Below are 72,089 nucleotides of genomic sequence, written 5' to 3'. Positions count from 1 at the left end.
CCACGTAATGTTCTTGCCTCCGGTCGCCAAAATAACACTTCAAAGTGGCATTTTTAGGTCAATTTATATGTGTAGGAAAAGACCTAAATGTGTAGGTCAACTCCCAGTCAAACCAGGAGATGAAATAAATCTTCAAAACTCAGACTGGACCTCGCCCTAGGCCTGGCGTCGCCAGGCTAACGCCTGGTTAAGCTGGCCTTTGCCTTGCAGCGCCAGCCTAACACCCGGTTAATCTGGCCTTTACCTGGCCTCGCCAGGTCTAACGCCTGCATACAAGCCTGGCGTCACCACCTTTCTCCTTTTCACTGTCCTCGAGCACACTTTTAACGTTTAAGTATCCCTTTTGCTCTACTTTCATCTCCAATTCACCTACACATAAAATAGACTCCATTACGCGCAAATAAAGTGTAATTTATCATTAAAGCATGTAAAATGCAAGGCAAATAATGTACGAAACTATGGAATTATAGCCACACATCAATACCCCACACTTAAACATTTCTCGTCCTCGAGCAATGTCATCATCATAATTTCTTTATCATTACACACGAACTACATTTAGACCTGATTCTATTTCGGATAAGCTGAAAAGGTTCGGTCATAACCCTAGGAAAACCTTTGTAACACATTAATTTAGATTAGGACGCAATCGCAGTGACAAGAAGCCACATCATCAGAGGCATCTCATAGCATCAACATCAATGGGACAGAGTGTTGAGACCAAACACACACGCAAGTATACGTGGTCGTCAAGTAATAAAGTGACTCGAAAGTCAGATGTCGAACCCACAGAGACTTAGATTGATCGTTAACTAAGCAAACTAAAATCAATTAATTGTCCAAGATATTTAAGAGTGATATTTTTTTATTAATCTACTATTGCGGAAATTAAATAAATAACAACTAAATTATCAAGAATGCGATTTTGTATGACGAGATTTTACTTCAGAGGATATGGAAATTCCAGGGTTGTGGTTGGTATATCAATCCTATTAAGTTCATTAATCACACTCGTTAATCCAGATTATCTATGATTGCTAATTAACCGGATCGTTTATATGAATAGAATGTTCCCACAATACTACCCGCCTGCCCACAATATATCAATCATATATTCCTATGGTATTGAGTCTATCATTAACGAATATAATACGGTATTTAATTAAGAAAGACTATTAGGTATATTCCTATCCTAACCGCGAAATCTTTCCCCAAGCCACGGGTTCAGAAACAAGCTCTTTCTAATTATACCCTAATCTAAACACAGCTTTCCCAAGCATAGCATAGATAGTAGGGTGAATTGGTAGCTACAAAAATTCACAAATTAAAACTAGAATTAAAGAAACAACCACAAGATGATAATCCGAATTAACGAAGATGTAATTAATAAACATTAATAATCATGTCAACCACAACCCTAGAAACTAGAGTGCTTAGCCACTCATGTTCTTGGTAATAATTTTCAAAGTATTTTGCATAAACAAATTATAAAGAAAAGATAAAGGGATGAAGAACTCTATGATTTTCTCCTCCAAAAGTTGTCCACGTAATGTTCTTGCCTCTGGTCGCCAAAATAACACTTCAAAGTGGTGTTTTTAGGTCAATTTATATGTGTAGGAAAAGACCTAAATGTGTAGGTCAAGTCCCAGTCAAACCAGGAGATGAAATAAATCTTCAAAACTCGGACTGGACCTCGCCCTAGGCCTGGCGTCGCTAGGCTAACGCCTGGTTAAGCTGGCCTTTGCCTTGCAGCTCCAGCCTAACGCCCGGTTAAGCTGGCCTTTACCTGGCCTCGCCAGGTCTAACGCCTGCATACAAGCCTGGCGTCGCCAGCTTTCTCCTTTTCACTGTCCTCGAGCACACTTTCAGCGTTTAAGTATCCCTTTTGCTCTACTTTCATCTCCAATTCACCTACACATAAAATAGACTCCATTACGTGCAAATAAAGTATAATTTATCATTAAAGCATGTAAAATGTAAGGCAAATAATGTACGAAACTATGGAATTATAGCCACACATCAATACCCCACACTTAAACATTGCTCGTCCTCGAGCAATCAAACTATACTTATAGACACAACCTATTAAGCAATTCTCTTAACTCATTATACCAAGAATCTTTAAAATAGACTAAGCACAAGGGTGTAACATCTTCTCCTTAAGATTTGACTCACAAGTACCATGCATTATTTCACAACCCACTCACTTATTCTAACATAGAGGTCAATGACATTACCTTTCCTTCATGAATCAAGTGCCCTCACACGACAAAAAAGAATAGTTCCACACACAATAAAATTTTAAGAACAATTAGGAACTCAAGTCAGAAAGAATTCGCTCACTCTCAGAAATAACATTCATATGCTACAAAAGATTCACCATAGGCTTGCCCGTAGTGCACTATTCTACTAATCGAGCTCATTTAGTCTAGGATCAAGCAGGACTTTAATTGGTTGTAATGTAGGCTGCGGGTTGGGTAGGTAACATTTGGATATAAGAGTGACTACACCTCCCTAAGCACTTTAATATATACATTTTAACATTTAAACCCCACACTTATGTCAAACCATAACTCCACCTTCAAATCAATGTATATTAACTCCATACTTCTTTTAAGCACAATTACATCAAGAGTCACCACTATCACAGAATATTTTCACAGCAATACAACTATATTTTTTTTTTCTTTTTCAATTCAAGGGGCTCTTACTTTTTCTTCTTCTTTTTTTCTAAACAGTGCACCTTTCTCCTTATTTCATTAGTTCCACTCAAAAGCCAAACCAACCACCCCACACTTTAACTTTTACAAAGTTCATAACAATTCAAGTGCTCATGAGAGGTGAAAAGGTTCAAATAGATGATTAATTCAAACAAATGGGTAAGGCTTGTAATGTGGTTGCCAGAGAAACAGGATTACAGGATCAACGGGGTTAACTACGATACATAACAATTAGGCGGGTAAAATATATATATTTGGCTCAACAAAGAAACGCCTATATCACTTCCAAGACTGAACAAAACTACTATTTCGCTTTGTAAACACATGGGGCAAGTTCTAGACATCAAATGCAATGCACTGGATAACATAAAAACCTCACGCACACATGGCACATAACTCACTTAGGATTGGACTCATCAAGACACTCTAGTCAAAGCAGTTAAGCAAATTTAAGATTATACAATTTAAGGTACTTATACAAGAGTAAAATAATTGAGCCTAAGCGTCACAATCAAAGTACTCACTATTCTCAAGGCATAACAAAGTCAAGAGATATTGCTTCAATTCAATTCACATCACCATGGCTCCTCTCCTAAAAAAATAAAACTACCTACACCCGGTTCAAATAAAACCCTTGGAAAAGAACCGCGGCACAAAGAAAAACCAAGGGGGAATTACTACACTACCTACAAAGAATATCTTTTTGTCCTTTTTCTTTAGACTTAAATCCCTCAAGAAAACTATCTAGGAGATCCATCGTCGGGAAAAGTCCAATTTTTTTTTTTGATGTTTTTTCATAACTACTTTGATACTACACACTACTACACAACTACGAAATCACAAATAAGAAGTTAACATTTTTCTACATCCTACTACTAATCATCTAGAGAATTCTCCCACCCCATACTTAAAAGAGTGCAGTGTCCCCAATGCACAAATAAAGCAAAACAATAACAAGGGTAGACAAGAATCTCCCTGAAAGGCCAAAGGCCGAAGCAATAGCGGCTCACGGGGTACTCAGACTTCCCCCAGTCAAACCAGGACACGAAATAAATCTTCAAAACTCGGACTCGACCTCGCCCTAGGCCTGGCGTCGCCAGGCTAACGCCCGGTTAAGCTGGCCTTTGCCTGGCCTCTCCAGGTCTAATGCCTGCATACAAGCCTAGCGTCGCCAGCTTTGTCCTTTTCACTGTCCTTGAGCACACTTTCAATGTTTAAGTATCCCTTTTGCTCTACTTTCATCTCCAATTCACCTACACATAAAATAGACTCCATTACGCGCAAATAAAGTGTATTTTATCATTAAAGTGTTTAAAATGCAAGGCAAATAATATACGAAACTATGGAATTATAGCCACACATCACAGAGTCTTCCAGAAACAACGTTCGCGTCTGAGGGAATTTATAAAAAACCACGTCATAATCCGGAACGACTACATAAAATGGATGATTTGCAAAATGTTTTATAAAAAAACTTCATTCCACCTATAGAACTTCATGGTATAGCCTCACCTGGCCCGGGGCAAAGCCAAGACTACGGTCAACATAAACCGATACCCCCTACTAAGAATTTGTTTTTGAACGCAGAACCGATAAGATACAAGGAAACGCTGGGGCACGCTGGGGCAATGACGGATCCTCTACTCTCTCATAACTATCATCTCTCTTTCATTATTTAAATTTATCTCATATAACCGAAGACTAACTCTCAAATACTTTGCAGGTATTATGGAACCAAGCCGCCGATACGATCGGAGCATATTGTAAATAGCAAACTATCTGCTCAACCAAGTGAAGCACATTGTATATAGCGAGTCGCTGGCACCGCCAACCGGAGCCATCTACATAGAAAATCGTCAGCTCAATCAATCAGAGCGTTCTGTACAAATCGAGTCGTCGGCTATGCCAATCAAAGCCATGTATATAGAAAACTATTCGCTTTTCCAATAGGAGCGTCCCGCACCGCCACTCCACCATATCGAAGATTACAAGAAGATAGTCGCAAACCCCGCCACTAATGTCCTGCCGATCGACGGCCGCAATTAGTTGGCAGTCAAGAGTACCTCTTGGGCATGCTCCTTATTTCTTTATTTTATCTTCAATGTTTTGACATTTCGCTCATGCAGCTTACATGCATTTTTACATTTTTTCAAGTCTGAAACTCCCATTGTGCGGAGGTACTTTACATTTCAATGCAACTACTCACATCACGCGGAAATACATTCTACATTGCAAGTCAATTACTCCCATCGCACGGAGATATTATCACGCCCCGACCTAGGGGGCGCGACCGGTGCTCAACCGAGATAACCCGGCCGAGCAAGCCTGCTAGATGCTTTCTACCTAAACTTACCCAAGAATAAGGTGAAAACATATTTCATTAATTAGAACCAATTCATTACCATTAGTTACATCATTTATAAGTCTCAAAATACATACACTTTCATAATTTGAAGTGGAACATGTGGTACAAATACAATATTACTAGTTTGACTTTCCCAACACCAACATACAATCCACACTATGTATACGGAGCCTCTAATAGATACAAAAGAGTACTATGAACGTACCAGCAACAAGGCCCCGACTATACCTCAAAATATAATACACAAGGAACAAAAGACACAAGACCCCGAAATGAAGTGGGGCTCACCAAGTCAGCTGGGAAGAGGGTGTACTGCTATCTCTGATCAAAGCCGCCTGCTATGGAACCACCTGCATCCATTAAAGATGCAGCGCGCTCGGCAAAAGGGATGTTAGTACATATGGAATAGTACTAGTATGAATGACTAAACACCCTCTCAATAGAACGAGTAATAAAACAAGGAAGAACAATCATAGAATCAATGGGAGCCTCAAACAATACCAAGGCATCAAGTTAGGAGCAAGATAAGATTTCAAGTAAATTACAATATTTTAGGTTGGGAGATCTTTAATACCGATATACCACCGTGTATTCAGCACGGAGTCCGATCACGGCCCGATCGGCTAGGCCGTCTCACCCAAAGACATGCAATCACAATCACAATTACAATTACTATCTCAAGCACAATCACCACTATATGTGCAGCATGGCGTCCGATCTTGACCCGACCGACTAGGACGTCTCACCACAATGTCGTGTGGATCGACATCACCCTTTGCTAGCAATCATCTCATCCCATTTAAGGGGAATAATCTCATTATATTAATCTCATCCCAAATAAGGGGAATAATTACAATCCACTCCTACACCGAAGTAGTTTCGGGGTTATATTATTTCAATATACCCTTCCTCGGTGACTAACAATACTCCCAAATTTTATTATTATTTAAAGGAATTTCAGTTCATTTCATAGTCTTTTACTCATCATTTCATTTCATTGGCACTAGTGGCCACAAATGTAATATCATTCTTGGCACGTCGGTTGTATTTCATATATCATAATCACCCCTTTCACTTTCAAACATCATCATGGATTATCAATAACAAAGCATCTCTAATCACGCCTTTAGTACACACATGAGCATAGGCGCATTAGGTTTTCTTCCACAATTTATCACAATAACTAGCATTTGAGACATAATTGAATTCAAAATATTTTGACACATGGTCACATTTGAATACAATCTCGAAGGATAACACAATATGATAAGAGCATTCGGAATACATTTTGAACATATAACTTTCGACACAGAGTTTATTCGGAATAGTTAAATTTATAAGGGATAACTCTGAACATGAGACATAAGAGCTTATGTCAATCATAATTACAACTTACGAGGACATCATGGATCCGATTCTACAAGAGGATTTTAGCAAACATACCTCGCTTTGAGCTCCCTTAAGTACTACAATGATACGGAAATCCTAGCAACCTCAATCTATTTAGAAATATAACAAAATTGGACAATAACTAGGAAGATACTCGGGGTTTCAGCTCACTTGAGCATTTTATCAAACATTAGGTGGGCATTATATTTTCAAGGTCCTCCTATTGTGTATTCCTTCATCCCACAACCCAATATCTACCTTTTGAGCTCAACAACCTTCCCACAACTTTGTTAGTACATGCATGCATAGATAACACCCCCATACCTAGGAATCACACTCCCCATTACCCATCTTCTACCCCCAAACTCGAAATTGAAAACTAGGGTATGGAACCTTACCTCTTGGATGAAAATCTTGTGAGTTTTCCTTGTGAATTCTCCACGTCTTGAGCAAGGATTGATGAACAATTAGCTTAGGAATCCCCCACTCTAGGCCACTTTCCTCTCTCTAAAATATCAGTTAGGACCAGCCAAAATAAGCCCCAAGTTGTTTTTATAAAAATGGGATCGGGTGTAATTTTCCAAAACTTAAACTCTATGTAGCCGGGTCTGCGGTCGTAGACCGGACCACAAAATAGGTATGCGGCCCGCAAAAGGGGACCACAGAAAAGGTCCCAAAAACTGGGCAGGAGTGGACATGTCTGCGAGAGATCTACGGTCCGCAAATTAGTTTTGCGGTCGCATAACACACCGCAGAACCTCCTTCTGAAGTCTTCTCATGCTGGGTCTGCGATGAATTGTGCGGCCCACAAAATGGTTATGCGGCCACATAATGGTCTTCAAAATTAGCTGAAGTTCTGCTTCACTTCACGGTCGATCTACGGCCCATAAAGTGGTTCTGCGGTGGCATAGTGGGCCGCAGAAATGCCATGGTCTGCAAAATGATTCTTTCAACTCCCCGACGTACTGTACAACCGGCGGCACAAAACCCGCGGTTTTAGGTGAAAATTTTACGGGGCCTTACAGATACTCCCAATATGAGGAGACTTAATGCTCCGACAGCAGCGTAACGGTACACAACCCGGCTAACAATCGAGTCAAATTCAAGTATCCCGTCATCCCACTACCAAATAATAGCTAGCTGGCAGCCATGCATCATAATTCCTGCATCATTTACATTACATCTTAACATATCTACATTACGATATGGGTATGGGTATGTTATTTTTCCTTTGCAGGACCAAACATCGCAACGTGGAACTGCTTCTAGGCAGCAAAACAAACTACAACGCTATGAGGAACAACAAACTCATAAGCGGGCCATGGATCAAAACTCAAGCTCAAAAATGATCAATGGAAGTTTAATTTATCAAATCTTTCAAATCAAGCCACAATTAAGAGCTATCATGGGTACCAAATCTTCCATCTCATAGTATCGTCATAATACGATACTCGGCAATTCCTGTAAGCATTGCCTTCTCCAAATCATCAGTCCAGAACTACATGAGGCCTGGTCCTCGTTAAGCCCAAGGTATGTAAGCAATTTAAAGTTAGAACTCGGCCCTAACTCTTCAAAATTTCCCTAGAATTTTCCTTAACTCCTCCTCTAATTCTACAACTCATAATCTTCCTTAAATCCATATGCCATTCCTGTAATGTATGCCTAAAGTCGGGACAAAATTGGCCTTGGTTTGATTTCTTTGCTCGAAAACTCTTTCATCATCTCCGGTCAAAGAGGGGTAGCTATTGACGATTAATTTAGATCCTCCTTTTTAAAATTAATTTACTTACACATACTAATTTTCAATAAATATGTTAAAGATATTTTCTAATTAATAATATCTATTTTTTCTATAAACAAATAGGTAATTAATGGTGTTAATTAGTAATTTAATAATTATGTGATTATAAACATACTATCTTTACTATTTACTATTTTTTAAATTATTAAAATATTTTTTCATATGCATAACATAGGCTTATAATTAATTCAACAATTTTATTCCTTAATTTTGGTAAAATAGCTTGTTATTTCAAAATGAATCCGAAGTTAGTGTAGTAAATAAGAAAAATGATATTTAGTAATTAATTAACTAAATACAGTAATTAGTAGTGTATTTGATTATTATAATTTTTATTACATTTTATTGAAACTAATTAAGTTTAATTAAATTAATTTTTCAAAGGTTAAAAGATCAAAAGGTTACAATGGTAATTGTGTAATTAAACACAAAATGGCTATTCTTTAATTCGGAAACAACCCAAATCAAAAATCTGACCCAGTCCAAACATCCCTCTCTCCACTGTGCCAATTCGTGTCACTCTCCCTAGACCAATCAAAACTCGCCACGTCGCCTCTCCATAACACTTACACAGGAAACATAGTGGATCTAAGTTGTCCATTACTCAGATCAACGACTCACGATTTATCTCTGTTTCTCTTTAATTTAAACACCCATCAGATTTAATCATAGCCGTTGGATTACAAGAATCCAACGGCCACTAATATACCCCATTAAAATCTTTTAATGCCCGAATTATCGGGTCGTTGATCAGTAGATCCAACGGCCCAGATCCCATCTCTCAATCTTAACCTAAGAGACAACTCCAACTATCCCCAAAACCCTAATCATTTCCTACACGACTCGGCCACCCCCTTTCCCCTTCTTCTCTCATTTCTCTCAACCAGACCTATCAGTCAAAGAACCTTGCACAAATTAGTGCAAGGCCATGAATCATGACCAGAAATCATCTCTTTTGTCTTTATTACCCACGATTCTCACTGAATCTTTGCCCATTTTGAGGTTCAAACTCCCCAAATCCGAAAACCCTAGCATACAAATGAAATAGCAAATCTCCGGATTTATCTTGTGCTATGTTAAATCAAAGCATGCATGGAGCTTCTCTAGAGTCTCATGATGAAGATTATATACCCAAAGGTCAAACGCAGTGATCTCTGGGTTTTTGAGCTTTGTCCGATAAGTTTGCCTTCAATGGTCAACTTTTCTCTTCCCATGTAAGATCCCTACTGATTTCCCTCTGTTCATCTCTGATTTCACCCGATTATGCTCGTATCACCCCCACCCCCCACCCCCATCTTTCATTACCGGTTTGAATTCTGCTGAACCCTAAAGGCATTTTAATGCCACTATAAATAGGGGCTTTAATTCTCTCACCAAACAACAAGATACATACGAAAATCGACTAACAAAACAGAAAACATCGATTTAGTCTTGAGTAGTAAAAATCAAACTAGGGTTCCTAACTACTTTTGATTTCCTTTCCGGATTATGAGCTTCACATTGGTCGGAGTTTGAGCTCTTGATTCTCAGCGGATAACAAAGATTCTTATTTGGTTTGCTGCTCAAAAGAAGTTCAGTGCACTTGACCTTTTTCCTCTTTCCTTTAATTGCTGAAACCATGTCTACTCTGTTATCCTTTGCTAGTTGTTTCAACTTATAATGCTTCATTGCTAGTTTACAATTGGTTTCCTCTGTTCATAATGTGTTCATAATCAACTGTTATACCAAGGCATTATATGATTCAAGTGGATACCAATAGATTATTGTGTGGTTATAATACTACCCCAAATTAAGTAACATGTATGATCAAACTTCTGTAATTGACTAAAGAATCTTGATGATTCCTTACACTTATTTTGATTGTTTTGTTCTGGATTTCATGTCCACCTTATTGATTCTGCTTTAGTGTGATTTGTTGACCTATACTTGAAGTTATTTGTCTAATAAAACAAACTAAAGAATGGATATGAATACCTAAGGTTAAGTATAGAGCTGCGATTTTAACTTAAGCATGGCAGTTTAAAATTCTTGAGTTGCTTTCCTTACTTAATGTGTTATTCTGTGATTCTGTGACTCTAGAGAAATCAATGTGATAGTCTTTTTTTTAGCTCCCATAATTGTTTGATCACATATGTGAGTTTCATTGCATGAGATAATGCCTTAAGGCAACTGGAATGAGTTCTAATAAATCTTTGTATTTAAGTGTTGTCTGATGTTATCAACTTAGCTTAAGCCATGTCAAGAAACCTGATTGAAGTTACATCTATTATGGTTGAACACCATCTGTTAAATTAGGTATTGCTAAGCTTCATTATGATAGACTAGCTTAAATGAATATGAGTCTTTAAGAATAAATACAGAATTGACATTACTACTTTGGGTATATCACACTCAAATTATTTGAATGATTTCTTTCTAACATGCTTCTGTGATTCTGTTAAACCTCATGGCTATGTAATCATGTCTTGATCTTACCCTGCAAGTACACCCTGAACTAATTGGACCCTTGTACTTGCTCTTTTTGTGCCCTGAAGCTGCTCCATATTTAGTTTAAATTATAGAGCCTGATTAAGATACCTCTGTGGTGTTTAAGTTCATCTATTGTGCTTAAATGTTAAGCTGAGCTCTATCATGACTAAGTATTACACTTAACCTATATAACAAACTTCTAATGCCATGTTTTTCAATGTCTTTCCCTGAAACTTATACATGGTAACACTGTTGGTCTAACTCAATCAAGTTTATGATGTTGTAATCCTACAGAAATATCCTATGTATGCTCTTTATTTCTCTTGAGTATTCTGTACTATCAGATTCTTAAATAACATTATGTACCTCTCGTGAATTATGTATGATCTTCCATCATCTCTGAAATGAATAAGTCTTGACTTGTGAACTTAGAAATGAACTCTCCACCACTACCTGTTTATGGTTCTTCCATCATCTCTGAAATGAATAAGTCTTGACATGTGAACTTAGAAATGAACTCTCCACTACTACCCGTTTATGGTGATATGCTTTAACCCTTAGTGAGATTAGCATAAGTACGGAGTTAAGAGTTTTAGAGAAAGAATCATGCCATGAGTGAACTATTTACTTACATCCCTGTTAACACCCCTTAAGCATTCCAATTGAATATATTAATTTTAACAATTAATAGAAGTTTGAGACTTAGTCTATGGATACATTCTTAAACATAGGTTGTTGGGATAATGAGATCTTGGCTTGAAATTCCTGAACTATGTACCCCCCCTCCTATTCTTAAGTTTTGTGATCTAGCTATTTGGGCTTGCAAGGTGTTCTGCCAATACTTTTTCCCTTACATGTGCCTGCAGCTGACTTCCTTTAGTACTATTAAGCCTTTTGAAGCATGTGACAATGTATTACATGGTTGTGTGCAAACCATGATCTCTTTGATGTTATCTACAGTGTTCTGGACACTTATTTGTAAGAAATATATCTTTCCTTGTGTGTGGTCACTACTATGGTATCTGTATTTACATTAAGCGCCTCATTAGCACTCAAACCTACAGGGAAGAACCGGTGTGTGTAGTTAGGGGTATTTGGGAGTAGAATTCAGTTCTTGATTGAGATACTCTCCCTGACACAAGCACTGCTCGGGATCCTTGAGGCTCTTGTGAGCTTTGAAGTGCCAGGGAACCAAAGGGTATCTTGGCCATGAACGGAATTTTACCCTAAGCCCTTAATCTGTTGATATTTGCTAATCTCTTTAGGTTTAGTGTTCAATAGAAATAAAGGCTTTCACTGTAAATTGTCTTACTCTGTGTGACTTCACATCAATTTGCATTCTTAACTATTGATAATTGTTACAGTTTTATCTTGGGCCTATATTGATATTACTTGTATTTAAATGTTGAATCGGGCCATGTATCTAATGACTTTCTCTTTTTTCCTTTTTGCATGAATCTGAGTTGGGCCTGTCGAGTTCTCAAAGAACTCAAGCCCAGATCCTTAGCCTAAATTTGGAGTCACTAAAGTTGCTGCTGCTGTTCATTGTCCACTGGGCCTAACGTTTCTTCAAGCCCAAACCACGAGTCCATTTCCCTTTCCTTTATTACTTTACATAATTAGTTGTTGCCTATACGTGTATATAACACTGACAATGATTGAGTGAATACTTTATTTCATTACCTTTGAATTACTTTAGAAACCTAGGCAAGCTAAAAACCATAGGCAAAATTAAAAGGAATTGCTCTCTTACATTAGTTAAGCAACTTTAACATACATAATCATTTCTGCTATATAGTTTTCATTTTCACTTATACTAACATTTTTCACGGATTTCTTGAAATTCAGAACAGATTCAAAAGCTGACAATCCTTTTCATAAAAACAAAAATCGGGCAAACGATTTTAAGATTAAGTTTTCTACAAAACCAAAACGAAATACAATTGGATTCAAGGATCTTCAAATGATTTTCTTCTAAACTTGGGTACAATATTTTAAATCAATCCAAGGTATATCTAAAGCCTCATTTTTCAAATAGCCTTACTTTACTAAAGTTACACAAATAGTCGTTTTACCTCAAAGATAAAAAATATTTTAAAACCAAGCCATGTTTACAAGTTTACAAATTTAGCCATTATGAATATACTTCCAAAACTCTTTCAATTATGTAAACATCTTTCAAAGGACTTTTATAAGTAAAACCTGTACTCTTTTTTCTCAAAGTACATATATTATCTCCCTTTCGAAAATGATAAGTTGTAAACTAGACATAGGGTAAGCTTATACTTTTAAGCACTAACCAAGTAGAATATAGATATTTAATTTTCTGAATCTAGTCTAAGTCCTATGGAGCTACCTTAGGTAGATTCTAGGGGGTGCCTAACACCTTCCCCTTAGAAGAACAAGAACCCTTAATAAGAACCCTTACCCAAATCTCACTGGCTAGTAGACTAATAAGACAATGATCTTAATAATTAAATAGGTATCCCAGTATACCTTTAAATATTAGGTGGCGACTGTCTTTTGTAATCAACAAGGAAACCACTAGTTGAATCTTGTTTTGACACGCGCAAAATAGGGTGCAACACTAACATCTAATGCTCTGAAGTTTTACCTGTAGATGTTTTACCTCGTCACATTCGGCGTCTTTTCATATCTTCAATGACCCTTACTCGCCTTGCGGTAACCCTTCTCTACTAGGGATAACTGAATTTCTTACGCACGAAGGTGACACCTAGTGCAACTGGCACGCTTAGTCCCTTAAGCTTAACTCTGCTCACAGTCCTTGCTAAAGGGAAGCGTCTTCCTGAATGACCTTTAAAGGTTATTCTTCTGTTGTCCATTCTATTATTACTGGAACACGGTCTCTGAAATTCTCACAATGTCGACTATTATCAAATCCCCCGGTCCCTAATTCATGTTCGGTTTATCTTGTTTATTAGCCCATACTGATTTCTATTACTCGGGGGGGTCTAATATAGCCTTCTTGTAGTCACGTTGGAGTCACCAACTCATTTCTCGAAATGAGGATATGACTTTATGGCTTATACTCATTTATAGTCTCAAGGCATGTCTCATCTTGTCTTTTCCTTTACTTGACTATAGACTCTGTCATCTTGTCATATTTTGATTTACCGTTATCACCTATTTATCACATCCTACTCATAATACTTCATTTACTCTTTTATTATTTTCATGCTAATACTTCTGTCTATCACCTTATTCTAAAAACTTCAACAAAATATTCTTTCGCTTTTAGCTCCCCTTGCTCCATCTCACTGGCTCTTCGGGTCACCTAACATTCTCTCTTTACTAGGGATGAGAGTTATACTAAGGTAAATATTCATCCCTTCTAGGATTCCAATGCCTATCTTCTGAATTTTCTGAACATTCTAGTATTCATATATGAATGTACTATTCTAGAGTGCACCACTTGGGTGTCTCACAAGAAGAACTATTACCACATTTGCAATATCCTTCGGAAATGTCAGCTAATGGTAACAATCTATCCACTATTTTGGGTTACCCTAACCCTAGCTGGATCCTAATATCCCATTCGTCTCTTAAACAATATATGTTAGCTCCCATAGGGCATAACTGAGATGGGTGTGGCCAATTGTACATACCTTTGTTACTGTTGAAAGTAACTCAGAATGCTTATATTTCTTTGCCTGAATTGTAAATACTGATAATCTACACTAACTGGGTACCTCGTAACCTTCTTCACCTTGCTTGTTTTACCTGTTGAAGCTTATACTCTTACCCCATGATACACTCACGGCCTGTTATTCACGGGGTGTGTTAGATATTCCCATCTTAGGTCTTAAGCATGAAATTTGCGCATTTGGTATGCACGACCCGATAGGGTCTCAAACTGGGCCACGTTGTCAAGAAATGTCTCTATACTGGTGCCCTTACTTGATGATGTATTTGCCCTATGACTAGCAGTAATATTTCTAATTGCAAGCATCTATGTATTATTAGCAAACATAAGTTTTGACTCAAATTCTTATGAATCCGCTCTATAGCACGATCTAAGATAAGAAGGAAAGACAATCATCCTAAATGCCCTAGAGCCTCTTGTTTATAAGTGTGGTGCATAACACGCCCATAAACAAGACTCTACGAGACACGACTTGTAGATAAACCCAGGAAAGACCTGCTCTGATACCAAGTTTGTCACACCCCAAACCGGAGGGGCACAACGGGCACTCAAGCCTACCTCATCGAGCACCAATATAACATGAATCCATAACCATGCTATCATACGTAGATGGGCCGAAAAGGTCGCCATGAGATAATCTGATTAAAACAGAAAAGAAAACTCAACAAAGGACGATCCAAAATGATATACAAGCTTATATACAGGAGATATATGGGCCTACGAGGCCTCCATGACCATCAATACACATAAAATATGTCTACAAGCCTCTAAGGAGTACTTAAATATCATAAGGTCGGGACAGGGCCCCACCATATCCAACTATGTACATATATGCAACCATCATACCCACCAGATCACTAGACAACTCCGGAATAAAGGAGCATGACAACATTCAGCTGAGTTGAGTCACCTATTGTGAAGTATCATCGGAATCGCTATCTGTATCCGCGGGCATGAAATGCAGCGCCCCAACAAGGGATCGTCAGTATGAAATATGTACTGAAGGCAGGTACGTATATAAATAAAATATGAAATGTGAAGGAAGAGTATATATATATATATATACATGTTTGTAAAAATCAAGTCACTCAATGGGGCCATATAATGTAGTATCAAGCCGCTTTGTGGGGCAAATCATATCATATCATAATGTATCGGGGCTCGAAGAAGACTCGGTCGTACCCGGCTTAAGAGGACTCGGTCACGAAAATGCAAATATCTCTCTACTCCGATATCGTATCAACAAACAGTTTAATGCGTTGAAAACTAGACTCGTAGATATTCAACTTAGTAGGTGGATCACCCCATAATTTTAAGTATATTGAGAGAAAAACTCAGTGATATTAGACCCAAATTTCAATAAGATTATGAACGTATCTTACGACAGCTTTTGTCGACTTTTGTTTTACAACTTGCTTGACTTTAAAACTTATATATGACCATTAAACAAATCAAACACCTTAAAACACAAACTCTTTAGCATATTAAGTACTCCTAGTTTTGCCCTGAAAGTACGGGTTGTAACATCTTTGATCCATTTAGTCTCCAACCCTCACGATACTTTTATAGCACATGTGTTAATGCATCATTATCTTTGTAAAGGTCCTTAAACTCTATAGCTTATATTGATTCACTTAAGACGCATTCCAACATAAAAGTAAGGGGTGTAATAGTAAGTAACAAACAGAGTCATGATATAAATGAGAAAGCAGATAAGTCTCAAATCAACATCATAAAAGCATAAGTCTATGGCAGGGTCTAAATACGAGCACAACTGTATCACAATCTCCCAAACAATGAAGTCACATTATTACGAGCATTTAACAAGAGTAAACTGTCTCAAATGAACAATAACATCTGTCTGGAAAAAAATAAATAGACACGGGTAAATAGAGAGGGAATGGGACTTTATGTGATGTGGATCGGATCAAATAAGGCAACTCACCACAAAGTTCCAAGTAAGCTCCTACATCGCTGGATGGATACCACTAATACATGCCTCATAAGCTGTACAAAATATGTAGAAGTGTAGTATGAGTATAAAATCATGGTACTTAGTAAGTATCAAGTCTAGCCTCGAAGGAGTAGTTGCGAGAGGTCGACACTAACACTTACTAATTGTCCCATAATCAAGTGGACACGTAGATAGGAAATGAAATAAGCATGGTATCATCAAGTATGTGCAAAAATTAAAGATACAGTAAATATTGAATTTAGGCATACTTTTCAAATAAAGAGATCAAATACAATGGCAAAACTTCAATTTTTAGCATAAAATATGAGGAGTATCAATCAATATTTATGTAAAAGCTATTGCATGAGTATAAGACGTATATGCATGCTCATGACTCACTCTCAATACATCACATCACAAAATCATGTGCCTGACACAGTCCACGTGTCTAAAACGACACACCAATCTGAGTTCATATGCTCATAGGACCCAAAGTAACATGGGTAATCACCAGAGTCCGGATGGACAGATCCATATCCAAGCGTTAATCAAATCATAGTCAAAGATCAATAATCAATACCCCATCACAGTGTCCCTAGTGCTAAAATCCTCAGCTTTCCTCAATGTCTAACTCTTCAAACTCATGCATATGCGTATAAAATAATATAAGTAAGTTTCACCAGTGCATAAAAATAAAATATGGATGAATATTCACATGGATAAGAGATGGCTATGAATAATCATATCATTCAACATATCATAACAGTTCAATATACTTATTTAATATACATAAGTCAAATCATGATATCTAACATGAGTAAAGGAAGCCAAGTAGCCACTAAATCATAAATCAAATAAAGCAAGTGTATGACTACGGTTAATTAGAAAGCTCAAGATGGCGAAAGAATTCCTTAATGCCCAAATTAATAAGTCATAACCCTAAGCATGGTATCTCATAACTAAGATTCACCACATAGTCATAGAATCAACGAAATATGAATAAAATAATTCACACAATCCAAACAAAGCATACTATAAGCCTAATTCTACCGAACATGGTCATAACCTAGCTAATGCATATACGCCCATTACCTCGCATATACATGGCTCCCAAATCAAGCAACAAAATAGCAAACATATCACATAAGAGAAAAATTTCATCGTATAAGGGTAGACAAAGACTCACCTCTTCCTGGGAATACCTTCAAACTTCAAAAATCACTTTTCCTTTCAAATCCACCATTCAACAAATCGAATATAGTCAAATAGTACTCAATAATATCAAATAAGGTTGTGAAAATCAACCCAAACAATAAAGCTTTAAGCTTTAATCAAATCTCAAAAGTCAACAAAAGTTAACCCGGGCCCACATTGCCAAAACCCGAGTCTAGGGGTAAATCCTCTTGACCCATAACCCAACGAGTCCAAATATATAATTAAATTCTAAATCCGAGTTCAAATCGATACTCAAAACCTCGAAATACACTCTCTTAATGTAGATAAAAACCTCAAAAATCACTTTAAATTTCCATATTTTAGGTGTAAAAATCCATAGAAAATCAAGATATATGATAAAAACAAAATAAAAATTACTTACCCTCAATGTTGCAGTAAATATCTCCTAAAAAACCGCATCTCCCCAATCTCCAAAACTTAAAAATAGTGAAAATAAGCTAAAACTCGACTTATAGCATCCTATCAGGAATTCTCACATCTGCGGACACTTGGTTGCAGGTGCGAGCCCCGCATCTGTGCTCCAAGCGAGCCCCTAGTTTCCAGACTCGCCTTCGCATATGCAACCAAAGTTCTGCAAAAGCGGACATGCAAGTGCGAGCAACCTGTTGCAGGTGCAACCTCCACCAGGCCAGACCTCCCTTCGCAGGCACGCACCATAGGTGCGCCCTTCGCACCTGCAAACCATCCATCGCAGATATGATGCATCAGACACCAGAAATTCCAAACAAACCCAAAGTGATTCGAAATCACCCGGAAACTCACCCGAGCTCTCGAGATCCCATCTTATTATCATAACAAGTCCATAACACACTACCTAGAACTATTCAAGGTCTCAAAACATATACGGAAACATCGTATCTAAGAATCAAAAATCAAACCACATATTGATCTTATCTTAAGTTCATGAACTTCTAAACTTCCGACCAAGCATTCGATTCATACTTAGACACCTCAGATCTCAACCAAACTTACGCACAAGTTCTATTCAACTAAATTAATTTATCTATAGTGCTAGAATAATAATTGAATTCCGATAATACCAAAGTCATCTATTGGTCAAACTTAAGAACTCTCCAATTCTTCAAATTGCTAACTTTCGATAAATAGAGACAATCTTCTAGGAACATCCAAAACCAAATACGAACATGCATCCAAGTCCAGAATCACTATGCGAACCTAGTGGAACCATCAAAACCCAATTCTGAGGCCATTTACCCAAAAGTCAACCCTTGGTCATCTCTTTCAACTTAAGGCTTTCAAATGGAACTAATTGTTCCAATTCACTCCAACCATTTCCAGAACCAAACCAACCATCTCCGAATTCACAAAACACCAAAAGAAGCTACATGAAACATCAAATAGAGGAACGAGGTTCTAATACTCAAAACGATCGGTCGAGTCGTTACATCAATCAATGGAGAAATTTGTCCAAAAGCACTGGTTGGGCACGCCAGAAGCAAGGGATTTATGAAGGGAACTGATTTGGTTTCTTTTTATTTTTGGCAAAATATACTTATTTATATTTTGGGCCAAATTGTATTTTTCAAGACTTTGGGAGTGGGAAGAATATACCTTTTTACTTTACTAGTCTTAAGATACGCGCGTTGCGCGTGTACCCATGTTAATAAAAATAAAATTTTAAAATAATATAAATGGTATATTTAAAATATATTTGCGGTAAATAAAAATTAGCAAAAATATGCTTTCCAAAGATAATTCTTTCAACCCATACTAATTAACTTTTTCAAAAGCCAAAATTCTCATCATCTTGTGATAAATACGTTTTCTTAGCTTTTTGTAATGATGTTAAATTCTAGGACATATTACGCATGTTGATGTTATAATTATATTATTTTTTTATTAGGCGAATATTTATTTGATATTTTGTATTCTTCCTAACGTCTATATTTGCTGATAAAGTAATTTTGAATAACTGAAAGAATTAAAATTGCTAGTCTTTGTCCATATGAAAATAAAAAGATGAAGAAAGAGAGAAGAATAGTCAAAAAATATTTTTTTATGCCCAATACCTTGCTTTAAATTGATCTAGTATTTGGAGCCAAATTTCACATATTTTTTTTGTAATAAAGCACAAAAAGAAAAAAAGAAACTAATAATTTTTCAATATTGATCTACACCAAACAATGTTAATGGAAAACCTCGAGAAGACATAATAAGTCGCCGACCTCGAGAAATTTTTCAATGTTTATTAGGATTTATAAAAATAAAATCATACTTGATTTAAAATTTTTAAAATTAGGTATTCGTACATTTTTCAAATAAGAAAATTTAGAATCTTAATTTTAGAAAAATAATTAAATTATTATTCTTAAATATTAAAAAAATAATAAATAACTATTTTGTCTAGTGAGTAGTGTCCATAATCAAAGATTTAGAACTCTAATATATGTTGCACATGTATGTGTCTGTATATTTTAGAAGGATTTAGAACAAATATTAACAATACAAAAATTTCTTTATAATTAGTACAATACATTAATCGTTGGCAGAAGGTTACTCTTCTTAGACTATCAACTACATTTACTTTATAAATTAATATACTTAATTTTTAAATACCCAATAGAATAACAATGTTTATATTTAGCTTAGAAAAGAATATCAACTAATTAATACAGCTTAAACCTAAAAGGAATACAAAGTGGCATAATTCGAAATATTAGAAAATTAATTTAATGACTATTCCTAAATATTTGAAATATAATTAAATGATTATTTTTAAGTATTAGAAAAATAATAAAGGACTATTTCTAAGTATTAGACAATTAATTGAATTACTATTTTGTCTAGTGCGAACTCTACTTTAAAGGGGTAAAAAAGGCAAACGACATATATATATATATATATATATATATATATATATATATACACACTATATTAAAAGCACGAAGCCCTTAGCGAAATGTCGTTCGCCTTTTTTACCCTTTTAAAATAGATTTTCTGTTAGACAAAATTGCAACTTAAGTTTTTTCCTAATTTTTAGAAGTTCTAAATCAACTAAAATTTTGGTTTTAAAATCTATCAAAATATATAGAAAGTCCTACATTTTTAAATCGATTAAAATTTTACTTTATATAAATACTTGCCTAGGAAGGTAACAAAAGTTCTTCTAAGTCTCCAAAAGATTTAAATTTAAAATCCTGAATATCAGGAGGTCTTTGAATATGAGTAACAACAATCTGAGGTTCTGATTTGCTTCCTGAAGAAGAGGCAATATCAGTCAAAGTCTTTTTCGTATTCATCTCCTTAATCAAGACTGTTAAATCATCAAGTTTTTTATTAAGAAAACTAACGTTTTCACCCAAAACTTTAACATATAAACTCAAATAATTATTTTGAGAAATTAATTTATTAATTTCTGCGATGCTGACTGCAGCAACATCTTCATCAATAAATTTTTGAAATGCAGTAAAAGTAATACCTGTATTATTAGGTAAAACAAAAGATGATTGAGGAGGGTAAATGGCTTTAGTAATATTGCCACTCCCGTCTTTATAAGATCTTTCCAAAACTTTTATAAAAAGTGGTAAATATGTGGTTATAAACCAAGGAACAAAATACATAATTTGATTATGTAAAGCACAAGTTTCATAAAACTCTTGTGAAATATTGTTTAAATCTTCCTTACTATAAGTATCAAAAAACCAAGTTTTAAACTGGTTCCATTTATCAGTAAAAAATTCTTTTTGAATATAACCTCTAGCTTGTGACATAATATAAATTATTTTCTTGTTTGAACAATATCATATATAACTAAAGTTCCTTCCATGTTATCTTTGTAAACTATATATATGAACTTTAATATATTTTTATTTTATATTTGAATTACCTTCCTACTCAAATAATATTTTTCATTCATTAGTATTTGTATAATATTCGAAATAACACTCAAAATTAGATCAAATAACTAAAAGAATATATAAGGATATAAAAATGAGAGGGAGAGGGAGAGGGAGAGAGAAAGAAAATATGATGGCAAGAGTCAATAATGATTATGCAAACACAAGGATCCAAGGGTGAATTATCAAATCGATTCTTCTACCTACATGCTAGAGGAATAGAATATTTAGTAGATAAAATTATATTACAGTTAAATATTTAAATTTAGTTATGAACATCATTAATAATTTAAATCAACAGGGAAATAAATTATTTCCTTTAATGTTGACAATAAATTATTAAATCTTTGAATTAATTAGTTAGCTAAAAACTCTAATTCAAATCTTTCCTAATTATGAATGCCCTTTGTAAAATATCGTTCGCCTTTTTTATCCTTTAAAAGTGGAGTTCACACTAGACAAAGTAGTCATTTAATAATTATTTCCTAATAATTATGACATTGAAAATAACTAAAAATATAATTACTAAATCTTTCCTTAGTAGATAGAAAGTCTAAAATTTTGGGCTTTAGAATCAATTAAGATTTTACTTTATAAAAATTCTTTTCTTATACCAAACTATATGTACGACTAATCCTCCTTTAAAGTCAATTAAAATGCTTATTCAAAAGAAATTTCGACATAACAATTTTAAAGGAAACTATATCATATTTGTTGTTAATTTGGATTTTAGTTACAATTAATGATTTTATTATTAATTTAAGAGCAAACTTTTTGGGAAAAAGCCTGTAAAAATATATTTTAAAAAGGACAATAACAATCATTACATGAAAAACTATATGAAGTTATTCTTAAAATGTCACCCGTGACATGAATTTTCTTTTAAAATTTTATCTCTAAACTCCAAAATAAATTTAACATATGAATAATAAATATGACATTGCGATGTAGAAAAAAATTAAACTAAACGTCACAACCACAAAATAAAAATTACGGGTAAAGATCAACATTCATCATTTTCTGAACATATATATATTTTTATTTATAACTCAAGCACAATTTTATTTAAGTGATTTTTGAAAATTATATATATATATATATATATATATAGATTAATCCTAAGTGTAAAACTTGTGGCACGGAGTTAGTTTTTAAATATTTTGGATCGCGGGGGGGGGGGGGGGGGGGGGGGGCGAGGCGTAGGATTTATGGACCCCTCCCACCAAATCTAAACCATGGTCGACCTGTAAAAGCCCTAAAACAAAAAACGAGACAGAAGTCAGAACTAATCCAATTACTCATCTCTAGTGTGTGATAAAACGAAAACCCCAGTAGGGTTTTGTTTGATCCGTTCTCTTCAATCATCGTTGCAATGGGAGCGAGTCGAAAGCTACAGGGTGAAATCGATCGAGTTCTGAAGAAAGTTCAAGAAGGTGTTGATGTCTTCGATAGCATATGGAACAAGGTACCAATTCTTTTTTTTGTTTGCCGTTTCTACTACTTCAGTAGCCCACATTTGCAGAAAGATTTCTTTAATTGAGTGTTCTTTCTTCAGGTTTACGACACGGATAATGCGAACCAGAAAGAAAAATTTGAAGCGGATTTGAAAAAGGAGATCAAAAAGCTTCAGAGATATAGAGACCAAATCAAAACATGGATTCAATCAAGTGAAATCAAAGATAAAAAGGTACCAATTCAGGCTGTTTTGTTTCTGGTTTGCATACTATTCAGTTCAGTCTTGGTAGTTAGATGCATTTACTCGTCAATCACTAATACTAGCTGTGCTTATTGGTTAATAGGACTTGCTATATCAATAGAATTGAAAGTTAGTGATTAGTGTTCTCTCAATTTCATAATGCATGCTGCTCTGGGGAAACATAGTATTTCGGCTGGAAATGTTTGATTTCTTGTCACTTATTAAAGAACAAAATTCTGCATGTTTGGTGTCAAATTTAACCCGACATTGATAAAAGTATTTGGCAGCCACTCAAGATCTGTAAGTGCCTTGTCTAAAAGAATGCTGAATATCGCGAACTCCTCAATTTTAGTTGATTGACATCAAAATAATCGGATGATTCAGACCTGATTATTATTCTAAGGAAAAAGAATTGCATGAACTATAAATGAAGAAATGTATAGAAATCTCCGGATAAGATTACAAAATTCTAGGAGAACCTAGTTAAAGCTATTTGTCCGGCGAGTATAAGCTGCTTCAGAAACCTAGAATATTGTGATCATTCACTTTTGCTGTTCTTGATCTTAACTAAAAGAATAAGTTTTAACTGTACAAGAAACTGCGCATGGATGTTGTGTATGGGAAAGTTTGGACCATAACTACTTCTTTGTGTAGTGTCAACTATTTTAGACAGAATGACGATTCCGAACCTTCTTTCTCAGCTCTGAACTTTGAGTGATTTTTGTTCTTTCTTTAATGTCTAAGTTTAGCTTATCTTTAGACATGTTTTTACTCGAATATTTCAAGGGCTGCATTACAGAGTTAGCCTAGTTTCTACCTTGGCATGGGAACTCCTAAACATGCCCACTACTCTTTCCTACCAGCTGGAAACACTTCCCATTTACTTGAGGCCCCTGTTGGACTTGAGGTTTCAATTCTGTTTTAACATACTTGAGCAAGATCTGAGTTCCTTATGTTGGTGACAAAGATGGTTCTAGAGAGTGTATGTCCCATGTGTGTTGTTGATTGTTTCGCAGACGTTTGTTTACTCAAATTTGCTATTATTTTAAGACTTTGCACGGAGAAAATAAATCTACCTATTATGCTGCTGCTTTAGAAGGAGAGGGAAAGTGGTCTTGTTGGTAGGAAAGAAGTGGCAAGGGGTGCTAATGCACTCTCTGTACGAGTGACACATGCACCTTTACAATATGACTGCCAATCTTTATTGTAAAAGTAATAGGTATTCATTTTGTTTTCTTTTGGAAGGTAATGCACTCCATCTCATTGAATATGAAGTGGTAGGGAGATTGATGGAGAAAGGAAAAGGACAAGAAGAGCAAATTCTTCTACTGAAGGGAACTAGAGATAGACTTGGGATAAGGCAAGAAAGTGAAAATGCTCTGTTCTAGGCAATCAAATTGAGACTGTTACTGGTTTGGTGGACATGTTGGTATAACTAGTTTGTTGATGATTCTTAGAGAAGTTTTAGCTGGGTGCTTATTTTTCAATTTGTACTTCTTCTCCATATTAAGTGCCTTATTTGGTTGAGCATGGTTCTTAAGGTTAGAGTTAAAGTTATATTTGTATAAATACGATGGAGATGGATTCATAATTGTGAATGAAGTTTTAACTAATTGATGAGATGACCTTCTACCGCTACACTCTTCTACAGTATATAGTTATGCACTTCTCTTTCTTTTTGTAGATTAATAATGACTTATTGGTACTAGTTTAAAAAACTGATGGCTTCTTGCCATACAATTGCTTAGTTCTGACCATTGAGTTGGTGGCGGCCTTTTTGCATCAGTGCATCCATTTACCTTCTGTGTGATCATAGATTCTACTTTTTGTTATGTCTTCAACAAAACCATGCAATTTTGTTTTACTAGTTTTATTTTTGCTTATTGACATAGGTAAGTGCCTCGTATGAGCAAGCATTAATGGATGCTCGCAAGCTTATTGAGCGTGAAATGGAGCGATTCAAAATATGTGAGAAAGAAACTAAGACCAAAGCATTTTCAAAAGAAGGTTTGGGTCAACAACCTAAGACGGTAAGCGTTGCTCTACAACTTTGAGGCCACCATTTGCTAGCTCTGTATGTTTTATTTTCTGTCGTGTTTTTTGGTTTCCATGTAGAAGTTTATAGGTCCCATCTGAAAGAAATCCTTAGAAAGTGACTATACTATTTTGTGTATTTTCCATGTAGCAAACATACACCTTTAAAAGCCCAATACTTACTATCTTAGAAAAAGATTGATGAAAATGATCTTTTCTTAGAGAAAGGAAAGCATTAGATAGGAATATGAATACAAATACATGCACCTAGCATAGGTGCTTTGCAGTACTAGGCTTGTACTATTCTCGACAACCGATAATCAACTTTTCCATCTCCCATCCATAGACCCTTAGTTGAGTGCTGGCTGTACATTAAAGAAGTAGTGATGTCTTTTATCACAATGGAGGCTTAGTGAATGCAAGGTCAAACTGATGCTTCTTCTGCCAATTTTAGTTTTAGCTTTTGGTTTTCCATTATATTTTAGTCCATATTATGTGGGTTCAAAGTCAGCTTTGCATTTTATGTCATAGTACCATTTTGGTTGTAATTGTATTGGTTGTGATTTTGTGTTTCATTTTGTTCTTCCAAATGTATCAGGATCCAAGGGAGAAGGCAAAATCAGAGACAAGAGATTGGTTGAATAATGTGGTATGAACTTGAGAATCTATCTCCTTTACCTATTCAAATGAATTACTATTTTCAGAGGTTTTATTGCTTCAAAAATTTCACTTCTCTTTCCATGTGTTTATCTTCCAAGGGTAGAATGGCTTCTCTTTCCATCTGTTTATCTTCCATTTTTCCAAGGGTAAAAACTTAACATTTAATTTTCAAGGAAGAAAATTTTATTCAAAGAATTGCACCCGTAGAGTGCTATGAATGAGTAGTACAACCCCCAACGATTTGCATCTTAATGCACTAGCTACATGTTAAAAAAACTGAGGAGATTAACCATCCTATCTCCTTGTACATTTTCATTATTATACGGAAAGGCTATCTGTCTAAGAGAGCTAATTATCTATGCTTTAAGGTACAAATATTATCCTTTTTGTCCTCGGAGTATCTCTGAAGTGCAAGTTCAGTGGTGCGGATCAGGAAGTGGACGAGGATGTGAGGTTGGATTCACAAGTCATTCCTAGGAAAGATAGTTTCAAGTACCTTGGGTCAATTATTTAGGGGAATGGAGAGATTGACGAGGAGGTCACGCATCGTACGGAGTGGATGAAATGGAGGCTCGCTTCTGATGTTTTCATTATTATACAGAAATGCTATCTGGCTAAGAGAGCTAATCATCTATGCTTTAAGGTACAAATATTATCCTTTTTGTCTTCAGAGTATCTCTGAAGTGCAAGTTCAGTGGTGCGGATCAGGAAGTGGACGGGGATGCGAGGTTGGATTCACAAGTCATTCCTAGCAGAGATAGTTTCAAGTAACTTGGGTCAATTATTCAAGGGAATGAAGAGATTGACGAGGAGGTCACACATCGTATCGGGGCGAGGTGGATGAAATGGAGGCTCGCTTCCGGTGTTTTGTGTATAAGAATGTACCACCAAAACTTAAAGGTAAGTTCTACAGAGTAGTGGTCCGACCGACTATGTTGTATGGGGCTGAGTGATGGCCAGTCAAGAAGTCCCATGTCCAGAAGATGAAAGTGACAGAAATGAGGATGTTGAGATGGATGTGCGGGCACACTAGGATGGATAAGATTAGGAATGAAGTTATTCAGGATAAGGTGGGAGTGGATCCGATGGAGGACAAGATGCGGGAAGCGAAACTTAGATGGTTCGGTCATGTGAAGAGGAGAGACACCGATGCCTCAGTTAGGAGGTGTGAGAGGTTGGTCGTGGAGGGCCTAAGGAGAGATAAGGGTAGACTCAAAAAGTATTAGGGAGAGGTGATTAGGCAAGACATGGCCATGCTCCAGCTCACCGAGGACATGACCCGTGTCAGGAAGGTGTGGGGGTCGAGAATTAGGGTAGAAGGTTAGGTAGCCGAGCGTCTTCTTTGTACCAGTAGTTCTAGCGTACTATTTAGTGCTAGTCTTGTATTTCTTATTCTCAGATTCCTGTTACTAATTACTACCTGTTGATTCTTGCGCTTTGGTTTTCTGATTGCCCTGCTGGTTTTGCTGCTTATTGTTATTTCATGCTTTTACCTTTCTTGAGCCTTTTATCCGTTTTACTTTTGTATTTTTTCTGAGCCGAGGGTCGAAACAACCTCTCTATTTTTTGCGTACACATTACCTTCCCTAGACCCCACATGTGGGATTTCACCGGGTTTGTTGTTGTATATGTATCCCAACAATGAATGTCTCTGTTTCTCTATTTCCTTTGTTGTCTATACTTGTATTTGCACTTTCACCGGAGGAATATCTAACCAAATCATTACCGCCCACCTTACATTTCTGAGAACACTGTTTTTCCCACTTCAATCCTAAGAAAACAGAAAATAGTAGGCACCCACAAATATCAGATGGGCATATTCCCACTCTTACCTTTATACTTGTGCAATGCCGAAAAGGGGAAATACTATTTGTGACAAAAAGTGTTAGCACTTATGATAGTTTTATCTTGGTGTTCCATTAACTTTAGTAATTGTTTTGGGGCAGGTTGGGGAGCTCGAAAATCAAATCGACACTTTCGAGGCTGAATTGGAAGGACTCTCAGTTAAAAAAGGGAAGCAAAGGCCCCCAAGATTGGTAAGAGGATGTTATTAAATCTATGTATATTGTGCATTTGGCTTACCATAATTGATTAAGGACTCATTTTTTATGTTTTCTTCAGGTACATTTGGAAACATCCATTGTTCGGCACAAGGCTCACATAATGAAATTAGAGTTGATATTAAGACTACTGGATAATGATGAATTGAGTCCTGAACAAGTCAATGATGTCAAGGATTTCCTTGACGATTATGTGGAACGTAATCAGGTTTACTGCTCTATACAGTTTATTCCTTGTGTGCCTAGCGTGGGTTATTTTGAAGAAATCACCATATTTATCACTCTAACCTGTTAATTTTCTGTACATTAAAATGGAATTCTGTAGCGTTGCTAGGTTGCTTGTTTTTCTGTCTCTTCACTTGTTTTTCTGTGTATTCACTTCTGAAAGTGTTCTTAGGATTGCTCTTGAAGAAATGGCCTCTTTCTGGCATGTAATATTAGAATTTTTTATGGATTGCATAATTTTTCAGGAGGACTTTGATGAATTCAGTGATGTTGATGAGCTTTATAGCACTTTACCGCTAGATAAGGTGGAGTCTCTTGAAGATCTGGTTACTGTCGGTCCACCTGGTCTTGTTAAGGTAATTTACATCCAAATCGTCTTTTCTTTTTCTAATTTCTTTTGCTGACTAAGTTATTTATTTCTTGTTCATCTTTTAATTGAGTGATATATTTATTTCTCTTTCCTATACCATAATAATACGAAAGTTTCCCCCTTTTCCGTTTTTACTAAAATTAAGAGGAATTTGTGGTCATTTTCTAAATTCTAATGTATTGGGGTAGGACTATTTGGTCCTTAATATATACCACCCCTGCACACAGATTTGTTCTCAATGTTTTGGCCAAAACCTAAAACTAACGACAAATAGAAAAGACATGTTACCGATTACGGTGAAAGAAGAAAACAAATGTAGAAACGCTCCAATTAGCCTGATAGGGAAAAGTGAAAAACAAAGAACCCTATATCATCTTCTAGATTTTTTGCTCCAAAATCAGTCCGAAGTCAAGGGATTTTCCATTGTTGTCGCTTAGTTACCAACAATATTGATAAGCTTACTGCTCTGGTGGGTTTTCTTGATTTGCTGGATTTTGGGTTTCAAAGATTGGGTTTTACTTCTAGGATGAGCATGGACTTTTCAGCCTGTTAAATTCTAGGAGACATGGAATGCTAGTTGATAGGTATAAGAAGCAGATATGATGTGTGATTGAGTGTTGTAGTCACTCTAGCATAAGGAAAAGACTAAGGAATGATTACAAAGAATATTGAAGTTAGACGGGTCTAACAATATGGGATCATGTGAAATATAACTAATACAACATTTTCTTTAAGACATAAATTGCACATCTGGTCTTGGGGATAAAACCCAGTATTACTAACACGACATTTGGTGGCTGGTATTACACTGGGCATTACTAATATTGTCATAGCTAATGTGGGGATCTATGTGTTATGTTATGCGGATGTGATATGGAATAAGAATATATAGAGCAAGAATACTTGCATGAGTCTAATGCATAACTATCTTTATATTGTTATCTTTACACTCTACAGTTAAGAATTTTTATATTATTATTTATCACCTGACAGTGCTTACATTATAATTCTTGTATAACTAGCCTGTGAATTAAACCAATTTAACTCTATTGCTAGAAGAACAGTAACATTTTCATGGTTCTAACAATACTGTATTGTTTGAAAAAAAGTAATACTCTCATGGTCCTAACTGTAACTATGTTGCCAAAAAGTGCAATGTTTTCACCATATCATTGATAAGGTTAGTGTTTTACGTGTTATATTTAGTTTAACATAATGCTGACCAATAATGCCTGTGGGAGTAAACTGATGGAGCAAGAAATTTTACTTAGTCAATTAAGAAGTTGATATGACTCCCAAAAGGTGGGGAAGGCTGGGAGTAAAAGATCTCTGCATCTGCAACAAGGCCTTGCTTAGAATTTGGCTATGGAGATCTCAAAACAGAGGAGCATGCATTAGGGAGAGAGGTGATAGCAGATAAATATGACATCATTTGGGGGGGGGGGGATAACCAAGAACATCACTACTTCCTCTGGGTGCGGCTTTTGGAGGAATATTGTGAAAGGATGGGAAGAGTTTTGTGGGTGCATTTACCCATAAAGAAAAAGGATTTCGTGGGTGTATCTCATTCAAGATGGCGGGCGGATGTAGGGTTAGTTTTTTGTTGGACAGGTGGAGTAGGGACATGTTGAAGATTACTTTCCCGAATATATATATTATTTCGTGCCAAAAAGTAGATGATGGTCCAATAGTTTAGGAGGTTACATGAGCAGAGTATTATTTGGGATCTCAAATTTTTTAGGAACTTTCAGGACTCAGAGCTAGTGGGATTTCAAAGTCTACTTAAAATGCTACAAGCAAACCTTACTCGTTGAGAGCGAGGATTCTTGGGATGGCAGTTAGGAACCAGTGGACGATTTTCGGTGAAGAGTTATTACTGCAGGTTGCTAGTTAGAGAGAAGTTGGATTTCCCTCATATATCCTTTTGGATACCTAATGCGCGAAGAAAGGTGTATTTTCTTGCTTGGTTGGCTGCTAGAGAAGCAATTCTTACGGCCGAAGACTTGAAGAAAAGGAGGATTACATATGTTAGTTGGTGCTTCATGTGTAAACACTCGAGGGAGGGAGTGGATTATCTCTTATTACATATTAGGTAGCGCCACGTTTGTGGTGGGAGCTTTTTAGATGGTTCCATATGCAATGAACTATGTTTGGGTAATATGAACGATGCTTTATTATGATAGTTCTTCAGAAGACGGAAGCGAAGACGCCTGTCATAGGATGTTGCTCCATTAGCACTTATGTGGATAGTATGGAGGGAAAAGAAGTATGAGATCTTTTGAAGGGAAAGGGCATGGCTTTGTACTTCTGAGGAATATCCCCTTGTTTTAATGCATTTTTATGTTTTTCGTAGAGAATCATATCTTTTACTTTTTGGTATACCTCTATCTTTGGGTTTCGGATTATGGGCCACTTTTACCAATACCTCATCAGCGGACGAGCTGTTATTATCATTTTATTTCTTAGTAGATTTGAATTATGAAGTAAGACCATTTGATCTCTGTCACGTGTCAGTCAGCTCGGGAAGTGAAGAAGAACGAGCTGCCCTTCTATCATCTTCAACATCTTCTTTCTCCACCCCCTCGATGACATTAAGATTTCGATGAGTATCCCAATTTCAACATCTTGTACTGGTCATAGCCCAGGTGGGTACTGGGTATTCAATATTTTAGTTCGCCTACTTGAATCAATACTTCTCATAATCTGACGACAATGCCTAGTGGCTCTATCGTTTCGAGAATCAGCCACAGCCATCGTCGCTTTCACCAAATTGTGAGTCCAACCATCTGGATCTTGGTTCAGTTTACTACGAGGATCTTGTATTCAGAGCATCAAAGATCTTTGACTAGGTTTGAGCTATAAATCTTACACTTATCTATTATTATAAAGGGAAGAGATGAGATAGATCTTAATTACATGGATGGGAGTTGTCTTAGAAGAACTAAAAGTTCTTGAAATTAATATAAACTTAACTCCGCTTGACTAAGAGCATAACACAATATAAGAAAAAAATTCTATACAAGCAATACCAACTACTTGAAATGAAGGCTTAGTTGTTGTTATTAGGTCTGGATTTGGAGAAGTGTGAGATTTAGATAACCTTAAGTTTTAGAGAAGCCTTAAGTTCCTTAAAAGACATATTTTACCAGTATTGGAATGAGTTGAGCCCGAATAGAGTGAAATAGATATAGATGATTCACCTAGGCAGCTGCGACTTATTTGGGGCATAATTAATGTTTATTTTAATAGCAGTTCCATTTTCTAGTATCTTTTGGTATTCACGTGCAATACTGTGTGCCTTAACTAATTCAAAATATATATTAAAAAAGTAGAGGAAAGAAATTCCTTGCCCATCTATGTAGGGATGGGACATACAGCCTCTGCAGAAGCTGTAACATTGTTTTGGTTTTCCAGGGTGTCACTGTTGCCAGTGCTGTTTTGAGTGTGAAAAATTCTCTGGCCTCTTCCCCTGCTCAATCATCGGTATGGTTTGCTTTTTTTCCTTATCTCTTTCCTCTTTTGGCATTACGTGGGCTTTTGGATGGAAACATTTGAGCACAGTGTAACCCACAAGATTTGAGCGCAGTTTGTTACACATTTTTCTTTCCCGTTGCTAATAAGGCAGGTAGTGGTTACTTGGAAGGCTAGTAGTATGGCACTATGGTTCTGACTTGTACTATTTGCTTTAAGCTAGATACCGTGATTGTGGTCATGTAGATTAGTTCACTTGGTACTCTTTGTTTTGTTTATTGTATGCCTTATCGAATTGATTTTCTTCTTCTGCATTTATTCCAATTTGTATTTTACTACTTAGAAGTTCTACTGCTTTGATGCTTAAGGCAATGGATGTCCTTTGGAACTTTTCCCAATATAATGGGGATTATGAGCGATTCTTCTATTAATCTTTGAATCTAAGTGGAAATAATCGTATTATGTCTTTCTCTTTTGCCCATTTAATTGGAATCTGATGAATAATATCCTACATCTTACTATTTATGGTCAAAGACACTCAGCCTAACAACAAAATATTTATCCCTTTTGTACTATTGGGTATAGACAAACATTTCACTGAAATACAACATCTTTGTCATTGTTTAATATTATGAGTATATGTTTCCTACTGTTCATGGCTGAAGATACTGAAGCCTAAAGTTATAAGTTCATCTTTTTTCAAAATTGATATGTTTTAAGTATGGGAATATATTAAAATACAAAATTTCCCCTGAAGCAGCCAGAATTGAAGGAGCAGCGTCTACTTCTCAAAGTTTCTGAGGAGGTGTAGCATGTGTATGGTTCTTATGATGCCACTTCCTCAAACTGACCATCCAAAACCCCAAAATACACAAATAATTTCAATCTCTACTGCCTTTCTCCTTTCTCACCATATCTTTTTGATGCAACTGTTGAATTGTTTTTGAAGACACTTTATTCACCTTTCTTCTACATTTCTGATGTTAATACTATGGTATTTATTTTCTTGTTTTATTGGCTAAAAGTAAAGTTTGAGACCCATTCTTTCCAAGTTTATAGGGTTCATTAGCTTACCTAGCATTGCCAATGTAAATAACTAATTGATGGTTTGCTTTCAAGGTGTCTGTAACATCTTCAGCACAGCAAGCTGCTTGTGTTCAGGATCAGGCTGATGAAACACCATCACAGGACAGTAGCTCTGAAGCAGTTGCAAGGACCCCACCTCCTAAAAGTAGTGCAGTTACTGCTTCTGCTCCCACAACACCCGCTGGCAGTCATGCAACACAGGGTATTAAACATGCTTCAACTCGAAAGCTCTCTGATACATCAATTTATTTATTTTTCTTCAGAACTTCTGATGTGGTTTCTTGGAACATGCAGGTACTGTTGCTGCTTTATCTCCAACTAGCACGCCAAATGCGATAAAAGAAGATGACGTGACAAGCTTCCCTGGTCGAAAGTCTTCCCCTGCTCTTAACGAAACTGCTTTAAGGGGTGTCAATAGAGGTTCCCTATCTAACCAACCCGTGGCTAGTATTACACTTGGTTCTGGTGGTGCAGCTACTGGGAATGGAGGTCTAGGAGCTATTCCTTCAGCTTCTGAAGTCACGAAGAGAAATACCTTAGGTTCCGAGGATAGGCTTGGAAGTAGTGCCATGGGTCAGGCTTTGGTATCCCCTCTGGCTAACAGAATGATGATGTCACAAGCAGCTAAGGCTACAGATGGAACTGGTGTTGCTGATGGGGCAAATCCTGGTGATGCTACGGTTATGACTGGTAGGGTTTTCTCTCCTTCTGTTGGTCCTGGTATGCAATGGAGGCCTGGCAGTTCCTTTCAGACTCAAAATGAAGCGGTATGTTTTCCTTTTTATCATTTATGCGAGCTCTCAGTAGCCACTTAATTTTTTACCTGTTTATTCGTTTATCGCATGCTGCAAGTTTAAAAATCAAAGTTACTAGCCCCTCAAATATGTCATTAAATGCTGACATAGTCCTTAAAAACTATTCCTGACCTCGGTATCTGTTTTGCTTGTTGGAAATTGCTTTTATTCTATGTATCTTCATTCCTAGCTGGAGAGAGTCTATATGCAAACTATAGCACCTCATCCATGTTGAAAGAGAATATGTCGCCTAAAATTGATACGGGGTGCCGTCACTAAGAAAATATGTCTCAATAGTTATGGATTGCTGTAAGATACGAAGGATTTCCCATGCATGATCCCAAGTATGTTTAAAGTTTAGTTTCTTTTTCATGTTGATAACATACTTTGGGTAGTGATTTAATCTATAAGTTTCTAACTTTTTGTCCAAGACCACATTCAATTGCTTCAACAGGTATCATTCGAGTTCAATATGTTTCTTGTGCTTTCAGGGCCAATTCCGTGGAAGAACTGAAATTGCACCTGACCAGAGGGAGAAGTTCTTGCAACGATTTCAGCAAGTACAGCAGCAGGGTCAGAGTAATCTTCTTGGCATACCTCCACTTAGTGGAGGAAACCTTAAGCAGTTCTCGTCCCAACAACAGAATCCACTTCTGCCACAGGTGCTGTTTTAATGTTTGTTCATGACATTTGCTTCTTTTGGTTGGTTGCATTTCTTGTTTCCCTTCATTGCATGATTTTGTTACTTTAGCATCATATTTCTTTAAATTTTTAACTCTGCCCTTTTTCACTATGCACCTCCTTTTTTGCCGATTCCCTTGTCTTCCTTGTTAACATTTTCTTTGCGAAGTATTGCTTTTAGACCCAGTGGACTTGTTATTATATGACAAAAATCTTTGAAGTTAAAAACAAAAATACTCTTACTATCAAACCCTAGTATATAGCTTCAAGGAATCATCTAGATTTCGTTCCGTAGATTCTACATCAGTTGAAAATATCAACTCTATTGCGCATTGTTTTAACACCATGTGAATTTGCTAGTTTGGTACCCTAAAAGGAGGAGATAATCCAATTAAGTAAAAAGAGAGGAAATATAGCGAGTTGGGAAGAACTTGAGATTCTGCTGCTGTCTTTGGGCTTATTGCACTTTATTACGTGTTGCATTGGTTTCCTCCATCCTCATATGCTGGTCACTTGATCTTATTATGTGCTCTTACCTTATTTTATAATTTCAGTTCAATTCTCAAAGCTCCTCTGTCTCTCCTCAACTTGGACTGGGAGTTGGAGTCCAAGCATCTAGTATTAACAGTGTTGCCTCATCTGCATCTTTGCAGCAACAGCCAGGTGTGACCCATTATTAATTTAATCAGTAGCCTTTGATATCAATAGGATCTAGGTTTGACGGTGATGGTGAATGGACATCTTTTGGCATCAATTTCTGTCATATGATTGCCTTCTGTATTTGAGTCCATTTGGGTCTTGGCTGAGTTGAAACATAATTTAATTTGTGAGGCTTGATTCATTTGGTTCACTCCTTTCCTGCCTCTTCATAAAAAACAAGTGGATTTCCCTTTTTGTTTATTTTTAATGAATTGAGATAAATCTTTTTATTTTTATTCTGGATAAGTAGAGTAATCTTCTGTCATGTATTTTTTGGTTTGTCTCATAGAATATGAAAATCATGAGGAAAGTCCATCTTTTGTACCTACTGTTCCTTTTCTCTGCCTTCCGTTTTGAAGTTCTTTATTTTGCTTTTTCATTCTTCCAATTTGATATTTGTTGTTATCTTTCCCTGCCTTCTTGATAATAAGAAACACATAGTATTAGTTAATGAAGAAACCAAGGCTAATAGTCTAGTGGTATTTGATGGTGTCTTCCACACAACAGGTGTGAGTTCGGTTCTACTAGCCCCCTTTCCCTTCCCCAATCCTCCTATGTAATAGAAAAAGGAAAAAGAGTAACCATTTTTTTTCTATTTAAACCTTTTAATTATGTTCCTTGAAAAGGGAAGTAAGCCGATGAGAGTGATCACATGTGAAGACTAGATCTACTTTGATCTTCTTTATGGTTTTTAAGTTAACTAATCTGTCGGACTTCTGTCTAGGAATCTGACAATTTATTTTTGGATTTTCATTACATTGCTAATTGCTAAGAGTGCATATATTCATGTTAGTCAATGATGTCATTACGCCTTGTCAAAACTAGAAAAACTGTCAAACTCAATGCATGGGCATATGTTTATGTTTAAAGACTATCACTCCTAATGAATAAATTGCTAAAATTTAATTTGAAGTGAATAAAATGGCTTTTAGAAAATTCTGAGAAATAAAATTTAAAAATATTAGTAGGTTATTGTGTCCCTTGTTGTTTGAGAGTATGAGTTGTTGTCTCCTTATATGGTTTTGGGCATTCCTCCCCCCATGAGCTAGCAATTTGGGTTGAGGTAGCCCAGGGCCCCTTTTCTTATCAAAAATAAATGCAGACCATCTCAGTTCTTGGTTTACCCAATGATGGTAACCCATGTTATGTTGTCCACGATCCAAATATTCAGTCCTGGGCATGCGGCAGGGTGTTAACTATTAAGTGACCCACATTGGCGGAGGAAAATATGGTCTTGTGCAATCTTCACTTCAGGTGCTGGCTTTTGGGGTTGAGTTAGGCCCAATGTCAATTTTCTTAACATAGGTGATAACAACTAAAAGTTTTGGGATGTGAAGTGTAGTGGAAAAACAATTAGCCCAATGACAGCTAGTAAAAGGAGCTCGAGGACAATTTTGGGTTTAATCTTTAATGAATGGCCAAGTGTCATGAGAATTTATTTAGGGCATTGCAGCTTTGTTGGTAGTATGGATAAATTATTAGTTTTTGGGTTTATCAGTGTATCCTCGACTCAAGTATATGTACATGAAGTACATGGAGGTGACAGAAATGAAACATCCCTGCATGAGATGCTGACTTCAACAATCATGCAGGCATTAACAGTACTTGGAGGCAAAAGTTTCCTCCACAACCTCCAATATATGTTGGTCTTAAAAATAAAATTTCTGCGAGCCTTTGATTTCAGGAACTGACAAGTCTTTTTCTTCCTTTTTTAGTTTCTTTTATGGATTTAGGTACGTGGAGGCACCTGTGACTTTTAACTGTGAATGGATTTATGAGAATTCTGTAAAATTCCTATGGGGAGGTAGTTAGAGAAATAGTTAATGCTCTAGCTAAATTTACACTTATAAGGCTAATCCTGATACATCTCCATTTACTGTGGAGCTATCGCCACTTGGTCCTGTTAACACACACCGACAAAATTGCCTTTCTCATCATCCATTCATCTCATTTGCTATATAAATTCAAGAACTGGTAATTTATTGACAAATAATAGATCTGGTAGGTTCGAGGAGAGGTAGAAGTAGGTCTGAGGAGAGGTAGAAGTAGGCCAAAGAAATATTAGGGAGAAGTGATTAGGCAGGACATGGTACTGCTCCAGCTTATCGAGGACATGACCCTTGATAGGAGGGTGTGGTGGTCAAGAATTAGGCTAGAAGGTTAGTAGGTAGTCGAGTGTTTTTCTTCTCCATACCAGTAGTATTAGTATTAGTCTTGTATTTTCTTATTCTTAGGTTTCTACCTATTATTTCTCTCGCTTCGGTTTTCTTATTATCTTGCTTTTGTTACTGCTTGTTGTTAATGCTTCTTTTTTTAATCTTTACTTGAGCTGAGGTCTATTGGAAACCGTCTCACTACCTTCTCAAAGTAGGGGTAAGGCTGCGTGCACACTACGCTCCCAAGACCCCACTTGTGGGATTATATTGGGTTTTGTTGTTGTTGTTGTTGTTGTTTGGAACTAGTAATAGGATTCAAGATGCTTTGAGCTCACTTTCTTTTGAGCAAATTGCATCATAGCAGTATGTAGACATACCTCACCTTCCAGTGTAGATCAAGTTCCAGGATTCATTAGATAAACGCTAGTTATTTTACCACGCCATTCAGATCAAGTCTTAAAATTCATAAGATAAACACAAGTTGATCTTTTACTATGGATTAGACAATGTTGTTACCTCCGTCATCACCTGTTGGGTGACAATGCCACCAACACTTGCATTGAGATTATTGATTTGCTCATCTCCGTTTCCTTTTTGCTCGTGTGGATCTTAAATCCCAGTCTCAATTTTTTGCTGCTGTTGTCTTTAACTTTTGGACTTGTCACCCTTTATCCAATTTATTTGGCTTTGCCTATTAGGAGAATAGAGTTATTGTTAGTTTAGTCTTTCAGATGAAGTACGGATGAGACTGCGAGGAGGGAGGACTAATCGTAATGGTCTTATTGTTCAGAAAATTATAGTTAGAGTTAGATTATGTATAAGAGGAGATAGCTCGACTTGTGATAATGGTCTTGTGTACCTAATGGACAGCTGAAAGAAAAGAAATTAAAAAAGAAATTATAGTGGTATTTTCTGTAGCATATTGAAGCAAAAGATTGTCCTACCATACTCTTTGATTACATGGATGCTTATGCTTTTATAAATACAATGGTTGCAGATGCAGGCCACCCAAAAGTTGAAGACTTGCAGCAACAACAGACTTTGCCAGAAGATTCTTCTGCAGATTCTGCTGCAAATCCTGGGCCCGGAAAAAATCTTTTGAATGAGGATGATATGAAGGCTTCATATGGACTAGATACCCCAGTGAGTTGAATGTCATTAATTGATCTGACTTCCAATATTAATTCATTTACTTTATCTCATTAATCTTTAGTTCTAGTTTATGACATGTTGATTCTTAACTTACTGTATTTTTAATGCTGCGCCAAGTTATTTGTTATTAGTGATTTACAGTAACATATCTTAGAAGCCTATTATTCACTTTGCATGAGAGCATGTGGTTGTGTGATATATTAACTGGATACTACTCAAGTTTGATTGAAGAGCCTGAGTAAAATGTGGAGTTCTGGAGGAGGTATTTTTGGAATCACTAGGCAAAAATAGTTTAGTGCTGAATGTGTTAGAAGAACTGGTTTGGCTCCATGGGTCCATCTTTCTATTGGATGGCTTTGAAGGGATGCTTCAAGGTGTTAAGGTCATCGTTGGAGGCAAAAAGGTAGATTCAGGAGGGCTGAGTATTCTCTTAAAATTAAGCTTCTTCCGCGGGGTGGATTAGAGAATAAAAGGAGGAATATGATTGTGGATTTAGAGTAGGGACTTTAAGTGATTGATAGGAAGTTCAGGATTCTGGTCTCTCTCTCTCTCTCTCTCTCTCCTTCCTTTACTCCTCAAAATCTTTGGCTTGAGACTAGACAAGCAATTTGGGTATTGCTAAAGGGTATGGTTAATGACTTGAGATTAGATAATCAATAAGGATTGCTAAGATGAAGTATGTAAGGGATTTGATTCTAAGGAGGTTATTTTAAAGAGCACTGACTAAATTGACCATATTAAAAATTACATTGCTTGAGAAAAGGAGAATAACCCATGTAGTATTCAAGGCACTTGGCTAAGTTGTGGTTGAAAACGATCCTTTTAACTATAGCCCTAATCAAGAAGTAATTCAAAAGTGGTTCTTGAATAGGTGGAAGATCTTTGCTGGTCTGAGAGTCACCCCTCTCTCTCACAACCAGTTTCTATTTGAGTTTCCTTCAAGACAAGAAGCGGCGAGAATACATGCTGGTGAATGGTTTTGGAACGGGCGTCGTCTATCTCTTGAGTGGTGGTCACCGGTGGCAGGAACAACTGATTTGGGCTGCCAGAGATTAGAATACAAATGGGTCAAGGCTTTTGGTATTCCCATCCACGCGTGGTCACTTGAAAACCTTTAAGACTATTGGTGATCTTTGTGGTGGTTTCGTCGGAATTGATGAAGAGACAAAGCATCGTAGTCACTATTTCTGGGCGAGAATGTGTTAATGCTAGCAGGAACAAATGCCCAGATAAAATGGAGCTTGATGTAGAGGATTGGAGGTTTGAGATCTCGATTTTAAAGGAGGTTGCTGCAACCCCTAAGCCAATTCCAACTCGAGTCCAGTTACAGGGGAGAAGTGCCGAAGATGCAGGGGAGAAGAGATCGGGGAACATCTCGGGGATTGTAGCAGAAGGGAAAGTACCATCGTACCACGTGGGGGGTCAGGTGGTAGAGGATAACTTTAATTCAAATTTATCTGGCCCCACTCTAAGTTATATGGACACTAGGGCTGATAAAAAATATCCTCTGACCCGGCCCAGTCAAGCAAGTTGCTCAGGAGTTAAAAGTTCATTATATTTGGGCCCAATAGAAACTCAGCCCTATTATTTTAGAGCCCCAAGCAAAGGGCAAATCAAAGAAGGCCCAAGCCGTATGGAGAGCAAAAGACCCTCACCCCCAAACTCATAATAACAACTCTCCAAATATCATCGAAACTCTGCCAACAGACCACTCACATAAGACACATCCATGGAACTAGGGCAGAGTCGTCTTCGCGTGCAATCATCAACGACACTGAAGTTGATGACGAAGCAGATGATGAAGCAGAAACTTTTGTAAACAATCTCATCCGCCTTTCAACTCGTCTAAATTGGTCAGATGCTGCCTCAACAACTCTTGTTTGCTCAGACACTGATTCCTGCAGTGAGCCACTCTACCTCCCCTGGCATGAGGAAAATCTCCTGCAATCACAAGGAATTTAACATCCCAACACAATAGATACTTCCATATGGACAAAATTGGTTATGGGTAAAGCATGCAAAGCTTTTGGGATCAATGCAGTTGGGTTTGAACATGAACTCCTGGATTTAATCTTGAGGATGGATCAGAACCGACAAGCTCAAATTCAGAAAAGAGGGTCACTTGCCACAGCGAATAAAAAGGGGAAATTGAGGTGCAAAATTTAATTAACGGGATTAACTGTGATGGGTGTAGTAGTAAAAGGGGCAGGCATTGCAAGATTGTATCAAGATGAAAGATAAAATCCTAAGTTGGAACATACAAGGTCTTAATGATAGGAGAAAGAGAAGCACTTTAGCATCACTAGTTCGAAAATGGAGGGCAGATATACTGTGTCTACAGGAAACCAAAATGAAAAATATTCCAACTAGACTAGTTTCATTCATCATATTTGGGGGAACACGTGGGCTGAATGGGTAGAGTTAAAAGCTTGTGGTACCAGAGGTGGCATTATCATCCTATGGGATAAACGATTGTGGAAATGCATTGACTCTCATCAAGGCAACTACACAATTACTTGTATGCTTGAAAGCGTGCAAGAGGATTTTAGGCGGTCTTTTACCGGAGTGTGGTCCACATACCAACTCTGAGAGGGAAGATTTATGGCTGGAATTGGGTGCCAATAAAGGGGCATCTGGGAGGACAAATGGGTGATTGGAAGGGACTTTAATGTATGTAGATATGAGAATGAAAGACTTAACTGTTCCAGATCCACAGCTATGAGGAACTGTACAAAAACTATTTTGGATCTTCAATTAATTGATCTACCTCTGTATGGGGCACAATACACCTGGACAAGGGGAGAAGACATTCTACAGGCATCCGGGATAGACAGATTTCTTGTTTCTATAGAGTAGGAAGAGAGCTTCAAAGCAATCAAGCAACTGGCTCTTCCAAGACCAATATCAGACCATAGACCATTGTTGTTGGAGTGTGGAGAATGGGATTCTACACACTCCTATTTCAAGTTTGAAAACATGTGGTTACAACAAGAAGGGTTCATAGACATGTTGAAAGGGTGGTGGCAGAGTTACATGATAGGGGGTAGTCCTGATTTCATACTCTCTCAGAAAATGAGGAATCTGAAAAAGGACATCTCCAACTAGAACAAGGAAATCTTTGGTAAGCTGGAATTTTGGAATTTAGGAGAAACAGAGCACTGGAAAAACTTGCTACATTAGAACACATCACAGAAAATAGAATCCCAATACAATCTGAAAAGCAGAAGATCTGGAGTTTAAAAGTGGAGCTCGAGGAACTAGCCAAAGCTGAAGAAACATCTTGGAGACAAAAATCAAGATGTCAATGGTTAAAAGAGGGTGACAGGAACACAAAGTACTTCCAATCAATTTCCAACTCTCACAGAAGATTCAACAATATCGACAAGCTCCAGGTGGATGATGAATTAATAGAAGACAAGGCAAAAATCAAAGAAGAGATTCTGAGTTTTTAACAGAACTTGTTCACAGAGGATGAGGGACCAACAACCAACTTTGAGGCAGTGTTGTCCAAAGCGAAAAGCTCTAAAAAGCGCTCCAGGTCGATTAGGGCTTTAAGCGCAAAGCGCAGTTAAAGTTTGAGCTTTTGTAAAAAAAGGCGCTACTAAGGGAAAAAATAAAAATATATATGTACTTTAAGAAAAAAGAAACAAATTCACTCCTAATGTTTTCTTCATCAACTAATACCCTTATTTGCAAATTTCATCCAATCAACTTCATGATTCAATCTCTCACTTTTGGCTTGATTTGACTTCCATTACAATTATTTCAAATGAAGCTTGCTTTCTTAAGGTCAAGGATTTTGTTTCAGAAATATCAATCGTGTGACCAGGATTTGGAAGAACATGGCCGCGACTTTATTTTCATTTTAAATTTTTTGATGAAGTAAGGTATTTCATTAGAAAGGCATCAAGTAGATGCAATAGTTATAGAATTAGAAGACAAAAATACAGAAATACAAAAGTTTGTAAGCCCCTTTAAGGTGTGCTAAACTATAACCAAGGAGCTAACAAAGTCCAAAAGGTGATTAATGTTAATTACAAGGGTTAACTTGACCCATCTAAAAAGGGTGAGCAAACAATTAGCTTTAAGAGTGTGATTTGGAGTTGAGATTCCATCAAAGCATCTTTGGTTCCTTTCATTCCACAAACTCCAAAAAATAACTGCAAGAATCATTAACCAGATCTCCTTGATGGCCTTATCAACTTCCCAAAGACTCCAGCTTGTGTATGCCTCTCTAATATACAATGGCATGACCCAGTTCAAGCCGAAAAGACAAAAAAACATGTTCCACGGATCAGCGGCAACTGGGCAATGCAAGAGCAAGTGACTGACATTCTCTGAGCTTTCCTTACACATGTAGCATCTGTTGACTAGTTGAAAGCCTTTCTATTGAGATTATCCAGTGTTAAGCAGGCTTCATATAGAGCTATCCAGCTGAAACAAATAACCTTGGTGGGTAGTTTGGTCTTCCATATTAGTCTCCATGGCCAAGGGTATGAGTCAAATACCTGGTTTTGAGTACAGATGTGCTTATGGCATTCTTTCACTGTAAAGATGCCCTTGTTCCCCCACTTCATAGTGTCAAGTAGATTCTCATCGATGGTGAAGACCTCCACTCTGGCTAACATGTCCATCAAGCTGTCCATTTCCCAATCTTGTATAGATCTTCTGAGGGGCACATCCCAAATATTGCCGGTTCAACTGGGCAATGGAGGAATCCTTATCAAGGGCAATCTGGAAAATGGCAATTTTAGTGCTCCAATTATCTCTCTTCCCATGCTTGGCGTTGATTACCTCCTTCCAGAGGCTTGAATCACTTGTGCCATATCTCCATAACCATTTCATTAGCAAGCTTTTGTTGTGGATGGTAAGTTTATGATACCCAGACCTCTTTTGTATTTTGGTTGCATGACCTTGTTCCACTTTATCAAGTGGAACTTATGGGAGCTGCTGTTCCCCTCCCATAAGAAATTCCTCCTGATCTTGTCTAGTTGATTTAGCACCTTTTTGGGAATGGGGAACAAAGACATGTGATATGTAGGAATACTATTTTAAATTATGTTGTTGATTAGACAATCTCTCACAGTTATCTACAGCTATATGTGCTTTTAAATTGGTGGATGAAGCTTATGGGTTCCCCAAAATAGATTTTAGGAATCCTATGATTTGAATTTTAGGACAGTTAGAAGATGAGCCTTTGTGATATTTGGGAGGAAGTGGATGAGAAGGCATACTTCCTGCACGAACTTTAACTTGGTTGGAGTCAGAAAGAGCGCCTTATTTCTACAAGTGCTTATAAGTTGGTGAAAGAAGCTTGTGGGTTCCCCAAATTGGATTTTAGGCCTATGATTAAGACTGGTTTGGATTTTTGGACCGTGATAAGTAGAAAACGTTTTGTGATTGTTGGAGGAAATGGGTGAGAAGGCATACTTGCAAGACTAACTTCACATTGGTTGGAGTGATTTTTTGGTTGAAGTGTTTTTTTTGAGATGGTAACATTTGTATATATTAAAGACAACGCATAGATTGTACCGAAACCATATTTACAATAGAACAAAAAATAGAAGAAAACTGTTCAATAATCCTAGCAAGAGCCTAGAATATCTATGATTGAGACAGTATCATCTGTATAAACCTTTTTACACCAAAAACAAAACAACCTGATACAATTCAATTTAATCTTTTGTACTGTATTGTTGTTCTCAAAACATCTAGAATTCCTTTCATTCCAGATTGACCACCATATACAAGTTGGGATAATCCTCCATCTATCTCTTTCCAGCTTTATCCCAGCTAAAAAGAACTTCAGTAATCTTGCTGTGCGACAAGACCAACTTCACATTGGTTGGAGTGATTTTTTGGTTGAAATGTTTTTTTTTGAGATGGTAACATTTGTATATATTAAAAACAGCACATAGGTTGTACTGAAACCATATTTACAATAGAACAAAAAATAAAAGAAAACTGTTCAATAATCCTAACAAGAGCCTAGAATATCTATGATTCAGACAGTATCATCTGTATAAACCCTTTTACACCAAAAACAAAACAACTTGATACAATTCAGTTTAATCTTTTGTACTGTATTGTTGTTCTCAAAACATCTAGAATTCCTTTCATTCCAGATTGACCACCATATACAAGTTGGGATAAACTGTTGTTCTCTGCCCCTTGCTCCACTTCCAGCTTTATCCCAGCTAAAAAGAACTTCAGTAATCTTGCTGTGCGACAAGTGAGGCTTGCTCAGTTGGTAAAACACCCCCACCCACAACCGTTAGGTCCTGGGTTCGAGTCACGCTGGAGGGGAAATGTGGAAACACTATAGATCCTCCTAAATTGGGAGGAATTTTAAAAAAAAAAATCTTATAGATTAATAAAAATCTTCCATAGCTGGTCTGTTATTATATAATGTAGAAATAGATGGTTAATTGTCTCAGCTTCTTCTTCACAAAGAAAACATCTTGAACATAGAGGGATCCCTCTCCTAATGAGATTGTCACGGGTCAATACAGCCTCTTTTGCTAGTAGCCAAGTGAAACATGCTATCTTGTACGGGATCTTGACTTTCCAAATATGCTTCCATGGCCAATTGGCTATCTGGTGATTGGGTTAGTTCAAGGACTTATATGCTGCGTTCACCTTGTAGATGCCCCTATTGTGTCCCCTGCCACCATAAATAGTCTACTCCATTCTGTATGCCTTTGAACTCTTCTAGCTTCTTATAGAATTGAATCAACCTGGTCATCTCCCAGTCATTCAAGCCTCTTATGAATATTAGATCCCAACAGTGAGATGACTATGTTTCAGCTACTGTCTTCTGTCTTCTGATGATTAAGAACCAATCAATGTATATCAAGGAGGAGTTCCATTAAACAACCATCTCCTAGCCAATTATCTTTCCAAAAGGAAGTTTTTTCCCCATTCTGCAACTTAATAGATGAATTACTCTTCAATACTGGCCAAAGGTTCCTTATGGATCTCCAAAGGCTGACTCTATATTTAGTGTTCACTTCCTTTGACATCCACTTTCCTTCCTCGGTCATATTTAGCTTTGATCACACTTCCTCGTCATATTTAACTTTGATCACACTTCCCCAATATGTTGGAGGCTCTTGGAAATGCCTCCATAGCCATTTCATCTTGAGAGCCTTGTTTTGTATCTTTAGATTTCTAATGCCTAAGCCACCATGATTTTTACCAACAATAAGAGATATCCATTTGACCAAATGTATGACCCTTTTTTCTTTATCTCCTTGCCACAAGAAATTCCTTCTGAGTTTGTCAAAGTCTCTGAATAACCGCGACAGGAATGGGAAAGAGAGACATCATATAAGTTGGGAATGCATCTAAGACTGAATTTATAAGGGCGAGTCTACCCCCAAGGGACAAATATTGAGATTTTCACTTGGACATTTCTTTTCACATTTTTCGATCACATTGTTCCATATCTCCTTGGATCTGGATTTTGCACCCAAAGGCATTCCCAAATAGATAGTAGGCAGGGACCCACTTCTCCCAAGATCAATGTCAATTGCTCCATGTCAGGTACTTCATTGATAGGATATAGAAAGCTCTTTCTCCCGTTGATATGCAGTCTAGACATGCCTTCAAATAGAACAGAATGACTCTCAGAGACCTCAACTGTGTTTCTGCAGCATCACAAAAAATTGTGGTATCATCAGCATACTGCAGATGTGTTACTTCCAAGCTGATGTTTTCATTTCTGGCAACCTCGAACCCCTTAATCAACCCATTTACTTTTGCTGACTTTGACCATGTTATTCAAACCTTCCATAGCTAAGATTAGTGTTTTGAATAGCGTGAGGTGACATATAGCGATGAGGGCCCGCTTCACTGAGGCGAGAAGCGAAACGCTCGTCTTTTTGATGTGAAGCAACAATTTATATTAAAAAAATAAAATATTAAATTTGCATATATATATATATATATATATACACGCTCTCTCCGTTCCAATTTATGTGAATCTGTTTGACTGGGCACGAAGTTTAAGAAAAAATGAAGACTTTTGGAATTTGTGGTCCTATACAAGTCAAAAAGGGGCCCAAAGTATTTGTGTGGTTATAAAAGCTTCTCATTAAGAGTAGAATTGCAAGTTTAAGCTAGATTGTTTCCAAATTTAGAAAGGGGCTATTCTTTTTGGAACAGACCAAAAAGGAAATAGGTTCACATAAACTGGAACGAAGGGAGTATATATATTAATAAATATATCAATTCAAAACTTAAATAGGTTCACATAAACTGGAACGAAGGAAGTATATATATTAATAAATATATCAATTCAAAACTTAGGTTTGAAGAAGCTCTCTGCCTCTGCTCGTGAAGGAATTGAAAAACAGAGCAAAGAAGAAAAGAAGAAAAAGGAGGGAGGGAGGGAGGAGGGAGGAAAAGGAAGGAAGGAAGGAAAAAGCTCTTTGCTGCTCAATCAAAAACAACAGAGCAAAAAAGAAAAAGAAGAAGAAAGGAGAAGAAGAAAGAAGATGAAGAGAAGCATACTTGATGAAGAAGCTTGAAGAAGAAAGAAGAATCGCTGATGTGACTGGGTCGACTTGAAGGAGAAAGAAGAAGAAATCGCTGAAGCCCTAAATTTTTTCTTTTAATTGCTGGTTTGTTGCTTTTTTCTTATTTTTTTTTCTTTTTTTTTTCTTTCAAAAAGCGACGCTACAGGGCGCCTCTCGCTACACAGGCAGAGGCACTCGCCTTTTTGAAATCGTCACACAACAGAGGCTAATAGCGCCTGCGGCTCGCATTGCATCGCCTCACGCTATTTACAACCCTGGCTAAGATGAAAAGAAAGGAGGAAACCTTCAGGTGATCCATTTATGAGAATGGAAAATTTGACAGTAGAAATGCAATGTTCTATCCATTTGCATTTTCCCCAAAGCCCATTCTTGCTAAAATCCTCAGCAAGAACTTCCCGTTGACATGGTCATACGCCTTTTCAATATCCAATTTACAAAGAATTCCTGGAAACTTTTTGTTTAATTCTAGTGTCCACAGCTTCATTAGCGATTAAAGCAGCATCCATTATCTGTTTTCCTTTGATAAAAGCCATCTGTTGAGAATCCACCGACTTATCTATCACCCTTTTGAGTCGTTCTGTTAGAACTTTTGAGAATAGTTTGTATACACTGCCTATTAAGCTTATAGGCCTAAAGTCTCTCAGCTCCTTCGCTCCTGCTTTCTTAGGAATCAAGGCTATATAAGTTGCATTGAAATTTTTCTCAAAAATTCCATGTGACGGGAAATTATAGAAAGCTTCCATAATGTCATGCTTCACCACAACCCAACATTTGATAAAGAATCCCATTGTATAACCATCAGGACCAGGGGCTTTGTCCATGGCACACATCTTCAGGCAGCCAAGTACCTCTGGTTTATCAAAATTTCCTTGCAACGACTCCTTCTCGTCTTCAGTTATAGCTGGGCAATTGACAACATTACTAGCAGGCCTCCGTGAAAACATAGAATATCAGCATTCCAGTTTGACAGTAGACTCTTCACTAATTTTCTTTTTTTCCCTGTCATTTAAACCCCTTGCATTCCATGAGATTAGCTTCAACTTCATAATTCAGTCAATACACCATTTTTCCCCCTGTTTCTTGTGCCATCACTCTTGAATTTAACATCAAAAAAAGTTAGCCACTTCAATTCTTGAATACCTTTGTATCTACACCTCTTAATAGTCACCTTCTGCCTCCATTCTTCTAGCCTTTCTACAGCTGTCGATTTGCATTAACAGTTCAAGAGCTTCTTCTTCATGACCCTGGAAATCAACCCCAAACATTTTCCCCAATTTTATCAAATTTTGATGAACACAGTGTCGCATCCATCTCCTTTTCAAGTAGAAGATTCTGTTATTGTATAGGTTCAACATCCTCCACTACCCATTCGTCAATATATAAACCTTCTTGGTGAGTGGTCATGGCCTGGTTCGTCTCAATTCCACTGTTAGCGCCACCAGAATATTCCTCGATCTTGATTATTGCCATGGAGTTTATGTTTTTCTCTGCTTGCATGTATTCATCTTCACCATCAGTTTCAGTTGGCCATTTCACAGGTTCTGAAGTTGTAGTATTTTTCGTTTCTTCCTTTTCTGCCTCTAATGAATCGGAGTGATTTATTGTGCATCTCTGTTGTTCCACTTCAGATGCAGCCTTTAAGTCTTCAAAGAAAGGATCAAGTCTTCTTCATTGGGCTTCTTTTATAAGTCATTAAAAATGACCCGGGCTGCATAATCTGGCCCATAAGTGGTATTCACAGAATCTGAATCATTGGGCCCTATAGAGTGGCCCAAACTTGTGCTTAAATCTTCTGAAACCCTCGTCTCCTTTGCACGTGCCTTGCCCCTTTTTTTGTAAAATTGTGACAGCTGGCTCTTCACTTGAGTATCTCACGTGATCCTTGCCTATATCACGTGAAATTGCAGGGCTGAATTGAACCATCTCTTTCACGTAGGTTGTTTTAGCCCATCGGTCCTTTGACAGATTCGGGCCTCCGGATTCTTCGGCAATCTCCTTCAGCTCCGACGATCCCAGTTCAAATCGAGTCTTCCTCTCCACCCAAATTGGAATAAAGAACTTGATGCCATCTCTCTCAATAACAACCTCGCTAGGGCAGCACCGACCATCTCCTGGTATCTGGATCCTAGCCCACTTGAGGTGGTTCTTTAGGTCTGTCTCTTCCTCTGCAGAAATCCGTCCGCCGCATAAGTTTCCGATTTTACTGAATATCTTACGCGACCATAGATGTAGTGGGATCCCAAAGCTCTAATCCAAGTGGTTTCATCAGAATGGGAATTAGAGATACAACTTGCAATAGGGTTCCACCAATCGAGATGCATCTTAAAGTTCTTCCATCTCCATTCTTTTTGAAGAATCTGTTCCGCCATACTCCTATTTGGAAATTCAAATAGAACCATGTTTCCGGCCATCTCGTACATGTTCACCCCAAAAGCAGCTTTCCAGGTAGCAGAGGTCCATCTCCTGTTGTCTGATAAGGATGGTCTCTCTGTTACTTCTTCCCCAAAATACCCTGTTATGCATCTTTTGAGTAAACCAGTATCCTTCATTCCAGATGGCTCCATGACAATGATATCCCCTTTGTTAGCGGTGATAGCAACTTCTCGAAGAGTATTAGATTGCTACTTACTTTCTCGTACTGCTTTAGCAAACATATTGTCCTCTTTAAAGGTTCTGGAAGGTTCTGCATTGCTCAGTTGAGGGGAGCATTTAATGAACCTTTCTATCTTTAAAGCTATATCTTTCCACCCCGCATTCAATGCTAGCTCAGGAATTATAATAACTGATCTATCATTGCCCAACAGTGAGAATACTCATATATCTTCCATAATTATTGAACTTTCTGGTGCAGAAGTATTCTGTTCGCTGCTCCTTGGTTTTCCATCTCCTAACCAAATTTCGTTGATCTTTCGTAGCCTCTTTGAGAATACTGCAAATCCATTCCATAATCTTTTTGCTCATTGTTGACCTTCTCATCATGTGACGACTTCTTTCTACCCAATCATACCATATATCTGTGCTGGAAGTCCATCTGGTGATGTCAAACGATTTGAAGCCTGCGTTCAAATAAATTCTGTTTTCTTCCATGAGAATGAGACTGCAGAAAAGATCTTACAAAAGAAAAATAACAATAATAATAATAATACTATAAACAGTAATCACAGTGGGTGAAAACTGAGCTCCAAAACACTAAATAGATTCCGATGGAAGGACACCGGAAGTGGTTGCTCTACAGTCCTAGGAAGTCGGAAAGAGAGACCTCGGGGAAAGTGCCTGAGCAATTTTTAAGAATTGCCGTATTTTGGTTGAAGTGTTTTTGTGAGCCTTAAAAACCTTAGTGTGAAATTTGCCTTCCTAAATATGACTTTGTTTAAATTCCTACTGCTATGGCTATGGCAAGCTTGAACTTTTTTTGAGTTACTTATTGAACAGGGGGTGGTGAGGTTTGCAAGACCATTGTCTGGTGGCAACTTCTGATTGGGCCCATAGATGAGCGTTATCAGGCTTTTGGTGACTTGTCCTCAAAATTGTTTTGTCTATTATTCGAAATGGCGTTGGTACCTTTCTTCATAACTTAATTCCCTTACCATTTATTCGTACCTGCAAACAGCATTTCTGGAATGTTTAGGTTTCTAAGTTGGTACTAGGATTACTGATGAAGTTTGTTGGAGTTCTTGTCCAAAGTAGTTCGTTATTTCTCCTTTTCCTTTTAATTCTTTTTTCACGTTACCTGCTAAGACCTTAATTACTCTTTAATTTGAATAATATCAATACGATGTACCCATTTTCATAATTTCTTCTTGTTTATTTATACAATTTTTACTTTTTTTTTTCTATCTTTCTAAAGGTCAAATTAGTAGTCTGTTAGTCACTTATAACACATTCTTAGATGCAGGGAGGAGTCAATGGCTCTATTGCTGAACCATCCCCAAGACCAAGGGATATAGATTTATCTCCTGGGCAACCTTTGCAATCCAGTCAGCCATCTGGAAGTCTTGGTGTTATTGGTCGAAGAAGTGTTGCTGACCTTGGAACAATTGGTGATAACCTGAGTGCATCCACTGCAAATTCTGGAGGAATGCATGACCAATTATACAACTTGCAGATGCTTGAATCTGCTTTTTACAAACTTCCTCAACCCAAAGATTCTGAACGTGCAAAGAGCTATACGCCGGTAAGCTTATTACTTCATCCCCTGTGCTACTTGGAAAAGAAACTACTATGAACTTATCTTTTGCTGTTGCTACAGAGACACCCTGCAGTTACCCCTCCAAGCTATCCCCAAGTACAGGCTCCCATTGTCAACAATCCTGCCTTCTGGGAAAGACTTGGAGCTGATAACTATGGCACTGACACTCTGTTCTTTGCATTTTACTACCAACAGGTGCACTGCAATTTCTGTTGGTTCTAATGCCCTTAGTCAATCTTAGAGATCATATTTATCCTTGTTCTTTTATAACCCTCTTTGCAGAATACTTATCAGCAGTATCTGGCTGCTAAGGAATTGAAGAAACAGTCTTGGAGGTATCACAGAAAATATAACACATGGTTTCAGCGGCATGAGGAGCCTACTGTTGCGACTGATGACTTTGAACAGGGGACATATGTGTACTTTGATTTCCACATTGCCAATGATGAGCAACATGGATGGTACGCTACCAGATTATACTTTCTTCAATTTTGCATACTGCATTTCAAAATGTTTTCTTTTGATATTTGAGTGGCTGACTCCACCCAATTCCAGAAAGATATTTGGTGACCGACTTTCATGGGAATTGTAAATAACAAGCCCATTCTACCGACTACATTTGGTTTGGTAGTTTGGACGAATGTAAGATGTTAAATTATTCGTTTGGTATATTTAAGGAATGAAATAGAGGTAAGGAAGCTTTAATATAAAGAACATACTATCTTTTGCTCACTTGATACTTGAAAGGGAATAGATGGAACCTAGGAGCCTTTCAAGCATGGATGCGATGTGCAATCTTATTAAGAATGTGCTCTTGTATTCCACCCATTTCCCAAACCTGATACTTAGTTCCCTGCCTATAGCTGATCTTCATTTTCTTTTTCTTCATGTTTCTTTCCATATATTCGGTCCTCCTCCATCTTCTTAATGGCAAACAATCAAGATGAATTTTTAACCAGGAAGTTTTTATTAATTTCTGGGGTCTGGTTTTTTATATCCTTTGATGTATTCTTTTCTTTTACCTTGGGGGAAGCCATTCCAAAGCAAGGCTATATTGCTCTGTATAATAAGATCATTTTTTGGAGCTTCCTATTGTAAAGACATTGCTGATACATGGAGCTGCATGAGGCTTATAGTTTTTCTCCTTTTTGGTTGTTAACCATTATTCTTTTATGCTCCTAGTCACTGGCATCCGTCAACTCTTCCAGAAAAGCTTGCTTCTTTTCTCCTTTCCTTTTTCTCAAATATATCTCCTGTTTCTTTTTGGCGATCGTGTTTCATGTGGTTATCTTTCCTGTTTTCTGTTGCCGAGCTACTCTAAATATCTTTTGGATTGAAGGAAAGGGAAGGAAAATGGAGGCGTGAATATAATATTTTGCTTTTGGATTAAGTTTTTGAGGAGTGAAATGAAGGGATAAGGAGAGAAAGGGAGGGTAATATCTTTTATCCCAAAAAGTGTCCATATATCCATGGAGATATATATACCTGCCTTGCTCTGCACTTTTCCTTTTTGAGATATGTAATCTGCGAATGTTTCTGTGGTTTGAAGATTAATTCCCTCCCCCCATCCCACCCCTACTTCCATGGTTCCACCCTGATTAAGGAAAAATTGAATGAAAGAGATTAACAGAATATCTATTGGACCGGGCATCTTGGTTACTTGATAATCCTCCATTGATTAAATTTTGCATAAGCAAATATGTTTGCAACTGATTTTCATGACTTTGAAATCATTTCTGTGCTATTGCTCAGGTGCCAAAGGATCAAGCAGGAGTTCACATTTGAGTACAATTATCTTGAAGATGAGCTCATTGTATAAGAATCGGGTTATACCAAAGACATTTATTCTCTCTGTGCCCTATTTTCTTTCTTTCTTTCTTTCTTTCTTTCTTTCTTTCTTTCTTTCTTTCTTTCTTTCTTTCTTGTTTAGTCTGTCTAAATTACATGGCTTTATATTGTAGTTTATATCTTTTCAAGGTGTCTTTTGTTTAATAACGCTTTAGACGCCTTCCCAAAGAACCAGTAGATATGTCAGGATCCAAATTTCAATTAGTATCGTTAGAGTGGCAACATTCCATCAACAGAGGCAGTCCTTCGGTAGCATATCTTGGTTTAGAAATTTACTGCTCCTTTTGATCCATTTTATATGACATTTTCCCCTTAGTCAGAAAAACGGTTATGACTTTTTCTTAAATCACATGTTTCAAAAGTTAATATTTTTAACTCTGGAAAAAATTCATTATATAAAATGAGACGGAGGAAGTATACTTCTTATCCTTTTCATACAGTTTCATCATACATTAATCAACCCCTTTAATTCCTCGTTTTACATTTTTATTTAACATTAGTCTCAACTATTTTGTTTAACTTGAAGTTTTTTTGGATTCGGGATTTGATTATCAATAGTGGTAGAGCTGATTGCATCAATGGTAGGAAAGGGACCAAACAAGATGGCCTCATGGTCATGGATGTGCTGAGTAAGCTAATTTAATGTGTCGGTTACATTTTTAGTTGTTTATTGAGTACACGAATGTTTTTTTTCCTCTTTTTTTTCTTGATCAAGGAATTTGCCACACGGTTGTTCAAATTATACATTTGTATTAGAATTTTTTATTTTAGTTTGGTCTTTGTAGTTTACTCCTTACCTTTTTATATATAATCTGTTCCTCATAGTTATAATAGAAATTATGCCAATTAGGTTGGCCATGTTCACACTAGTGTTTGAATGATTGAAAATGGAAGTTTGAACGAGAACTGAGTCAAGAAGGAGAAAGCTCAGGCGTCATCGACTTCTTGTCTCACAGACCTAACCACTAGATTAGTAGCGGGAGATTTCAATATTTACTAGTCTTAATGCGCGCGTTGCGTGTGTACCCATGTTAATAAAAATAAAATTTTAAATAATATAAATGGTATATTTAAAAGACATTTGTGATAAATAAAAATTAGCAAAAATATACTTTCCAAAGATAATTCTTTTAACCCACACTAATTAACTTTTTCAAAAGCCAAAATTCTCATCATCATGTGATAAATACGTTTTCTTAGCTTTTTGTAATGATGTTAAATTCTAGGACATTACGCATGTTGATGTTATAATTATATTATTTTTTTATTAGGCGAATATTTATTTGATATTTTGTATTCTTCCTAACGTCTATATTTGCTGATAAAGTAATTTTGAATAACTGAAAGAATTAAAATTGCTAGTCTTTGGCCATATGAAAATAAAAAGATGAAGAAAGAGAGAAGAATAGTCAAAAAATATTTTTTTTATGCCCAATACCTTGCTTTAAATTGATCTAGTATTTGGAGCCAAATTTCACATATTTTTTTTGTAATAAAGCACAAAAAGAAAAAAAGAAACTAATAATTTTTCAATATTGATCTACACCAAACAATGTTAATGGAAAACCTCGAGAAGACATAATAAGTCGCCGACCTCGAGAAATTTTTCAATGTTTATTAGGATTTATAAAAGTAAAATCATACTTGATTTAAAATTTTTAAAATTAGGTATTCGTACATTTTTCAAATAAGAAAATTTAGAATCTTAATTTTAGAAAAATAATTAAATTATTATTCTTAAATATTAAAAAAATAATAAATAACTATTTTGTCTAGTGAGTAGTGTCCATAATCAAAGATTTAGAACTCTAATATATGTTGCACATGTATGTGTCTGTATATTTTAGAAGGATTTAGAACAAATATTAACAATACAAAAATTTCTTTATAATTAGTACAATACATTAATCGTTGGCAGAAGGTTACTCTTCTTAGACTATCAACTACATTTACTTTATAAATTAATATACTTAATTTTTAAATACCCAATAGAATAACAATGTTTATATTTAGCTTAGAAAAGAATATCAACTAATTAATACAGCTTAAACCTAAAAGGAATACAAAGTGGCATAATTCGAAATATTAGGAAATTAATTTAATGACTATTCCTAAATATTTGAAATATAATTAAATGATTATTTTTAAGTATTAGAAAAATAATAAAGGACTATTTCTAAGTATTAGACAATTAATTGAATTACTATTTTGTCTAGTACGAATTCTATTTTATAAGGGTAATAAAAGCGAACGACATTTCGTTAAAGGCCTTCGTGCTTTTAATATAGTCTAAATATAGATTTAGACTTTTTACCAGAGCAAGTAGAACTGTTAGAATTGTTGAGGTTTCGAAACCCTAGCAGTTAGCACATGTATGTGGCGATCCAAACTTTTGGGGGTCACTTGGTCCCCTTCCATTTGTACCATTAAAAAAAATATATATTACTAGTATTTAATACTATATACTACATAGAATTGGCGAAAAAGGAATTATGTTTTAGCCATTCTGAATTGACCATCTTTATAATGAGGATAGATTTTACTTCGCACTTCCTAAACGTGAATTTGACGATATATAAAAATTGCCTACTTTAGATTGTGTTAATATGTACAAAGAAGTTTCATGGTGTTGCTATGTTTAACACTTAATATCATTTTGATAAATTGTTATGAAATACAATAAATATATATAATGTTTTGGGTAGCAAACCTTCCATATTAATCAAAAGATATTTAGTAGTTTGGGCAGCCACGTTTTTCATATTTATCCAAAGTTTATATATATTACTTTTGTGACATGTTTTTCTAGAACCTTCTCTCATTTTTCATTCCTTCATGCCAAAGAAAACCCCAATTTGCACACAAGCTCCACATAACGAAACAAAGCTATTTCAAGTTTTGGAACAACAATCGAAGTCCGATATTATCAATGTCAATTTTCGGTCAAACTTAAGAACTCTCCAATTTTTCAAATTGCCAACATTCGATAAATAGGCTCAAAATCTTCTAGGAACCTCCAAATACAAATCCGAACACACGCCTAAGTCCAAAATCACCATGTTAACCTGTTGGAACCATCAAATCACCAATCCGAGATCATTTACACAAATATCAAATGTTAGTTAACTCTTTTAACTTAAGGCTTTCAAAATGAACCTAAGTGTTTCAAATCATTCTCAAACCTTCCCGAAACCAAATCAACCATCCCCGCAAGTCATAAAATAATAAAATATACGGGGAGCATCAAATAGAGAAATATGATTCAAATACTCAAAATAACCGGGCGGGTCATTATATTCTCTACCTCTTATATAAATATTGGTCCTCGAACGGGTTTAGAATGTACCTGAGCCGCTGAAAAGATATAAATATCTGCTCTGTATATCTGACTCGGTCTCCCAAGTATCCTCTTCACTCGGTTAGCCTCTCCAAAGTACCTTCGCCATGCGATCTCCTTAGATTTGAGCTTCCGAACCTGCCTATCCAAAATGTCCACCGGCTTTTCTTCATAGGCCAGATTCTCATCCAACTGCACCGTGCTGAATTCCAAAATATGCGACTTGTCTTCATGATACTTCCGAAGCATAGACATATGAAATACCAGATTAACTCCCGAAATAATAGGAGGCAAATCAAGTCTATAAGCAACCTCGCCAACTCTCTCTAACACCTCCAATTGACCAGTAAACCTCGAGCTCAGCTTGCCTTTCTTTCCAAACCTCATCACGCTCTTCATAAGAGAAACTCTATGAAGAAACTTCTCACCTTTTATATATGCCACATCACGAACCTTCCTTTATGCATAAAACTTCTGCCTGAACTGAGTTGTGCGAAACCTCTCCTGAATTAACTTCACCTCCTCGAAAGCATCACGAACCAAGTCTAAACCCAACAACCTAGCCTTACCAGGCTCAAACCAACTAACATGAGAACAAAATCGGCTCCCATGTGAGGCATCATATGGAGCCATCTAAATACTGGACCGGTAGCCGTTGTGGTAGGAGAACTCCGCCAATGGTAGGAACTTGTCCTAATGGCCTCCAAAATTAATAACGCATGCCCTCAACATATCCTCAAGGATCTGAATGGTTTGCTCCAACTGCCCATTCATTTGCAAGTGAAATGCAGTGTCGAGCTCCACCCGTGTGCCCAATTCACTCTGAACAACCCTCCAAAAGTGCGATATAAACTGAGTATCACAGTTTGAGTTTGTCACACCCCAACCTAGGTGAGGTGGACAGGCACCGAGTACCTTATTTACATGGCGACTCATTCTGTACAACCACTGATTTACTTAAACTCGAGCTCTTGCATGCAGAAAAGTCCCAAAACATATATATATATATATATATCCATAGGCCTATTAGGCTTCACTCTGTACATCATGCTACCAACAACGATATAATTGACCACATGTGTCCATGCGTCTACAAAAGCCTCTAAGAATATCTTACTGACATAACCTGGTTGGGACAGGGCTCCGACCTACCCATAAGCATACACACACACACACACACACATAGGACAGTCCGACAACCTCTAGACTCGGCTGTACTCCGGATGAAATGGAACTTCGCCAATCCTCAACTGGATAGCAACTCCGTCTATAATAAGAGTATGTCAAATTGGATACCTGAACCTGCAGGCATGAATGCAATGTCCAACGATGGGACATTAGTACAAAGAAATATACTAAGTATGTAATGAAGATAACATATGAATAACTGAATTGAAACTGAACTGACATATATATATGGTATACTGAAAGTAATCTGGAGCATCAATGAAATTTGGGAATCATACTTACCTTATTCTGACTCGTAACATATCTACAATATTGAATTATCCAACTTACCTTACAAATGATTTAGACTGAAAAGGGAAGGCTCCGTTGGCCGAGAACATCTAATGTCGCGACTGTCGTATATGCATCTAATTCACGTCATGCTATACCTGAACTAGTTCTCATATGCTATCTGTACTGGAAACCGGCGTATTACGGAACGTCATATATAACATTATTCTAGCCATTATACCTTATATATGAATACATACCTCAGATGGATCAAACATCTCTAGGGATACACTGAAACATATAAATGGCACTTACGCATTTCTTAACAGACTGTTCGTAAGGCTAACTCAACATGAATAACCAGTGGCTTGTATGCGCAACATAGTAGACCGTCTGTACGGCTCACAACAATCATGAATAGATGGCGGCTCATACACATAATACAGTAGACCGTCCGTATGTCTCACAATAGCGAGGTCTGGTTAGGCGTACAACTGAGACCGTCCATAACCAACCTTCATTATGCACCTATGAGTTCATAGACCATCCAAAGGGCTTCACTGTACACCGATGCATTCATAGACCGTTCGCAGGAATCATGTCTTATACATATTCATTTCATATTGCTCGTGCAGACATTATTCAATCATCAATAGATAAACTTGTATTCATAAGCATATAAGTTCGTGAGTAACTCGTTACAATAACAAATCCTTATTCCTTAACCTCTTGCTATGTTATCCTTCGTATTCTATATTATTTAGTCGTAAAGAAAGTTGTAACTGTTTCAGAATCGCACTTTTATCCTTATTTCACATCACGACTCGTTTCTAGGGATTACATGATTCTGTCTACTTATAGCTATGTAATATGCTTAGCTTGTGAAGCTACTCGTTATGCATATATATATATATATATATATATATATATATATATCCATTCATCAAACGTAACAACAGTTGCAGGATTTATACTTTATCAACTTATATTCTTATTGCTAAACTTAGCATATTCTGTAGTTTACGACTCCATAGGTAACATATATCATCTCTTAACATCACCCTCATATATAATCAACCTTACTTAACATGAGAGCAATGTAACTATCTTTGTGGGTCTTTATCAGTTTCATGAACACAAATGTGTAAGTATTGGAAGTCGTGGCACTTTTTAGGTTGAGTCATTCTTATCATTATGCAAACTATACATTATGCTACCTTGTTGAACTATTCATGTATAACTATACCTCATTATACGTACACTATATTGCTTCTAATTCGTTAGACCATTCGTATGTACTCTTTAATTGACATCTAGATGTCTTGTTACATATAGAAGACAAGGGCCTTTCGGAAGGCTCTATTTACTCCTTAAGAATACATGAAACTGCAACTAACACAATCCATTTCAACATTCATATGACTATACTAGTGAACAGACCTTAATCGTCGGTATAATACGTATACAAAGCCACATACCCTTGAATTCCTTATAAGGGCAATATAACTTACGGAATCATGCCAAAGATAAGAAAGGAAGACCTTACATACCTCATAATATCCCGTCCAATCCTCAAGCTAACTTAACTTGTAGCTCCTGTGTCTACAAGAAATGAACAATATTATCGTCACAATACGAATGCCATAATTTATCGCATTTGAATGACACACATTAATCTACGATAAAACAGATAACACCTCCCCTATTTATATGACTTCCCACAAGTTACAACAACCAGCAACAGCCCAAATAACATCAACAATACTCATAATAAGCCTTTCAAAATAGTTTAACAATCTCGACGAGCGGCAAGCTCGATTTGTGACTAAACAACTATAGTTTTAAACCGCTTCTTCCTTCCAAAATTTATCAACAACACTAAGCGCCACATATTCAATTATGCCTACTAATTTTCAGCCACAATACAACTTTAAAATGACCCCATAACAGTCCCACAAGTTCAACAACTCAAAACAGATGTTTTTCCAGATTACTAAAACACGTTTTCAACTTGTCTTTTCTTTCAAATCGAGCAATACAACCAACAGAACATAATTAGGCCTCTTCTCATATAAACCAGCCATGAATTCAACTTAAAAATAAGTTCACAGCCAGCCAACAGTGACACAAAAATAAGCAACATACTTTTCTTTCGAAACTCGAAAGTTCTAGTCTTTACGATCGAGCTACAACTCGTAGAATCTTAGATAAGGGAAAGAGAAGCATGAACTTACCTTGAACTGAGTAGAACCTATGAAACCTAGTCCTTCTCTATCCAAAATCAGTCCCCCAATGCAGCTACAAGAAGGAGAAAGGGAGACTAGCAAGTTGTCCGGATATTTTGGCACTAGAGTCACTTTGTATCACCCGAAATCACCTAGGGTTTGTGTGGGATTTTTGGGGGAGGAGTTGCAGGGGTTTGGTAAGGTCCCGTCAAATTTTACCAAGAATTCGAGGTTTTTGTGGTGCCGAGGTTGGGTAATATGTTAGAAGGGTATATAATTTTTTTTATGAAAAGCATTGTGGAGTTGGTGAAAAAATTCTTAGCAGATCATGACGTTTTTGCGGTGCATTATGTGACCTTAGAACTGCTTCGTGGACTGTGGATCTGCCGCAAGATAGAAAAGAAGAAAGCTTAATTTTGGAGGTCATTTTGCGGTCCATTATGCGACCATTAATCATTTCGTGGGCCGTACTACCATCGTAGAACTAGCATGAGAAATTTACGGAGGGAGATTTTGCGGTGCGTTATGCGACCGCATAACTATTGTACGAAACACAGAACAACCGTAGACTGGATCAGACCGACCTAGTTTTTGGGGACCATTTCTCGGTCCCTTTCGCAGACCGCATATCTGTTTTGTGGTCCAGTCTGCGATCGCACACCCAGTTCGGGGGGTTAAATGTTGAGAAATTTTTACCTGATACCATTTTCATAAAAATAAGTTGGGGGTTATTTTGGTTGGACTCAACAGTTGTTTTAGAGAGAGGGGAGTATTTTAGAGAGGGAGGAAGGAGCCCCAACCACTTTGCTCATCAATGCTTGTCCCAATTTTGAAGATTCAAGGTAAATCACTCACTAGGACACCACTTACCCGGGTAAGTTCTTGTTCTCAATCTTCCATGCAAGTTTGTTACGGGTCTAGTAGGTCGGGAATTAGAAGATATGACATGCATGTATTGATAGAGGGGTCTTGGAGGTTGTTGCATTACCCAAGATGAATTGTTGGTTGATATTGGTTGCGGGTGAAGGAAATCCTATAAGAGAACCTTGTAGTCAAATTGCACCCCTAGTGTTTGATGAAATGCTTAAATGAGCTAAACCCATGGACCCTTTCCTAATTATGGTTCAATTTTGTCATATCTCTAATAGATTGAAGTCGCTAGAAGTTTCAGAATGTTGTAGTAATTCTAACGAAAGATCAACCGAGGTATGTTGGAAAAAATCTTTCCGAATAATCGGATTCCTCGAAATTCTCGTAAACTTCGATTATGGTTTGATCAAGTTCCTATTTACGTCATTACTGTCTTCTTCTATGGTTAGCTGGTTCAAATGCCTATAGTTTGATTCATATTCCGATTGTATAATGCTATGCTCCTCTTTTATGCTTATCCCAATGTGTTTCAAATTCTTACATGCCTATGAGCTGAGAATATGATTTTTCTCAATGTTTCAAACATCCTTAAATGTTTTAAGATGATCCTTGGAAGTTAATGAAAGTATAAATTGTGAAATGCAGTCGTCGTGCCAAAAATGATAATTTACATATGAGGCCCAGAGTGCCACCGAAAATGAAAGAAAGTATGGAAGGCTATGAAAAGCATATGATCCTTTTTATGATAAATGCCTTTGGGAGTATCGTTAGGTCATCGAGGAAGGCTGGGTCATAAATTCCCAAGCCTGAAACTACATGTGCCAGTGTAAGGATTGATTGAGGTATAAATCCCCACTATATTATATTGAGATTATTTCCCTTAATTGAGATGAGTTGAGTTGAGAGCTAGCAAAGACCATGTCGACCCACACGATATTATGGTGAGATGGCTTAGTCGATTGGGCAGAGATCAGACACCATACCGCGCACATGGTGGTATTGTGTACTATGTCAAGCCTCATAATTTAGGGTGAGACGACTTAGCCGATCGGGCAGAGATCGGAATCCGTACTATAAGCACGGTGGTGTATCGGTGCTAAAGATCTCCTGACCTAAAACATTGACTTTTACTTGAAGGTTTACCTCACACTTGACTTGGTATCTTATTATTATTTGGTTTACTCATTTATCTCATGTTTCTCTCCTTTTGTGTTGTTTCTCTATTCATTGAGAGGGTGTTTAGTATTACATACTAGTACTATTCCATATGTACTAACGTCCCTTTTTTCGGGGACGTTGCATCTTTAATGGATGCAGGTGGTTCCACAACTGGCGGCATCGATCATTAATAGCGGTACACCCTCTCCTCAGCTGAATTGGTGATCCCCACTTCCTATCGGGGTCTTGTGTCTTTTGCTCCTTATGCCTTATATTTTGAGGTATAGTCGGGGCCTTGGCCCCGGCACTATAATACTACTCTTTTGTATTAATTAGAGGCTCCGTAGACAATGTGGGTTGTATTTTGATTTGGGAAAGTCAAATTTGAAATGTTGTATTTGTCAAACATGTTTCCACTTTTAAACTACGAACTTGTAATATTTTGGGGAATCGTAAATGAAGTTACACGGTAATGAAATTGGTGTTGTACATGTTACTCTCTCGTTGTCTAAATTGTGATATTCATCTTCGCATTAATCACGGGTAAGGTCGAGTAGAATGCATCAAGTAGGCTTGCTTGACTGGGATACCTCGGTTGAGCGTCGATCGCGCTCCCCATAGTCGGGGCGTGATAAGTTTTTATCCTATGTTTTGCTTAGGAGATTATGTTTAAAATATGAGAGAATCAGCCCATATAAAGGGTCCATTGGCCTCCCTCAATCTGCCCCCTTTTGGGGATCTTTTTGGTCCCTTCATTTAAGCAAGTAGGTGACGCATCTACTTGTCACCTACCAGTCTGCGCAGTCTTGCGAAAATGTGAATATCTCTCTATTACGATGTTACATTGACAAATTCTTTAATGCATTGGAAACTAGACTTGTGGACCTTCAATATTATGGGTGGATCACCCCATAACACAAAGTATATTGGGAGAAAATCTCAGTGACATTAGACCCAAACTTCAGTAAAATTTATGAACGTAACTTGTGATGACTTTTGTCGACTTTTATTTCATAACTCGCGTGACTTCAAAACTTAACACATGACTATAATATAACTAAAATACCTCATAAATCACCTTCGTATCATGTTAAGCACCCTACTATTACCCCAAAAGTTTGGGTTATAACATTCCCAACTTGCCGACTTTCGACGAAACTTATTTTCTTCGATTCGTGTAGCTTCTAAACCTTCCAACCCTCTTGGTACTTGCTGATCATGATCCTAAATATTTTTAACCTCCAAGGTAACATGAATAACTTACTTTATATGCTTTCAAAGAGGATCTCATTTCCGAGCTTATATCAATATACTTATAACATACTTTTACATACAAAAATATGTGGTGTAGGAGAGATAATCGAGATGGGCACGCGATGCAAGAGAACTACCTCTCTGGTGTAGATCTGAGCCAACTTCTTTGAAGTACAAGAAGTCACAATGGGAATGAAATGCCGACTTGGTCAACTGATCAACTATGACCCAAATGGCGTCAAACTTTCTCAAAGTTTGTGGCAAACCTATCACAAAGTTCATTATAAGGCGCTCCCACTTCCACTACGATATATCAATCTTCTGAAGCCAACCACCCAGTTTTTGAAACTCATACTTGACCTGTTGACAATTCAAACACCCTGAAACATACCCAACAATGTCCTTTTTCATCCTCTGCCACCAATAACATTGCTTCAAATAACGATACATCTCTGTAGTGCCTAGGTGAATAGAATACCGCAAACTATGAGCCTCCTTAAGAATCAAGTCTCGCAAGCCATCAATATTAAGAACACAAATCCGGCCCTGAAGTCGCATAACACCATCATCCCCAATAACCACCTCCTTAGCACCACCTTGTTGCACCGTACCCTTAAGTACTAACAAGTGTGGATCATCATACTGGCGAGCCTTGATACGCTCAAACAAGGATGACTGTGCAACAACACAAGCAAGAACTCTGCTACGCTCAGAAATATCCAATCTCACAAATATATTAACCAAGGCCTGAACATATATATACAAAGGCCTCTCCATAGCTGGAATAAATGCCAAATTCCCCATCCTCTCCGCCTTTCTACTCAAGGCATCTGCTAAACACTTTTCTTACTCGGATGATATAGGATGGTGATATCGTAATCCTTCAATAATTCCAACCACCTCCGCTGCCTCAAATTCATATCCTTCTATTTAAACAAATACTGAAGACTCTGATGATAAATGTAAATCTCACATGACAAGCCATATAAGTAGTGCCTCCAAATCTTAAGTGCAATCACAATAGCCGCCAACTCTAAATCATGGACCAAATAGCTCTTCTTATGGGCCTTCAACTAGTGCGATGCATAGGCAATCACCCTACCATCCTGCATCAACACACACCCAAGACCAACACGCAAAGCATCACAATAGACAATATACATCCACGATCCCAAGGGCAATACTAAACTAGAGTTGTAGTCAAAGCAGTCTTGAGCTTCTGAAATCTCTCCTCACACTCGTCAGATCACCTGAATGGAGCGCCCTTCTGAGTCAACTTGGTCAATGGAGTTGCAATAGACGAGAACCCTTCCACAAAGCGACAATAGTAGCTCGCCAAACCCAAGAAACTTCTGATCTCTATAGCATTAATAGGTCTGGGGAAACTCTGAACTGCATCAATCTTCTTCGGATCCACCTTGATCCCAAAACTAGACACCACGTGGCCCAAGAATGCCACTGATTCCAACCAAAACTCACACTTGGAGAACTTAGCATACAACTTCTTCTCCCTCAAAATCTAAAGCACAATCCTCAAATGTTGCTCGTGCTCCTCCCTATTACGGGAATATACCAAGATACTATCAATGAACATAATAACAAGAGAATCCAAATAAGGTTGAAATACACTGCTCATCAAATGCATGAAAGTTGTTGGGGCATTAGTCAAACCAAAATATATCACCAAGAACTCATAATGCCTATAGAGAGTCCTAAAAGTTGTCTTAGGAATGTTCGAAGCCATAATCTTCAATTGGTTATAACCCAATGTCAAGTCAATCTTCAAGAACACCTTGGCACCCTAAAGTTGATCAAACAAATTATCAATACGAGGCAATGGTTACTTATTTTTTTATAGTAACCTGTTCAATTTCCTATAATCAATGCACATTCTCATGGAACCATCCTTCTTCTTCATAAACAACACCGATGCACCCTAAGGAGAAACACTCAGCCTGATAAATCCCTTATCCAACACTCATTCAAGTGCTCCTTCAACTCAGCTGGAGCCACGTGATACGGTGGAATACATATGGGTTGAGTGCCAAGCACCAAATCAATACCAAAATAAATATCCCAATCAGGTGTCATGCACGATAGATCTGCAGGAAACACATTTGGAAACTCTCTCACTACAAGGACTGAATCAACAATAGGAGTATCATCACAAACACCTTTAACGAAAGCCAAATATTCTCCGTTGAGTATTTTAGATATAAAATCACCCTACAAGGAGTATGATTAAAAGAACCCCACCATTCCAACCTTGGCAACCCCGGCATAACCAACATCACGGTCTTTACGTGTCAATGAAGCATATCATGGTATGGAGATAACTAATCCATACCCAAAATCACCTCAAAATCAAACAAATTAAGAAACAGAAGATCAACCCCTCTCATAAACCCCAATACTAACCACACAAGACCGATAAACATGATCCACCGCAATATAAACTCCAACCCGTGTAGACATATAAACAGGAATATCCAAAGAATCACGAGGCATATCCAAATATGAAAAGTAGGATGACAAATATGAATAAGTAGAAATCGGATCAAATAAAACTGAAGCATCTCTATAACAGACTGAAAAAAATACTTGTAATGACTGCATCAGACAAAACCGCCTCAGGCTTACCAGGGAAAGCATAATAACATGACTGGCCTCCACCTCTAGGTCCCCCCGACCTGCTTGATCTCCACCTCTAGCTGGTTGTGCAGGTGGTGTAGAAACTGGCGGGGGAATCAAGTCTAGGTGCCTTGCTGATGTACACTCATCCGAAGCCTGGGAAAATCCCTCCTCATGTGCCTTGAATCCCCACACTCAAAACAAGCTCTATGCTGACGTGGCTGCTAGTACTGAGCCTGCCCCAGATGAATGGAATAACCACTTTCAGAACCACATGCGGTAGGTGCACTGAATAATACTGCCCTGAATGAGTACTCTGAAATCCATGACTAACTGGTGCACCACGTGAAGTCTGAAGTTCTGACTAAACTGGTCTAGTGAAATAACCACTACTATGATGACCTTTGCCCCCAAAGTAGGAACCACTAAATCCTCCAGTACTACGAGACATCTTGGCCTCGCTGTCCTCCCCCATTTACCTACAAATACGCTCTAATCTCCTAGAAATTTCTACAGCCTGGTGAAAGGTAGTCTCAATATTAACCTCTCGTGCTATCCCAAACCGAAGACTGTAGTTGAGTCCCTTAACAAACCTTTGTACCCTCTGTTTCTCAGTAGGAACCATAAGAGCTGCATAGCATGACAACTCTATGAACCTCATCTCATACTGCGTTACAGTAATACCCTCCTGCTGCAAGTTCTCAAACTAGCTGCGCAACTCATCTCACATGGTAAGTAGAATAAACTATTTTAAGAAAAGAGTCAAAAACTGAGCCATGTGAGAGGAAGTTACCCTACTAGTCTGCCCTGCTCATATGTCTTCCACCACCTCTTGGCTGGCCTCCTCAACTAAAATATGTTGAAATCAACTCCATTGGACTCTACAAGTCCCAAATTGCATAGAATCTCATGACACTTGTCCAAGAACTCTTTAGCATTAGCTGCGAGATCACTAGTGTAACAAGGAGGATCTAGCTTCTATAACCGATCCATTCTCTTCTGCTCCTCAATAATCATAGCAGGTCTAATCTCAAACCTGACTGTAGCAACAAGCTGAACTTTCACAACTGGTGGAAGAATCGGAACTCCAAGAGTTTGAAACAGAGCAGCGACCTACTATAGAGTGTGAATATTTGGGGTCTGTGCTCCCCCTCCAGTAAGAGAGGTAGATGGAATCATACAAAGTATATCGGCCTGTGCCAAGCCATCAAAGTAACTCAACATCCGGACCATAGTGTCCTGAAACACTGGGATAGCAATTAAACCCACGGGGATCTGAGTCGGACCCGCACTATTAGAAAATCGTGGAATTCCGACCAAAATTTCCGACTGAAAAAAATTGTTAGAAATTTCCGACCAAATCGGTCGGAAAAATAAAAAACAATTTAGATATATATTTTTAAAATAATTTTGACCACATTTCCGACCACTGTGGTCGCAATTTTTGGTGCAAAAGCCCGGGAATTTATTTTCGACTGAATTTCTCGGTATTAAACTTTTAAATTTTGACGGTTTGACTTATTTGACTTTATTAGCGACCGAATCGGTCGGTATTTTCTTTAAAAAAAATTAATTAAATATTTCCGACCAAATCGGTCGGAAATTTGTTTTAAAACCCTACCCGACCCCGTCCCCAACTAAAACAGACGCATTTTTCCTTCTTCTTTCTCCCATCCCCCTCCTCTCTCCCTGTCATCCTTCACCATTTTTGTCCCTATAGGTAAGGTTTTCCTTCTCTCTCTCTCTCTCTCTCTCTCTCTCTCTCTCTCTCTCTCATTTCCTCCTCCCTTCTCCCTCTCCCTCCTCCTCCATTCCTCCTCCTCCCTTTTTCCCTTAATGTTTTAACTATTTTTTTTCTTTTTTGCAGCAGTGGCGCCGCGACAGCTCCACCATCCTTCTTCTCCAGCATTTTTCCGGCGAGGTAAGTACTTCGTTGACATATCTCTTATTATTATTGTTAAATTTGTTGTAATTTTAATTGTTATAGGTTTATTTGATTTTCTATATGAACATCCTAGCTAGTTGAATTAGGTATGATTGAATTTTTAGGGATTCTAGTTTTTGTAGGTTTATTTGATTTATGTATGGTTTAATTAGCATTTTGTACAATTTAATTGTATATTTCTCTTTGTATGCTATAAGTTTTTAGGGTTTTTAGGGTTTCCTATAAGATAAATATAAAACCATTGCCTTGAATTCTCTATGGAATGATATATTAACTTTATAGTTTATTGATTTTAATTGTATTAATACTAGTTATAGTTTAAAGCTTTTGTGTAAAGCTTGTTGTACTAGGTTCATTATTGCTTGTTAGTTTTACTAGTAGAATGATATTAAATTTAAATGTTTTCAATTTCAACATTAAAATTAATTTGTAGATTTGAGAAATCATTAGTTTGGATTATATGAACATTTAAGAAGCTATTCAAATTTAATTATTATGGTGGTGAGGGTAGCCCAATAGCGGAGCATAATGTTAAAAATTCTTGATACAATGAAATAATGAGGGATGCTTTTGGGATGTTTCTTGGGGATCAATCCGAATCAAATGATGAGGCTAAGCATTTATATGAACAGTTAGAGGAAGCTAGTCATCCATTGTATGAAGGCTCGACGCATTCCAAGTTGTCTGTTGCGGTTAGATTGTTAAGTATTAAATCAGATAGTTCTATTTCCCAAGTGGGCATGGATTCTATTATTGGGCTTATGAATGAACTTAATCCGACTAACATTGGATTACCAAAAGATTTCTACACCGCTAAGAAATTAGTTTCTAAGTTGGGATTTTCATCAGAGAGAATTTATTGTTGTGAGAAAAGTTGCATGTTATTCTATAAGGATGACGAATCTTTAGAGAACTGTAAATTTTGTAATCAGCCTCGTTTTAAGGAAGTCACAAATGCCAATACAAAAAAGAAGGTTCTAGTTAAAGCGATGCATTACTTACCTCTTATACCTAGGCTAAAGAGCTTGTATGCATCAATGAGCTCTGCTCCTCATATGAGATGGCACTATGAACATAGAAAGCCACCCGGTATTCTATGCCATCCGTCATATGGAGAAGCGTGGAAGCATTTTGATAGGGAGTTTCCCGAGTTTTCTAGTGAACCAAGAAACATTAGGTTGTGATTATGTGCAGATGGATTCACTCCATTTGCTGTCTCTACTGCACCATATTCATATTCGCCAGTATTTGTTACCCCGTATAATCTTCCGCCCGAATTGTGTATGACAAGTTTATATCTGTTCCTAACTTGTATTGTTCCAGGTCCACGTAATCCGAAAAATTTGATTGATGTATACTTGCGGCCTTTGAATGATGAGTTACAGTTATTGTGGCATCAAGGTGTGAAAACATATGATATATCAACTAAACAAAACTTCTTATTGCATGCTGCTTTGATGTGGACTATAAATGATTTTCCTACTTATGGAATATTGTCCGGGTGGTCGACTGCTGGAAAGTTAGCTTGCCCTTGTTGTATACAACACACAAAAGCATTTACTTTGAAACATAGAGGTAAGAATACATGGTTCGACTGCCACAGTAGATTCTTGCCAATGAATCATGAATTTAGGCGAATTACATGTGCATTTATAAAGAACCGAACTGATTTTGAGGAGCCACCAGCCTGCTTGTGTTCAGAAGAAATTTGGAACAGAGTAAGGGATCTGCCTAAAGTAACAGAGTCTCCACCATCTAAGATACCAGGTTATGGTGTCACACATAACTGGACTAAACAGAGTATATTTTGGGAGTTACCTTATTGGAAGCATAATCTTCTTCGGCATAATCTGGACGTCATGCACATCGAAAATCATTTTTTTGACAACTTGTTTAACACTGTTATGGATGTTACTAACAAGACCAAAGATAAATTGAAGGCCAGGATAGACTTAAAGGAATATTGTAGGCCAAGTGAGTTGTATCTGACATACTTTAACAACAAGATTCAGAAGCCCAAATCCAGTTACACGTTCACCTTCAATGAGAGAAGAGAGATTTGTAGTTGGGTTAATAATTTAAGGATGCCTGATGGGTACACATCAAATTTATCTAGATGTGTTGACATGAAATAAGGGAAGTTGACGTCAATAAAAAGCCACGATTGTCATATTTTCATAGAAGCGTTGATGCATATTGTATTCAATGCATTGCCTGATCGAATATGGAAACCGATTACAGAGATAAGTTACTTTTTCAAGGATTTGTGTTCTAGCACATTAAGGGTCGAGAACCTAATTTATATGGAGAGTAACATTATCTTAACTTTAAACAAGGTGGCAAAATTTTTCCCTCTTGGTTATTTTGATGTAATGGAACATCTTCCAATTCACTTTGCACAAGAGGCACGACTTGGAAGGCCAGTTCAATGTAGATGGATGTATCCCTTCGAGAGGTAATGACATTTAATCATTTATCTTTTGTATTTGCTTTAAATATTGTTTCGTTTAAAAATCCCACTATGCAGGACTATTGGCAAATATAAACGCACCGTAAAGATCAAGAATTAATGGTCGATATATGAGGCACATGTGGCTAAAGAAACATCTTATTTCTATTCATATTATTTTGAACATGGTGTTTCATGCTTGAGAAATAGACCAAATCGGCATGACGATGGAGGCGAAGTCGATCCTTTGGCACCACCCTTTTCCATATTTAATCAATTAGGTAAAGGAGGTCCAAAAAATAGTCCAAAGCGAAGGTTGTCTGAGATGGAGCTAAAATCAGCTACAACACATGTATTGTTCAATTGCCCTGAGTTCCGACCTTATTATAGGCAAGTATATATTTGTATATATTACGGACTTTTATATTAGATCTATCACTAATTTAACTAATCAAAGTTATAATAGCAGTTACTTTGTGGGTACATATGGGCAAGATGTTGTTTATCCCAAGTTTTCAGAGTGGTGGTTTAAAGAATTTGTAAGTATTACTTATTATTTAACATGATTTTTATTATATGTAAATAAATTATATGTATTTTTAAAATTCTAAATTATCTTTAATTCTATATATAGGTTCATAATCCAGCTAATGGCATTAATGACCCATTTTTACGTGATATAGCTCGGGGATCTGACCCTAGAGTCAGAATGATGTCTAAATACTTGGTCAATGGGTACAAATTTCATACAGAAGAATGGTCTATGGGAAAGAAAATAATAATAGTGGGGTGTGGGTGAAAGGTGATGGAGATGTTGATTATTATGGTGTGCTTCAAGAGATTTTGGAACTGGAGTATACTGTAGGTTGGCCGAAAAAAATGTTGGTACTCTTTCAATGTAAGTGGTATGATCCAACATCGAATAGAGGTAAAAATGTGCACGCTCAATACAAAATAGTTGAAATTAAACATACGGGGCAGTATAGACTTTATTATCCCTTTATCATTGCACAAAATGTGAAACAAGTATATTATGCTCCTTATCCTTTGAGCAAGAATAAGTCTACATGGCGGGTAGTTTTGAAATCAAAGCCCGTGGGTAGAGTGAAAGTCGAAGATGCATTAGATGTGGCGTACCAGAATGACATTTCAAGTGTTAAAGCAATAGTGGAAGATGAATTAGCAGATGAATTACAGCATAATGAAGGCATATATGAAGAATTTGATCCTTCTATCCTTGGACCAAATGAGGACGAAGATAGAGGTGTTGAACATGAAACAAGTGATGAGGAAGAATTACTAGATGAAAGTGAAACAAGCGATGATGAAGACTTAGATGATCACTATGAATATAGCGATGATGATTGACTTGTTATTCTTTTTTATGTTGTTCTTCCTTCAGTAATTTAATATAATTGAAGAATTGGTGTATGTTTTTATGACATGTTGGGTTTTTTAAGTTATTCCTTTAATTATCTATTATGTTGCAAAATTATTTTATATTTTTATGACTTGTTAGGTTTTTTATTTATTTCTTTAGTCGTTTAATTTGTAGAATAATTATTTTATATTTACTATGACTTGTTGTATTTTTTGTTTTGTATTTTATTATGATTATATTATAGATATGGCATTTAAGGGGGAGG

The 72,089-nt window shown here is 37.0% G+C and overlaps 3 protein-coding genes across 5 annotated transcripts; 2 read left to right on the top strand and 1 right to left on the bottom strand.

Annotated features, from left to right (window-relative positions):
- The first annotated feature begins 22,691 nt into the window (after positions 1–22,691).
- On the top strand, positions 22,692–53,349 carry LOC104107043 (uncharacterized). Of its 3 annotated transcripts, none has more exons than XM_070196895.1 (18): positions 22,692–22,920; positions 23,011–23,142; positions 25,044–25,181; positions 25,784–25,834; positions 27,792–27,881; positions 27,967–28,113; positions 28,376–28,486; positions 31,915–31,983; positions 33,091–33,259; positions 33,352–33,824; positions 34,343–34,513; positions 35,087–35,195; positions 38,385–38,530; positions 50,975–51,253; positions 51,329–51,463; positions 51,551–51,729; positions 53,021–53,160; positions 53,193–53,349. In XM_070196895.1, the coding sequence occupies exons 1-17, from the start codon at positions 22,828–22,830 to the stop codon at positions 53,085–53,087; spliced, it is 2,559 nt and encodes an 852-aa protein (XP_070052996.1). In that variant the 5' UTR covers positions 22,692–22,827; the 3' UTR covers positions 53,088–53,160; positions 53,193–53,349. The 3 variants fall into 3 exon arrangements, with proteins under 3 accessions (XP_070052996.1, XP_070052995.1, XP_033514763.1); XM_070196894.1 differs by having other exon boundaries at positions 50,969–51,253; positions 53,021–53,144; XM_033658872.2 differs by having other exon boundaries at positions 50,969–51,253; positions 53,021–53,244.
- Positions 53,350–63,721: 10,372 nt separating this feature from the next.
- LOC138907726 (uncharacterized) lies at positions 63,722–64,222 on the bottom strand. The gene has a single exon (XM_070198331.1). The coding sequence runs from the start codon at positions 64,220–64,222 to the stop codon at positions 63,722–63,724; it is 501 nt and encodes a 166-aa protein (XP_070054432.1).
- A 4,329-nt stretch (positions 64,223–68,551) lies between these two features.
- LOC138907724 (uncharacterized) lies at positions 68,552–70,129 on the top strand. The gene is made up of 2 exons (XM_070198330.1): positions 68,552–69,083; positions 69,318–70,129. The coding sequence occupies exons 1-2, from the start codon at positions 68,552–68,554 to the stop codon at positions 70,127–70,129; spliced, it is 1,344 nt and encodes a 447-aa protein (XP_070054431.1).
- Positions 70,130–72,089: the final 1,960 nt, after the last annotated feature.

Source organism: Nicotiana tomentosiformis, chromosome 3 (assembly GCF_000390325.3).
Source record: "Nicotiana tomentosiformis chromosome 3, ASM39032v3, whole genome shotgun sequence".
Classification (NCBI taxonomy): domain Eukaryota; kingdom Viridiplantae; phylum Streptophyta; class Magnoliopsida; order Solanales; family Solanaceae; genus Nicotiana; species Nicotiana tomentosiformis.
The sequence above is the reverse complement of the archived record's forward strand: the minus strand, read 5'-3'. Positions and strand labels throughout refer to the sequence as shown.

Bases quoted from the DNA above. Each gene is read 5' to 3' on its own strand.
- LOC138907726 (XM_070198331.1), bottom strand. From the start codon at position 64,222: ATGGGGAATTTGGCATTTATTCCAGCTATGGAGAGGCCTTTGTATATA.
- LOC138907724 (XM_070198330.1), top strand. From the start codon at position 68,552: ATGAGGGATGCTTTTGGGATGTTTCTTGGGGATCAATCCGAATCAAAT. The intron at 69,084-69,317 runs GTATTCTATGCC...GTATTGTTCCAG, and splicing joins TGAACATAGAAAGCCACCCG to GTCCACGTAATCCGAAAAAT.
- LOC104107043 (XM_070196894.1), top strand. From the start codon at position 22,828: ATGGGAGCGAGTCGAAAGCTACAGGGTGAAATCGATCGAGTTCTGAAG. The intron at 23,143-25,043 runs GTACCAATTCAG...TTATTGACATAG, and splicing joins GTGAAATCAAAGATAAAAAG to GTAAGTGCCTCGTATGAGCA. The intron at 38,531-50,968 runs GTGAGTTGAATG...ACACATTCTTAG, and splicing joins CATATGGACTAGATACCCCA to ATGCAGGGAGGAGTCAATGG.